Below are 71,805 nucleotides of genomic sequence, written 5' to 3'. Positions count from 1 at the left end.
TGCAATGACTGCATCAAGTCAGCGACCCACTGACATCACCAAATTGCTGCATTCTTCTCTTGCGATGGTTTCCCAGGCTTGTACCACAGCTTCTTTCAGTTGTTGCATGTTTCGGGGGGTTTCTACCTGCAGTCTCTTCTTCAAGAGGTGAAATGCATGCTCAATTGGGTTAAGGTCTGGTGATTGACTTGGCCAGTATAAAAACTTCCACTTTTCCCCTGATAAAGTCCGTTGTTGTGTTGGCAGTGCTTTTTGAGTCATCACCTTGCTCCAAATTAGATTTCATGCATTTCTCTGTAAATTGGCAGATAAAATGTTTCTGTAGACTTCTGAATTCATTCTGCTTCTTCCATCACTGAATTTTCCTGGTTACACAATTGCACTATTTGACCATGTAGTATTAGTACATTTATAGAAGGGATTCACTTATTTATAATTGAACTATCCATTGTCACCCAGATGAGGATGGGTTCTCTTTTGAGTCTGGTTCCTCTCAAGGTTTCTTCCTCATATCGTCTCATATCGTGTTTTTCCTTGCCACAGTCACCTCTGGCTTGCTCGTTAGGGATAAACTCATACATTTAAATCCTACAGCCATGTCCTGAATTTATATAACTATTTCTGTAAAGCTGCTTTGGAACAATGCCCATTGTTAAAAGCTCTATACAAATAAAACTGAATCAATAAAGATTAATGAGCCAGTTCCAGAAGCAGCCTTGCAAGCCCAAGCCATGACACTACCTCTGCCATGTTTCATGTATGTATGTATGTATGTATGTATGTATGTATGTGTGTATGTATCTATTTACACTATCTATCTATCTATCTATCTATCTATGAATTTATTTCCGTATTAAAATAAGTAGTTTACATTTAATTTACATTTTACAGCTTTGGAGTAGCAGTGAGAGCTTGGTTGCTTTATGAGGCAGAAGCACGAGAGTTTGCAAAACTTCATAAAGAACACTGCTACAAATTTAAAACATAAAATATTAAACATCTATCCCACAACGCACGCACACACACACACACACACACACACACACACACACACACACACACCAAACACTGTTGATCACACATTCATCCACTCTTTTTCTTTTTGACTTACAAAGAGTATAACAGTGGCCTTTTGTGTCTGATGAGATAAATATTTATAAGCCCTGGGCGTGATTGAGCTGTCTCTCTGTGGACAGAGAGGCTTCATTAAGCATCCAGATAAATCACTAAGGTCCGGCAGGGGAGCGGGAGCTTCTCCCATCGTGTGGGCTCTTTCAAGAGGCCATCAGTGGGCGGCTGTGCAAAAATCCACCCCCTCCCCTTTTTTCTCTCCTTCATTTGAAAGACAAACTGATTGCAAGCAAATGTTTAATATTTTCAGACTGCAGTCTCCTTTGCTCCTCTTCAGCATCAAGAGTCCTTCCCCTCATCACTCGCTCTTCTCTGCCTCCCTACTGAGTGCACAAGCCAAGTAGATGATAGTGTAGTGGCTCCCAAATGCTTGGCCATGTGCCGCATTGGAAGTGGTTTTTATAGATATCTTTGGAAACCGAGGTTGAGTTGCGAAATCCTGATGCTTAGTTAGGCTCTAGATTATCAGAGGACCAGGGCGGGATTTTACCAGAGTGTGAACGCCCCCCCACTTCTTCAATCAGACCTGTCCTAAAACAACATTACTGGCGATGCATCGATACCATTTATTTCAGACAGAGTATGAGTATAAGTTTGTTTTGTACTCATTAATAATAATAATAATAATAATAATAATAATAATGGCAAAACTTTTTGAATTATTGCTCATGCTATACCACAGGGTAGCGTAAAGTGTAAATAATGTACAGTAGGGGAAATAAGTATTGAACGGGTCAACATTTTTTTCAGTAAATATATTTCCAATGAGGCTATTCACATGAAATTTTCACCAGACATCAGTATGAACTCAAGAAATCCGCAAATATAAAGAATTCTCAACATTAAAGTCCATAAATAAAGTTATGTGTGATAAAGTGGAATGACACGGGAAAAAAGTATTCAACACGCTAAGTGAAATTTCTTTAATACTAAGTGCAGAAGCCTTTGTTTGTAATGCCAGCTTCAAGACGCTTCCTGTATGAAGAAATTAATCGGCCGCAGTATTCAGGTGTGATTTTGGGCCAATGCATGCAAGCATTTGCGATTTAAACTAAAGAAATAAACAGTTTTGCTAAAGACACACACTGAGTGAGAAGTGAATAAAAGAATTTCGGAAAGTGTGTTCACTGAATGCGTCTTGTGTTCGACCAAGGAAAAACTTGTATATGGTTTGACTCAAATAGAGTGTTGATGTGCTAATATAAAGAGATTTGAAAAACAGAAAAAACAACTAATGCTTTTTAGCAACGATTTAAAAAAATCCAAAACTATGATTGTTTACATATTCATAGATTTATGTAAAATAGTGGATCTGCATAAATGCCAACATCAGTGTTTCTTTCTTCTTGATTGTGCTGTGATTGACGATCTATTCTTGTTAGAAGAACCCTACTGTTTTTAGTGGCATATTTGCTCCTAAAACCAAAAAGAGTAAGAACTTCTTTTCTCACTCACCATTTCTCAGTAATGTTCAATGTCATATTAATGAAAAATACATACAGCATAGAAGTAGCAGAGACAATAAATGCTGGGCTCAAATTCCCAGAATGTAGAGACTTGGCATGGGCTAGTTAGCGTTGTACAAGATGATCTTCAATCTTCAGACGTATCCACAAAGGGCCGGTGTGACTGCAGGCTTTCATTCCAACCAAATGGGACCCACATCTGATTCCACTTGTTTAATTAGTTCAACTTGTTTTCCAATCAGCTATCAAGTGCTTCCTAGTTGGCTGGCGTGAAAGCCTGCAGCCACATGGATCCTTTTTGGATAAGACGGAAGACCCTTGCTTCAGAGGGTAGTTATTACAGTATTACAGTATTGTGGATGAACCATTTAAACAAAATGAATATAGATCACCAAGTCAATGAAAAAGATTTTAACAACAACAACACCAACAATAAAAACTGCTTCAGAATTTAATCAAAATTCATTTGCAATATTAAATATTGATCTTGATTATAAATAGTGACACGTGAAGGGAGTATTAATACAGCAAGTGTACTGAATGTTTTCTGCCCCAGTGTTCTGAATTAAAAAATCATTATTTAGAACCGAATGTCAGATATCATTTGAATCATTGACATGGATTTGATTATTGACCAGTGGTAATCAGATCAACAATCAGTGCATCTCAAAGGAATATTGATTCTCATGAACTCTTTCTCTCAGTGATACAAAGGCATTGCGTAGTCTGTTAGTCTGTTTTGGTTTAGCTGATATTTATATTGCTCATCATCCTCATGTATGAAACTGGCTGGTTTTAGCGAAAGGATTCAGGCCTGCCATGGTTGGGAAAGGATTCTTCATGACAAGGCCTGAGGGTCATCCAGTGTGTAGAGGTGATAGCTAGATGACCTTGTCGTGTCCAGTGTTCAGTGAAAAGCCGATCTGACAGAGGACACCCCTGAGCTTTTGTAGTATGTGCTGCTTTGGAGAACTGCAAGAAAGATAACAGGCTCCCATGATAAGAAGCATGACTCGCACACCAGGAAGAGAGAAAAGAAACATTTTATTAACTGAAGAATTAAAATTCATCAAGACAGTTAATGATTCGTTTACTTTCGTTCTCGCTTCTCGCTTTCACAATTATTCCAGGACTTGGAAAGACCTGTTGACCCGGCTGTAATTGCTTTTTTAAAAGATAATCTCTCAGAAATCAGCAGATGGGAAATAGTTCGTCGGGCAATTGCTTTAGTTAAAATGATTTCGATTCTTTGAAGTTAGTCCATCCATGCAGAATGAATTTTTCTAGTTTTACCAGCTGTTTTTTATGGGGAAAAGTCTAAATAAAAATAATAATAAAATAAATAATAGGTAAATGGGTAAGTAAGTATGTAGTTTACCAAACAAACAAATATAACCTTAAAATTGTGACGGTAAATATGTAGAAAGGAACACTTATGATGCAGCTGGTCATAAGACGGATGTCATTCATAGTATATTTTACATTGTCTGTTAAATGTCATGACTCAGGGCACTATTACCACCCCACTCCCACATCTCACACCCTGCACGCTAGCTGTGAACTTCTAACAAACTGGGGCTTGGAGAATGGATTTGACCAAACACACACACACACACACACACACACACACACACACACACACACACTGATGCCTGAGCCAGTTGAAGGAGACTGAAGGAGCTTCTCCACGCTCGGGAGGCGGTGGTGATGAGAGGGGTGATGCACGTCAATCAGGGACAAGAAATGGAAATAGCTCAAGCACCAATCACACAAAGCCATTCAGAACAACTGCAACAGACCTAGATTTATCCGAATATATTTAAGAGAAAGTCTCATGAATATTTGATGTTCAAGCATCATTCACTAAAAATGAGTTTTTAGTTTAGTATTCTGCAGCTTTAGCCCTTTTGTGTCATTATACATTATATATGTATATATAAACTCCGCAAAAAAAGAACTGTCCCTTTTTCAGGAGACTGAATTTAATATACTTACTAATGTAATGTATACTTACTTAATGTACTTACTGTAATTAAAGATCATTTTGTAAATTTTTAAAGTAAATAAGCTTTACAGATCTTTATTGGAAGGGGTTTAAATGATGTTTTTCATGCTTGTTCAATGAACCATAAACAATTACTGTACCTGTGGAACCGTCCTTAAGACACTAACAGTTTAAAGGCGCTAGGCGATTAAGGTCACAGTTACATTAACATAGGACACTAAAGAGACCTTTCTACTGACTCTGAAAAACACCAGAAGAAAGATGCCTAGGGTTCCTGCTCACCTGCATGAACATGCCATAGACCTGCTGCAGGGAGGCATGAGGACTGCAGATGTGTCCAGAGCAATAAACTTCAATGTATGTAATGTAAGACGCCTAAGACGGCGCTACAGGGAGACAGGAAGGACAGCTGATCGTCCTTGCAGTGGAAAATTACCTGTGACAAATCTGGTGCAGTCCATGGCGATGAGATGCACTGTAGTAATTAAAGCAGCTGGTGTCTGCACCAGATTCTGACCGTTACATTTACATTGATGGCATTTGGCAGACGCCCTTATCCAGAGCAACTTACATTTATCTCATTTATACAACTCAGCAGGTGAGGGTTTGAACTCCTGGCACTGCCAAGCTGCCACTGTTGGGCCCTTGAGCAAGGCCCTTAACCCTGTTACTTTTGATATTGACCTTTGTTCAGGAACTAATGATTCCATTTCTGTGCGTGAAATGTCGGTGAAACTTGTTCAGTTTATGTCTCAGTTGTTTTATCTTTTTATGTTAATGCAAATATTTACACATGTTAAGAAATTTGCTGGAAATAAAAGCAGCTGAATGTGAGAGGACATTTCTTTTTTTTTGCTGGGTATATTCATACACCAAAAGACTGTTCAGCCAACAGTCAAATATCCTCAAGTGTTTTACCACATGCAGTCCATAATACTGCTGTATTTAAGATGGACTGATGGATGAATGACTGGATAGATAGATCGATCGATCGATAGATAGATTGATAGAATACTACACAGTCTGGTATTTTTCATCAATAAACATGGAAAAAAAGACACCTATTTTCACAGGAAGTGACGGTTTGAGTGACATGGCCAATGACCAATCACAAACTTTTGTATGTAGGCTGTCAGCAGATTGGCTTATTTACTCACCACTGAGTGCTTCAAACAAAACTCTTTAATATCTTTTAAAGATCACTCTACTGTGGAACTAGTTTTTGCTGCCAGCATTGCTTACAGTCTGTGTATTTAATGTCCTGTGTATTTATTGTTTTGTTCTGTGTATTTATTGTTTTGCACTCGTCTCACACTGTTGTGTATTTACACTTTATGTAGTCTTGTGTGTTGTTCCGTGTTGCACCATGGTCCTGAAGATACATCATTTTGTTTCAGTGTATACAAACTATATAGAGTAATGCCAATAAAAACCCACTTGACTTGACTTGACTTTGATTATATAAGTCCATTGATTATATATTCATATTGCTCACTGTTTGATGCTTTTCAAAAGTGTGTTTACCTGATAACAACTGGACAGGAAGTACAGGAAATCGTGGCGTGCCAATCAGATCACAACCATGAACATTCTGAAGCGTGTAGCCCAAAAAAATGTATAAAAGGACAGTGTTGTTAACTTAATAACTTTTTTTTTTGCTGTGTTTGGCATCTTTTGAAACCCCTTATGGTTAATTTATTTCAAAAAAGAGAGCAACAAATATAGCAATTTTTGATTAGATGTTAGGGTCCTGCCGTCTATATGGCTCTCCAGCTCACATTAAAGCTGCTAGCTTACATACACTGAGAGAGCAGGTTTACCCGACTCACTACCAGTGTGTAAAGCCTGACTGCGTTGTGCTTGTGTCCCCAATAGCCAATCACGTTTCAGCATTGTTTGTCCATCAGTGCATGTCTTTTTTCACAATTTTAAACTCTCTTCTTGCCAATATGTGCGGTAATAAAAGTGAGTAATTATAAAAGTGTAACCATTTACTTTGTGTCTATTTCCTGACTCCTCAATACAACATTTTGTCTGTGTTCTTGATAGAAATGACAGAATTAGTAACCAAAGATAATCTCTTTCTATATGATATAACTCATATACGTTCTATAAGTCTCTTCAGAAAATCTTTCTTCTTCATATAGCGTGTTTTCATATGCAAATGGCCGTGATGATTCAGTGAATATGTAAATCAGTCTGTGATGCCATCTGGTGACTTCTAGTGACTTTTTGAGCATGCATTAGTTACTTTCCACTGAAATGAGTAATGCGATACTGCAGAATTTATCAGGTGCTGTGGGCAGAAACGCTGTGTGCATGGCAGGAGAATTCACACCAGTGGGACGCATGCCCATTGCAGATACACATTCACATCTGGGGCAATTTAGCATAGCCAGTCCACCTACCGGCATGGTTTTTGGATTGTTGGAGGAAACCAGAGAACCCGTAGGAAGCCCATGCGAAAACAGTGGAACATGCAAAACTCCGTTATGGTTAATAATTACAAGAAGAAAAAGAAACATTTATTAATCACAATTTAGCTATTTAAGCACTGATTTTTTTGTAAAAACAAAACAAAAATCAACAACAACAACAACAAACTAATAAATATATAAATACATAAATCCTAGTTTATGCTAACATTTCAATGTCATGTAATTCAATTAGACTAAGCTTTATAAGTAAGCATTTGCATATGGAACTGTTTCTGAATTAATAATATAGAGTTTTGGGGACAGCTGAGTCATAAGGCAGTTCTTGAACTGTGCTATTTTCAGAAGCAAAAAAAAAAAAGCGCACCAGTGAGCCTGATAAAGTCATACAAAGTCATACAAAAGTCAGTTAAACAGGCAGCTCAAAGAAGACCACAGTAGAAAAAGAGCAGAAAATGAAGAAACATAAAAAACAACTAAACAGATCAGGAATTCTCCTCAGGGTATATCAATAACTACCATGAAACCACCAACTTCATCTAATGACTAGCAGAGCATCAGCAATAAAATACCCAGGACCTGCTACTGTCCACGGGTAGCTGTGGCTCAGGTGGTAGAGCGGGTTGTCCACTAATCGTAGGGTTGGCGGTTCAATTCCTGGCCCACATGACTCCACATACCAAAGTGTTCTTGGGAAAGACACTGAACCCCAAGTTGCTCCTGATGGCAAGTTAGCACCTTGCATGGCAGCTCTGCTACCATTGGTCTGTGAGTGTGTGTGTGAATGGGAGAATGAGACACAGTGTAAAGTGCTTTGGATAAAAGCGCTATATAAGTGCAGACCATTTACCATTAAATTGTAATCACTTACAAGTGACAAGTGGCGAGCAGGTTTGGTGTCGCAATGTAGCTATAATTCAAGAACTGTGCAGACTCAAAAGCTATTTCTATAAACATAAACAAAAATATGTCCCAGAGCTAAAAAAAAAAAAAAAAAAAAGTCATAGCTCCATCATGAATTGCTTTCTTTCTCAGTACATGTGCATGGACATTTTCAGATGTGAGGCCGGTTCTTGTAGGGCACTCTTTTTTTTTCTTTTCAATTTCTGTTTTTTTTTTTTTTTTTTTTTTTAAATTCTCTTACATTTGACATGATGCTGAAAATAATTACCTCTCATTTTACTTTCGATATTGAATGGCTTTGAAGGCAATGAAGGTCCTTAATGTACCTTTATAATAACAGGCTCAGCTTTACTAGTAATGACTCGTTTTGAGTAAGAGCTTCTTGAGTAAGAGCCATTAGCCGTGCAGTTTGCACTTCAATGCATTGCGCACATTAATGCGTACATATTTAAAAGCCGGTGTGATCTTTATCTCATAATTGGCAGAAACATATGTTTATGTTAGATGACCATCTCAAGTAAACAAAGCAGAGAAACAAGGCTCAGCATCTCCTTTGCTCGTCCCTTTTAAATAAAAATGTGAAAGAACCAATTTGAAATTAAATAAAATAAATAGAAATTCCATGGCTTGCACACAGTGATTCTTTGCCCATTTTCTGTATACGCCAGTGTGACCAATCACCAGGCAGGAATGTGCCTAAGGAAATGTTCTGTTTCCTGAAAGCTGAGTTTCCTCCCAACCAGTGAGCTCCAGTCCTGACTGTTACTGACTTTTCAGATGGTCTCTACATCTAGGAGGTGGTTATATCATGAACACTCAAGTAAGTCGAACTGTTCTACTGTGCAAAGTTTTTGAAGACATAGATTAGTGTTTCATTACAGTTTTAATCAATATAATACAACAGAAATGTTGAATTCTGGATTCTGATTGGTTGTCCGGTGTTGATTAATGTTCTCCTACAGCAGCTCGGAAAATTGCAGGTTTATATTCATGCGCTCATTCTAATATGATATTGTTTCTATAGTAACAACTTATAGGTAGAGAAAGATTTTATTTAACAGTGTAAGTGATAAATTAACAATGTTTAGATTTCAAACACAATGAGAGATGGCATGGAAAAAAAAAAAAAAAAAAAAAAAAAAACTAAGACGATGACACACAGATCTGTAATGCCTGGAATCCAAGAAGAATAGCAATTGAATAGTGAAGAAAAAAAAAGCTAAACAGGTAGATCTAAATCATGTGTGTGTAGACTCATTAACCAGAAGCTCTCAGCTCCTGATGAGACGCTAAAATAGTGCTTTATAAAAGACAGGTGCACTTGCAGTGTAAATAAGCTGCAGATAAAAGACTCATGCTGTGTGCCAAGTATCTAATTACAGTGATTAAGAGTGAGGATTTTTCCAATTAGGTCTAATTTGTTTGTAAATACATTAAAAAAAAAAAAAGCCAGAAACATATCTCAGTTCAATTATAACCATTTCTTACTTACATGTTCTAAATTGGTAGAATTTTAAAGAGGTCATGTTTAAAGATGCAGAAAGGCTTTTGAGTAGCAGTGGATGAACGTCTGTCTTAACACCGATAATGCTGTGTTTGTAAATATACATTATACTGTATGAATGTTCCAATATGTATCTTATCTGGCTCATTTGTGAACTTCTATGAACTTCAACTAGCCTACCGACTGCTAGTAGTACTGTGCAGTACTGTGTTTATGACATCAGAGTTAATCTACTATGTGGTTTTCCCTGCAATATATTTGCTTTCCGGATTATTCTGTTCTGATTCTTTTGTTTTTTTTTGAGGAGCTGGGCTTTGTTTTGAATCCTGGAGTCCACAACTGAAGCAGATGCTCTGCTACGTTTGACTGCTCCAGCCTCTACAGAGACACCAGTCTGCACCGATGTGTCCTCTGTAGTCTATCTGTAGTGGAAACAGCCATGCCGACTGAATCAGTCACTGAAGCGACTGCTCTACAGTTTCCCACACAGTCTGTGGAGAGTTCTGATGGCCTGATATCTCAGCACATAAAACAAGTACCATCCACCGAGGGTCCACCATCTGACAGCTGTAAGACGGCTGTTTCCCAGGCTTGCTGGGAAGTAAACGTGGCCTTTATGCTTGTGGTTCTCGCCGGGTTCCTCATCTTGGCTCTGTTTTACTGCGTCCTTCACCTGTGGCACAAACTGCGTTTGGCTCAGGCAGGAAATGCTTTAGAGTACTTTGGATTCTACCACATGGCAAACTACAGCTTGAAACACCAACATGAACCAACAAGTTTACCTTCAGTGGATATTGATCCCCCTGTTCAGGTGCCTCCTTGTTATCCACCTCAAACTGTGGTTCCTGAAGATAGTCATCCGGTCATCCCTCCACTCCTCCCTCCACCACCTCTACTTTCATCTCGACCACCCTCCACCATGCCTCTGCCGCACCCCATCATCTACACTACCCCACCCAGTCCGCAGTCTGACGCAGAGGTATATTCCCGCATAGGCACTCTGCGGCCCTCCAGGCACTCGAGCGTGAGTCAGACACAGGTGGTTCTCTTTGAACACTCGTCCCTGTGACCCCCTCGGAAAAGAACTCCGTCCTCTGTCTCTCCCATCACAGCATTTGCTAAGAGACTGCCTTTCACAGTCTAGTGATTCTGTCAACTTTCATGTCATGGTTTTTTTTTCTTGCATCCTCGGATGTGGCCTGTGGTACTACTCCATCTCATCCATCTTCACATGGACAGAACAATATGTTGAGGCTGTTTTGACCGTTTATAGTATCATTTTCAATCTACATGTATTTGCTTCTTTAGATTTGCACTAAAGCTATGAAGGTTCTAACAGATAACTTTCCAGTTTAGCACTGCCATATTATATTCCTTAATATCATCACACTCACCTCAGTTCTGAGACCACATTTGTACTTTAGAGGAGATAATACAGATAATATGTAGGGAATATGAGATGTGCTTTTATAGGAAAATAATCAAGGACAATATAGTATAGTATGATATGGACTGGGTGCACGGTGGCTTCCCGCCGCGGCCCTGTGTGTGCGGAGTTTGCATGTTCTCCCCATGCTGCGGGGGTTTCCTCCGGGTACGCCGATTTCCTCCCCGAGTCCAAAGACATGCACTGTAGGCTGATCTAAGTGTCCGTAGTGTATGAATGGGTGTGTGAATGTGAATGTTTACGTGAGTGTGCCCTACGATGGATTGGCACCCCATCCAGGGTGTACCCTGCCTTGTACCCCATGATCCCTGGGATAGGCTCCAGGCTCCCCACGACCCAGTAGAATAAGCGGTATAGAAAATGGATGGATGATATGGACCGATGCAAAGTAAATTATTTTCCTGTAACAGCACATCCCAGAGTGTTTTCTCCTCTTATACCACAGCAATTTGCAAACAACTGTATTTTTGTATTAATTAACTTATGTTACAGCAGCTATATGCAAGTGTTCTTTCACCAACCTCTCTTTCCCTCCCCCTCTCTTGTAGTTAATAAGACAAAACAAAACCCACAGCTTTTACAGATAAACTGCAAAGTGTAAACTCCTGTCCTGAAGATTTTGACATGGTGCACCTTCCATAAATAAAAATCTCCTAAGAGAAATCTCAATGATTATACATTTTTTTCATCCGTTTATTTTTAGTCTTAGATTACGTAGAGCGTATCTGCTATACAATCCCCTGTGCATGAGCTGTTACCATAGAAATGTATAGCATTGGAATGAGTGTATTGATATAAACCTGTGATTTAGAGCTGCACTACTGTCAGAACTACTATCATCAGGGCAAATAGTGCATGTTTTTGTAACTAGTACTCCTTTTTTAAAGTATTATAAGTTGTAGTCAGAGATGTCATATTCATACAGTGATTCGTTCTGTATGATATTAGATTGTTTTGACATGATTGCTAGGCTCAGTGGCTCAATTCCTTCTGAAGGCATTATTCCTGACTTTGTTTTTGCTCCAGCATGTTCCTCTTATTTCCTTTGTTGCTCTGGCTTTCCTTCATAGGGTGGGATTTCCTGGACAGCTTTTCCACTGCATTTGTTTTTTTTCCCAACTTCCTCTCTTCTGTCTTAAAGGAGAAGTTCAGCCAAAATCCCAGACCATATTAAAAATGCTCTCTCTATATACATTTCACTATTGTTACTAAATACAGTGCCCTCCACGATTATTGGCACCCTTGGTAAATATGAGCAAAGAAGGCTGTGAAAAATTATCTTTATTGTTTAACATTTTGATCTTTTGTAAAAAATAAAATAAAAAATAAATAAATAAATAAAACACATAAATACTCTGCTCTCATGGATATTAAACAGTTGCAAACAAGAATATATTTGAAGTATATTCCCATTGATATTTTAAATTTGTGGTTTAGTCATTAGCACGATTGCCCCGTACTGCCGGGGTTGGGGGCTTGATTCCCGTCTCCGCCCTGTGTGCGTGGAGCTTGCATGTTCTCCCCATGCTTTGGGGGTTTCCTCCTGGTACTGGTTTCCTCCTCCCTCAGTCCAAAAACATGCATTGTGGGCTGACTGGCATCTCTAAATTGACCATAGTGTGTGAATGGGTGTGTGAGTGTGTGTGATTGTGCCCTGCAAATGGTTGGCAGATCATCAAGGGTGTCCCCTGCCTTGCAACAACTTTTTGTGTGTGTGTGTGTGTGTGTGATATAGTAGTTATGTTTATGTGACATTTTGTGTTTGTGTTTGTGATATTTTTGTTTACCTCTGTGATATTACGTTTGTGTTGTTTCATAAGAAATGTTTTTGAAATGTTTTCTTTCATGGCCAGTGAACAGAGGCCGTTTAATCCTCAAGGCTTTTTATACCTTTTCGACGATAATAACAGATCTATCGTTCTTCTATCTTTTTCTGTTTTTTAAAAAAAAATCTTCAGGAGCAGGCCTTCATCCAGCAAAACCTTTCAGTAAATCATCTAATACTACCGTGGGTTTAGTCGTATTTTTGATGTAAAGCCGGGGGAAATGTACACAGCTGTTTGATTAGATCAGATCCTCCCGGATCTGAGAGCTCATCACGTACTCCCGAAGCACAATGCTTTATAACGGAGCAATTTGTCTGCCTCAAATAAACCACGTATCAACCAGATGAGAAATGTTCCAACTGGCAAGTTTTCTCCAAACTAATATCACCTGGAAAGACTGTGGCTCTTTCCCAGTACCAAGAATGTAAACTTTGGACTTGTGTTCCTTTTTGCCAAGCACGAACAATCCTAAAGGACGTAATAATAAGAGCGTACGAAACACGATATTTTTAAATTTGGACATTTTTTCATTTTTGAGAAATAAAGACGTGATGATTTCAGTTTATATGCCACAACGTATGCAAATTCCCTAAAAGAACTCCTAACCAATGCATATTTGTTCCGAGACGTTCCCCTGTCTATGGTCTAAAGCATCACGTTTGCTGGAGTCACCGCATGAAGCAGCAGTTTGTTTTCTGGTTTAGGTGTTTGCTCATTTGATTTGAACACTTTTGAGGAAAAACTCAATATGCCACTTTTTTTTCTGGGACTTGTTGTTTGTTTGCTTTGCGAAATAATTCAATACCACATCTGATTTCTAACCCCAAACCTACCATTCTTATAAATAGGTTAAACCATAACTAGTGTCATAGTGAACACGCTAACTCACAAACTACTATTATAATACACAAGCTAACCCACAAGCTAGCATTTTTATATATATATATACACACACATACACACACACCACATACAGTGCATCCTTTCCGGATGCACTGTATATATATATATATATATATATATATATATATATATATATATATATATATATATATATATATATATATATATATAGTGCAATACTCTATTTGCAAATCATTTAGAATATAATCCAGCAAATTATAAACCAGTATTTTCTGTAAAATAAATACTGTAAAATGACAGCAATTGTTTTACAGTGTACCAACTTGAATCTCTCTCTCTCTCTCTCTCTCTCTCTCTCTGTGTGTGTGTGTGTGTGTGTGTGTGTGTGAGAGCTCAAAAAATAGGTACATGATGCCCTTGTAGTATATATTGTTTGGGCTCAAATCAGCTGGCTTGATTTGAACTGAAGAATGTAAAACAATCACAACACGGATCACAGCTCGTCATTCGGTTCAGTGCCAGGGAGCGAATTTGAAGCCTCTTATCTCCATCTCTAGGTCCTGAAGGTAATCACACACTTCTTATTTCTGCTCGGCGTGACAGCTCGAATCAACAGTGAAGCTTTGAACGGTAGATGACTTGAGGTGAAAGAGTTGTACTTCTCATTCTTTCCTCTTCCCAGTGTATCACCAGCCACCTGCTTCGCCACCTGATGAACCTTCATCTTCCTTCTGAGTAGGCGGTAGAGGAGCATGTTGGGTAATGGGGATCAGGCAAAACCGAGAGAAGCAACACATTTCAAATGTCAGGGGATGAAACATGTGCAGGAAACCTAATCCTCAAACAGATTAGGCATCCATATTAAATCTGTAAATAAATCTTTATTTACTTATCATTTCAGTAGATAAATAATTACACCAGCGCTGTTGATTTATCAAAACTGATTTGTAAGAAGGTGTTCTATAATCATCTACAACAGCCGCTCTGGCGATAGTTCCAGCTGTAAATCAACACAGGTTTATATTAATGCCTTTTAATAGTTTTTAATATGTTAATTGTTCTATAACAGCTCATTTATAGGGACTTGTATCGCTGATGCTGCACATAATCTAAGACTAATAATAAACAGATTATTAGGGTTTTTTTTTTTAAACTGTTGCTATTTAACAAAAAAAATAAGATTTATGGTGAAGTTTTCTGTAAATATATTCTGTTAGTATTGAATTAACATTTATGGAAGGAGTTTAAAGTGTTAGTGCTTTGTAACAGTCAGAGGTAAAGCTGTAATGTTAATTTTTCCATGACAAAGATGTTTAACAAGCATTTCTTTTTGTCGTTTTAACTTGAAGAGAGCGAAAAAAAAAGAGAGGTTGGTGAAGGAACAACTGTCTACAGCTATTACAGCATTAAATGTAACTATAAACGGATAATAAGTATGCCTCGTTGTTCATTCAGCATGTCCTGTTGTGTTTTATTCTATTATGTATTGCTTATTTGGTTACATTTGGAACACAATGTGTCTATTAAATCCTCGTTTTGAGCTTCAGTAGCTGTGTGTGGACCCTACGGCTTCTGTGTCTGTCCAGTTGGTGGTGCCCACGTGACACTCGCTCTATTGTCCTGGGCTTTTGATCAGATAATTGCTCCTCAAACCTGGAGTTTTCAACCTCTGAGTGTCACTATGGAGACCGACATATCTGCCAGCTGTGTGGAGTGGCTTTTAGTGGTTTCAGCTTGACCACTGGAGTGACGCGGGAATATGAGCCCGGCTCGCAATTATGAAGTCATGGGAGAATGTGTAAAAAAAATTATCAGCTGGATGAGAAAAGAATGTTTTTTTTTTTCCCCCCCTATTTTTCTTTTGACACATGCATTTTCACACAGATTAAATGAATCTCTCTTTGGACCCTAAAGTCTAAATCTAAAAAAGGTTCAAATTAGAACTCTTACATGTTTTAGGTAGAACTCGACAGAGTTTCATTTCCCTTATGGAAAAAAATCACACACTTTTACAATTTCACTAGATTATATGTTTCGGACATGTGAGTCATTTGGGATGATGTGAGAAACGTGAAGGTGTATTTCTCCATGAAACTGCACATGTGAAATCAAGAAATCACTGTGAATCATATGATGTAATCATACGTGGAAAAACTGACGTGTAAATCATTTTCATTTGAAACGATCACGTGTGGAAAAATGAAAAGCAGTACGTGTGAAGAATGTCTAATATCGTCAAGCGACTAAAAGCCACATGTGTACAACCGTTTTAGGAATCTAGGGATCCTTAATTATCCAATAAAAAACCTTTAAAGCGTTCTTTTTCGAGTGTAAATATGTTTGTGTATGTATGTGTTCTTGCTTCAGTGTTTGGAAGTTACCTTCTTATAAAATGTACTAGACTGGTAGTAGATTTTATGTTAAAAACACTTAAGTGGAAGCTTTGAAGGAAAACTCCAACCTGAAATACATTAAATATATACATAATGAAACATTTGTGATGTGTTTAATTATTCTAGGGCCAATTAGTTGGTGGGTGCTGTATTTCCTTTATCCACATGAGAAGCTTTCTGCTGCTCTGAAGTCACAAGGGATACCGTTATTGCTAGTGTCATCTGTGTTTAATAGGAAAACAAAACTTCATCATTCTCAAAAGCTCTAAGTTTCTCTTCTAGCTCCTGTGAGCAAAACTGCAACGACTTCTTTTCCCTCTCACCATTTTCCAGCTATGTTTAACATCATATTAATGAGAAATCCAGCATAGAAGTAATGAAATGACACCAAACAAAAGTTCCATGCTAAGATGCAGCTTTAGGTGCAATGCAGCTATTGTGCCGAATTACTGCGGAGAATCGGCTCCGACTGGTTAGCAGCTGACTGGCTGACTGGTTGAAGTTGATGCTGTTATTAGCATGAAAGTTGAAGTTTTGGAAACGGATCTATCTGAGCAGTGAATCCAGACAAGGAGGTGAGAGAGCTGGACAGAGTAAAGGACTGAAGCCCTGCAGAATTTCATTACAAAAATAAATCTTGGATGCCAGAGAAATTCAGATGTTAATTAAAAAGGTTAATATGCAATTACTTCAAGGTGGATTTTTTTTTCCCTTTAAGATTCCTCTTTTGGATCTATAGCTGTAGAAGTACAATTTTTGAACATAAAAGAGCCATAGAAGACCACTAGATTGTGCTTGGTGAACAATAATGTTCCTACTTGATTGTGACCTGTACCTATTTCACTAAATATTTGCAGATCCTTCATCATCATTTATCTGCATCACCTCGCACTTGGAATCCTGATCATGCAAAAATAAATTAAATTGCTTCATCGGTTGTTTGCCCCCTGCTTGCTCTTTGCCGTGAGGGATGAAGGTGAAAATTACACAGAAAGGAGTTTTCACTGAATAAATTGAGCTTTATCAGTATATGAGCCCATTTTCTATCATATGTTCCTGTTTTCCTACGTATTAAAATAAATTGTGAAAAATCTCAAATTCAGCTATTTTGGGATAAAATGTATTTTTGAGCACACTAGAAAATAGCAATGAAGCATTTTGCCTATTTTTACATGTAATTGATTCATTTTTATAACAGAAACAACAACAACAACAACAACAACAACAACAATAATAATAAGAAGAAGAAGAGGAAGAAGTAGAAGAAGAAGAAGAAGAAGAAGGATGATGATAACAGTATGCGATTATTTCTAACTAAAAAAATCTTAAAGAAAGCAATGGCCACAATGACAGAAATATAAATCTAACAAAGGGTATTGTTTGAAAGTTTTCTACACTCTTAAAATTTTGTGATTATTACTTTAATCCATTTAATATTTCCCTTTTGAATAAGCTAAGCGGATGCTGAGGTGTGTTATATGAAAAGCCAGTAATGATATTTGTGACTCTTTTGTATAAGAGTTATGCTGCATCACCAACAATTTAAATCGACTGATTACGCAATTTAATTGAATTTTTATTCTAAGCTATGGCACGGAAAGAAACACAGAGGAGTCAGTTTAGAGACAGTTTATTTCACAGCATGAACACATTCATGCTTCCAATGGACGTGAGCAGTACATGGGGTTCCTTTATACACAGTATTATACATCTTTTCTGAAAACAGAAACAAATTTATAATAAAAAAATAATAAACAATGAGAATAACGACCCATTTCCACCACTGGATAAACGTCATCATTCTTTATCCCACTGAAGGAATGTTTTTACTAAAGATTTTCCCGTCAATTCAGCAAATGGACAATAGATTTTAGTCCCAAAGTGATTCATTCACAAAGCAAAGCAATCCACAGTTATTTTCGACAAAAGTGACATTTGATGATTTTTTTGAAGGCGCTCTGGAAGTCCTTGTTGAAGTATGCGTAGATGATGGGGTTGAGCAGGGAGTTGGAGTAGCCGAGCCAGTTGATCACGTCTTGAAGCCACACGGGCATCTCGCACGACGGGCAGAAGGGCATCACCAGGGCTTTGATGAAAAAAGGCAGCCAGCACAGGATGAACGTGCCCATGATGATGCCCAGCGTCTTGACAGTTTTGCGCTCCCGCGCCAGCGCCAGTTTCCTCTTTGCCTCCGTGTTTTTCTCGTGTCGGTTCTCGAACAGCTGCGCCGAGCTCGGTGTGTTAGGCAAAGGCAGCTCGTGCTTTGAATTGCCGTGAACCTCCAAGATCTCCACAGACTCGCCGTCGTCCGTGTGCTTCACTGCGCCGTTGACGCACGACGCCGGCTTGGGCTCCACGCTGCTCCTCCAGCTTTTACCCGGCTCTCCATTGGAGCGCTTAAAAAGCGCCGGGGACACAGTCAAGCACGTGACTTTTTTCTTCTCTGTCCTGCGTACGGTCTTGCGAATACGAAACCGTGCCGCTTTGAAGATGCGCCCGTACAACACGAGCATGAGGATGAGCGGGATGTAAAAGGCGCAGAATGTTGAGTAAATGGTGTACCACGGGTCGTGGCTGATGGCGCACGCTTCGGGGTTGGCCATGCCTTCTGCTTTGCTTTTGGGCTGCGATTTCATGATCAGCATGGGAGGAACGGATATCAAGAAGCCCACCAGCCACGTAGCGCCGATCAGAACCGCCGCCCGTTTCAGCGTCCTCTTTTTCATATAGTCTATAGGCTCGGTGATCGCCCAGTACCGGTCCAGCGCAATGGCGCACAAATGCAAAATCGAAGACGTGCAACACAGAACGTCCAACGAGATAAAGATGTCGCATGCGACCTGTCCGAGTGTCCATTTGTCCAAAACTTGGTAGAGGCACGCCATAGGCAGGACGAGTACCGACACCATAAGGTCCGTCACGGCAAGAGACCCGATTAGATAGTTGGCCACGTTTTGGAGTGACCTCTCCAAAGCTATGGCTGCCACGACGCACGCGTTTCCAAACACCGAGCACAGGATAAGTGCGCCGATCAGCATAGACGTCGGTATTTGATAACTCAACGGCACCTTTGCTGTCAGCGACACTTTGTCATTCTGGTCCTCTAGATTGCTGTCGTTTTGGAACAACGAAGACGCGTTCTCTGTTTCGTCCATGTCGCGGTTCATCAACGAGCGCAAAAGACGATAAAAGCGTCGGTCACCTACCTACTGATCTCCTTCTGCAGGAGCGCGCACGAACAGGACATGAGCATCGTCACTGACGGCTTGTGACGAGCGCGCCAGCTTTTATACCAGCACCGGATCATACGTCAGTTACCTACGCAGGTGGATCAGAGTTCACTATGTGCATCCGTACATGCAATACCTCTCATCGTTAACAGAAGGCATGGAGCATCCTATGGTTTAAGGACAAAAATGTCATATATAGCCTACAATAGCCTATATGCGGCCTCTTATGTGCACTGCTCGTTAGTTACTATAGAAATGGATCAAAAATAATGGACTAACATTTTTATGACACCAAAGTTTCCAGACTCAGCTCCGTGGCCAGCGAAATTCACAAACCTGAAACGTGCAACTGCTGCCACCTGGTGTAACAAACACTTTCAACCTCGTTACACGTCTTTTCATTCATTCATTCATTCAGAGTCACGGTGGATCTGAAGTCTATCCCAGGAACACTAGGCGGAATACATTCTGGACGGTATACAATTGAATAAATAATAATAACAACAACAACAACAACAACAACAACAACAATAATAATAATAATAATAATAATAATAATAATAATAATCCATCCATCCATCAATTTTCTATATCGCTGGGTCGCAGGGAACCTGCAGCCTATCCCAGGGCACATCAGGCACAAGGTGGGGTACACCCTGGACAGAATGCCAATCCATCGCAGGCCACAATCACACACATATTCACACACCCATTCATACACTACGGACACTTTGGACATGCCAATCAGCCTACCATGCATGTCTTTGGAATGGGGAGGAAACCGGAGTACCCAGAGGAAACCCCTGCAACAAGGGGTGAGCATGCAAGCTCCGCACACACAGGGCAGTGGTGGTAATCACACACCCCAACCCTGGCCGTGTGAGCTGAACGTGCTAGTAATAATAATAATAATAATAATAATAATAATAGGAAGAATAAGAATAATACTAATAATAAGAATAATAATAGTCATTGGCCAGTATATCATGTACATCTATGAACAATTTGACAGCCATCAGGGACCACATGGGCGTGGTGCTGGTACAGTCCTTACCAAAAGTATGGAGTTTTAAGGCCAATTCTATTGTTTGCAGTATACACTGAAAACATTTGGTTTTGAGATCAAAAGATGAATATGAGAGAATAGACCAGAATTTCAGCATTCATTTGCTGATAAACAACTTAGAACATGGCACTTTTGGTGGCAGAACACCCAATTTTTAGGTGAGCAAAAGTATAGGAACAGATAGTCTTAAAGTATATTAAAGTCAGTGATCAAGTCCTTTATTTTGTTGGCGGTGTGGAGAATGGCTCATAGCTTAAATAATATCTGTTCAGTGTGTGAAATAATACATCCTGTGTTGGTTTACTTCCACTGATGGATGGACAAACTGTATAGCGCAAAAGATGGGCTACAGAAGTGTAGGCCTGTAGGACATGGGGACCTGATAAAATGAGCAATTAATGAAAAGTTAGTTTTTAATGGGGCAAATTATTAATGTATTAGGTTTAAACCCTGCAAAAAACATTCAATTAATGAAAAGTTAGCTTTTTAATGGAGAAAATTATGAATGTATTAGGTATAAACCCAGCAAAAAACATTCAATTAATAAAAAGTTAGTTTTTAATCGGGCAAATTATTAATGTATTAGGTATAAACACTGCAAAAAACATTTAATTAATGAAAAGTTAGTTTTTTAATGGAGAAAATTATGAATGTATTAGGTATAAACCCTGCAAAAACGTTAAGCATGTTATCTCATCATATATCACAATAATAAAAAGAAAAAAAGGAAATAAAGCAGTATAAACATTAAGCCCAGCGTGTAAAGTGAACTGTTCATTTCGAATCGCGTTTTAGACGTTACGTTACGGCTTCCGTAGCATGGATGTTAGGAAAAAGCCGACTCAACGTGTTATTTGTTTTTAGCTGACTTGCTAGTTAGCTTCAGTTTCGTCGAGGTCTTTCTCGGAAATATCGTCCAAACAATGGCTTCCTTTGCTGCGGTATTTATATTTTGTTTATTAACTTTACGTTATTGATTATAATATTTATTCAAGTCATTGATAATAAGTCCGGTGAAGCTAAAATACCTTAGCTAAGCCGTACATTAGCTCAGCCTAAAGTTTAACCTTATATTTAAACCTGTGTTAGGAAAGCTATCAAGTATTTACTTTATAAACTTTATAACTTATTACATAAAACCTTGCGGTATGTAGAGGGTTAACAAATGAACAGCATGGTGAACCGGTTCAAAAGATCAACAACATTCAGAAACTTGATTTGAATGATGTGTTATAAAAGGTTTGTCTTTAAGCCAAACACTAGAGGGGAAAATTTTTTTATTTTTATATATATAAAAAAATCTTATTAAAAATTGTTGATTGATTGATTAATTGTTGGTTGCTGTTTGGAAAAAAATGTAAATTTATTCATTCAAAGAATGTTTAGTTTATTTAAATATCCATATATTAAAATGTTTATTTCATTCCCTCAATAGAAAAACCTATACCAAAACTTTTCTTGGAAAAATTAATTCCATATGGTTTTCCTTCTCCGAAATTGGGGGATTAAGAGCAGTTTTTTTTTTAAATGAATAGAGCCTCTGGTTTATATGAAATATAAATTAGTTATGAGGAATAAATAAATCTACACCGGTCTCTCACCCCATCTGATATTTTCCTTTGACCTCAATTATGTGGCTAACGGAGACAATCCTGGCCTTGACAGCGGTCCATTTCTGTGTGCCTGCTGCCAGTTAACCAGTGTTCCCCGTTTTCAGACCCAGGACGGACTATCGGACCCTGCTGGAATCCAAGAGGAGCCCTCAAGTCTTCGCTGTAAAAAGTGCCGAAGACGTGTCGTCGACTCGTCGTGCCTGATTTCAGTGAGTTTTGAGTGGTTTTATGCTGAAAATGTGTATGTTTAGTTGATGAACACTGGTTACTAAAAGGAAAGATTCCACACTGAATCTCTACACACCAGACCCACGTGCTGCGCAGTAAAAGCCTCGGCTTGGGCAGAATTGCAATTGCAAGAAAAAGCAGTTTACGTCCATGTGGCTAAGCAGGGGCTTCATCTGTCCAGTCCAGGGCTTCACAATGGTTTGCGTGGCTGTAGCTACACACTACTGTTATATAGACGCAGTAGGAACCTATAGCCTGAGCAGCTGTTTATTAACTTCAGAAGTCTGAAATAAATAAGTATATAGTCAGTAATATCATTTAGGCCAGATTCAAATTAGATTCATTCAGGTATTCAAACTGTTTGACAGGAATACAGTAGCAGGGCGGGTGCGTGTGGGATTGAAATGCAAAAAGAAAAAAGATATGGATCAATTGAGACCTGCCAACTTTTATGACAAATTTAACTACAAATTTCAAAATATACCAAAAATGCAGTCTTCTTCCTTTTTTTTTTTCTTCTTCTAATAAAAGCAGCACATGAGCCAATTAACATATGAATCCAAAATGACTGACAGTTGCGCAGGTGGTTTGAAAGATGCTATGACGGTGCCTTAGCTTTCTGCAAGAGTGCGGTTAAACTGAATAGCTACGCCGAATCACAGCAGTGCCGATATTCAGTATAACCAGGGCAAGGGCGGGGGCAGGGCAGTGGTTAAGATGTTGGGCTATTGCTCAGAAGGTCGTAAGTTCAAATCCCAGTACTACCAAGCTGCCACTGCTGGGCCCTTGAGCAAGGCCCTTAACCCTCAACTGCTCAGTTACATAAGCAAGATATATGTAAGTCGCTCTGGAGAATGGCATCTGCCAAATGCCATAAATGTATAACTGCGTGGTTGCGAGCGCGATATTGCTTTGATACAGTTATATAAACAAGAAATTAATGTTAAGTAAATGAGATTTTAGACACAGTTCGGTTTACTTTTGCGCCGGTAGCCTCAGCGTGGGCATAAATATTCATAAATATATCAATGTAGGTCTGACTTCACTATAATTAAGTTTATTAAACTGTTCGCTCTGGTCCATTTAGTTGATTGGACAAAGTGTGCTTGGAGCTCTAGTGGGCTCCAAGGAAAAAAAAGGAAAAAAAATGGAGTAGGTGGGGCTCATGGGTGGGAAGTTTGAACGTGTCTGCTTCGGGCTTGTGAAAACTTGCTCTGTATTATTGTTGACGTATTTTCTACCGTCACGGACAAAAATTGCACATCATAAAAGGAATTCTCAGGCCGTGAGTTGAGAAAGGTGTTCGAATACTTAATAGATGCTCACCGGTGGCCGGTTTAGTGTCATTGCGACCAAATGATACGAAGACAAGGTTCTGTCAGTGTGAGAAACTTTGCGATAAATATCTCAGGGTTTGAGCATGGCTACTACACTCGTCAAAAAGCCACCGATAGGAGGATGACATAGGATTCCACAAAAAAAAAAACTCATGGGACACCTAAAAAATCTGGTGGCGGCTATGACAAAATGTAGGCGAAACATGTTAATGGTCAGAAAAAAATATACTTACTACCTCAAACCCACTTTCCTGAATGTTTGCGTTACGCGAGCCTGTTTAATCCGACATGGAGAACACATTATCATGCCGTCTGTTGGAGCATTCAGCCAAGATTTCATTGGGATCTTCTCGTGTGACAAGGAATAATCCGGCTTCAGATATTATGCTTCTTTTTTTGATATCTCTGTGGTTAATGGATGTGGTGAAGAAACGCTGAAGTTGTTACTTTTTCCTCTGACAGGACTCCGAGGACCTCGTGGCTGGATGCACAGTGTGGCATGTGGATGTTGATGCACTGCCTGATTGGATCCTGTCAGTTGTTAATCAGGTACTGGCCTTGTAAAGCTTTCCTTGAGTATTTTCCAAACGATCAGTTGAAGACAGATGTCATCATATTTAAGGTCACGTGACTCAAAAGCAGTAACCAATAAGTAAAGAATAAAACACGATGGGGCGTGAGCTACTGTTACCACCCCGAAGTTGATTATTTTCACATAACAGCACATCCCAAAGTGTTTTATTTCTTTTATACCACAGTTATTTGCAGATTCTTTTTTTATACAATTTCTTTTAGTGAATAGACAATAAAACGCAGCTTGTCATGTTCATGAGAAACCACAAAGCGTGTACTCCTCTGTCCTGAAGATATTCCAGTGTCACTTAAAGTAACAGCTTTACCTCTGTCTGTGACAAAGTGTGCTGACACTGGAAGACTCCTTCCTTAAATGTTAATGAAACGTCTCCTTACGAGAAACCATCACCATATCAGACGTTTCTGGGGATCGTCTGCTATGCGAGTCTCTGCGAACGAGCTGTCGGCATAGAGATGTCATTAGAGCGAGTGCATTAATGTGAACCAGTGATTTGCACTCGTTAACACTTAATCAAACCCAAAATTCAACAGCAGTGGGTGTAAGAAGAAGTAAAATTGGGTTCATACAAAAACGTGTACCTGTATAAGTCACAGAACCTGCTAGAAAACATCTGTAAGCGTATGAAGAACCCTGTAATAAAGTCTTAAGTAAATATGGGTTTAAATGTCAGCGAATGACTTGTCCCTTCACAGGTTCACTGGACGACAGGGAAGCTGAACTGCCAGCACTGTGGAGCACGTCTCGGTGGTTTCAACTTTCTAAACTGTTCACGATGCCCCTGCGGACACGACACGACCGTGCACCTCATTAAAAGCCGTGTCGATCGGGTCGTAAAGCATCTGGTCTACTTGAGCAGACCAGGTACGGGTGGAGTACACACAGGGTTTCAGGTTAGACACAAAGCTATGGATGGACCAGAGGACAGAATCCTGGGCTGTGAGCTACATCAAACCCGTCATGGACGAAACCCTGAGCCTGAGCTCCAGAGCAGACAAATACAAGCAACGAATTTCGATGGTGAGCCGTCTGTCATCTCTCCACTTTCCTTGCCTCTAGTCCGTCCTGTACGTGAAGTGAACGAGGCAGCGGCTCACGATACCGACGCCCACACATGGCTGACGCCGACAGAGCTGTCGGATCATCTGCAGAACCAGGACGGTCATCTTGATTCCTTTCCATCACCTACTCGGGACACGGTCATGGAACAAGCGGACATCAGCGACGGTGTTACAGAGGAAACGCAGGGCCATGCCTGCCCCAGCCCTGTGCAGATGTTGACCAAAAGGGAGAAGAATCGCTTAAAGAGCTTAAGGAGAAAGCAGAGGAAGAAAGAACGCTGGATTCGGAGACAGCTTGAGGAGAAGGTAGTGGTGAGATGTTTTATCGACTGTTTCAAACAAATATTCGGAAATGATGGAAGTGATTTCCTCGCCCTTTGAACAAATCCAGTTGACGGTAAACACAGTTTGAACCGCTAGCAAAGAAACAAACTCGGTGTGCCTCTTTTATGTGACTCGTAGCTTCATTTTAATGACGGGATGTTCAGATTAAAATTCGGACCGTGTTGTTCAGTTGGCAGTTCTCTCAGGTCAGGATCAAGCTTTATTTATTTATTTTTGTTCCAGAATTAAAGTGTACCGATTTCCAGAAGATAAAGCAGTGTCCTCAACAAACCAGAGTCTAACAGACATTTAAAACCAGAGATCAATATGAGCTGCATGTCGTGTCCTAAATGGCTGAATACTCAGCTGTGTAATAAGTTCATTTTCCAAAGCAGTAATTTAACTAGGTAGCAATAAATCATTCTGAATACGTTATACAGTGTTTCACTCCAGATTCTCCCTACGCAATACAGACACCATACACTTTAATCCATTACATGAACAAACATATTCCCACCTTAGTGCTAAAAAAAGTCAATGGAAGCATCCGAACAACAATAAATGTAAACACACTCTGTATCAACGTGGTAGTGATGCACACTAAGGGTAAGTCACTTCAGGTAGAAGTCTTCTGGGGGGAAACGTTCTTGTTCAAAGGAGCCGATAAAGACGATCGAGCATTTACTGTTCGTTTTTGTATATACGTATCTTGTTTGTTTGTTTTTCAGGAGACACAAGAAATATTTCGTTTTTTACATTTACGAATGCAGTGCTTTAGAAATAGACATGCTTTTCTCTGTCTAGTCACTGTTTTGGTGTAGTAATTTGAGGTTCTTCTGAGATGAGCGATGTTTTACAGGTGATGTCTTGCATTCACCTAGTGCTCAGTAACTAGGACCGTATCGTTAATATGGACAATAACATTTATCAATGACGTGTCGTTCGTGAACGAGTCGACTCTTTGAGCTGCTTCTATTAAGTGAAGGTTAGTAGATGACTCTAATTTTCAGTGCACATATATTTAGTCCTTACAGGTTTTATATTTGTTTAGATAAATAGATTATATAACAATTTTTTTATTATAATTTTTTTTAATTCAAAGGTGACAAGATTTTATTAAACAATTTATTCCACAGTACTGTTAAATAATGTAATTGTCTAATCATTCATTAATTAATCATTTAAAAAAAAATAATAATTTGCAAATTATAGTATAAGAGGAATAAAACACTTGGGGGACATGCTGTTAAAATAATCAACTTCAACCTGTGCTTTGCGTTGGGCTGCATCGCACCATGCCGACAATCATTTATTTCTCAATTTCTTTCATTAAAGATCACATTTGTAGAGACGATCATTTCTGCATGTGTATGATGGTAAGTGGCGTGTGTGTGTGTGTGTTTCAGAGTATGAGCTGGAATCTGACGAGCAGCGACGAAGAGGAGAAGGAGGGCTGCATGTGCGCCGTGTGCCTGGATGTGTACTACAAGCCGTACATGTGTCAGCCCTGCAGCCACGTGTTCTGTGAGCCCTGTCTGAGGACGCTGGCGAAGAGCCGAACCAGCAGCACACCATGTCCCCTCTGCAGAACTCTCATATCACATGTGATCTTCCAGGAAGGTCAGCAAATCAAATGAAAACAGTCTGTTTCAGCAGAGTAGCATTAGGACTGAGATTGGTTGTATAGTATCGGAAAAGGGTCTCGTTTTAACACTAGCACCGGTTAAAATTGTATCAGAAATCCGTTACTTGGTACTTTGACTTTTCCAGTTGGGTACGGTGCTGTGAAAAAGTATTTGCCCCCAGGACACGACACAAGGGACAAACACTATACCGCACCTGTAGCAGGGCTGATTTGACTGTCAATCTTTAGACTTTTTTTTTTTTAATTCTATGTGAAAATATTAATGATCGGTCTGCCTGCCGTGTAAGCTCAAATTAACAAGCAAGATTGTAAAAATTATAAAGCGTATGACTGGCTTTATGCGACAGGAATCTATATATTGATTTGTTTTCTTTTAGCAGACAGAATTTAATGGTGTTGGTCTGGCACTCTAGCTTGACTGTACAGAAAATGTTTTAACCAAAAAATAATAAAAATATATATATTTTTTACTGTTAGAAACAGTAACAGTAGAACTCAGTAAGAATGTAATCATAAGTCATTTCTGATGTCTGAATGAATCAAGCATGCGTCTGTGTTTCAGAGCTTCACCAGCGCACTAGGACCCACTTCCCCAAGGAATACCGCATGAGAAATGAGACTTTCCATAAGACCAACTATTCCAAATGGCCCCTGCCCAGCTGTCCGAAGCATTTTCGCATTTTATGGGGTTCGTTATTCGAGAGATGTTTTACTTTGTGCTGTTTTTAAAAAAAATATATTATTCCGTTTACTTTCCAATTGCTTTAGTGTTTACTACTGAGTCGATATAATTTTAAGTTGTATATTCATAATATATTGTGCTTTTTTAAAAAGGTATTGATTAGCTTTCTATAACAGCAGCTCTGACAGTAGTGCAGCTACAAATCACGGGTTAATATACGGCATTGCTTCTGTAGTAACCGCTCATTCACAGGGACTTGTATGCCAGACCATTAATTATAAAATTATAAAGCTGTAACTTTACACACAGGAATGTATTTGGGATAGAAGAGGTTACGCGTCGCTGTAATTTTTACGTCTTATTAACTTCTTATTAACTTCTTATTAACTTCAAGGTTGAGAGAGTGATTATTTCTAGCTGCTATAAGGAAAGGTACAACAAACCTTTTTTTTTTTTTTTTTTTTTTTTTTAAAAGATCTTCCATGACATTAAATGTTACTATAAATGTTACTATAATAATAATTATGGCGTATAGTTCTGCAATTTTTCACTTCGTTAACTGTTCATTAAGTGTTATTCTCCATGTTTCAGGACTGCAGAGTCACAGAGCCTTGGCTGGCCAGTGGCAGTTCCCTTTCAGAACGTTGGGACTGAACAGACTGGATCTAGGAGACATAAGGGGCTGGATTTTTCACTCTGATATGATCACCTTCATATTCTCTTTCCAATGGGTGCTTTCTTCTTTTATCATCTTGTGTGGCCTTTTCTACATCCTTCTCTGGTGATATGATGAGAACTCGACCATGTCAGAGATGTATAAGGCAAAGCTGTGGACACATATGATCACTATACACATTATGCACAGTTTTTAGAGAGTAAAGAGAGAGTTGTTTTTCAAAAATATATATTATTATTATTATTATTATTATTATTATTATTATATACATTTTCGAGATACTGTTCAGGTCATTTTGAGCGGAGAGTAACAAAGTGATAATAAAAGTGTTTAATTTATGACTGGTTCAGTCCGAACCGAAAAAGAACCGGTGATATTAGTGCCACATTCCCTCTTCTCTCTTATTTTCACTCCCAGTTCCCGTCAGGGTAATCCCACAGTATGGAAAGTGACTTTGGAATTTATGTTGCTAATAATCAAGATAGGATGGGATGTACTGGGGGGTTTTAAAATGCATTTTATTGCTTATTGTGTTCTTAGGTTCATTTATTCATCTTCCGTAACCGCTTTTTCCTGATCAGGGTCATGGTGAATCCAGAACCTATCCCAGGAACACTGGGTGTGAGGTGGGAATACACCTTGGAACAGATGCTCCATGAAGTTAAAGTTTATTTAGTAGTGTAAGAGCACCTGAAAAGAGTAAAATCAGGAGACAAATTACAGAAAAAGTGAATCGGGAATATATGAATGAAGTGAGGTGGAAAGAAAACGAATCTGCAATGTTTAATTGTTTTAAGTCTCCGCCTACTAGAAATCCGCTCTTCAGCCTCTCATACACTTTGGCTTCTTGTACACCGATATGTCCTCCCCAGTGTTGTGCTGGAAAAGCAGGAGGGAATGTGTCATAGGGAAACTTGATGTATTCAGGATGCCTGATGAGGATATGCAACACTCGGGCACATTCCTTGCAGCTTGGGACATATACCACATAAGTCTTTTAGTCAGGGCTATAAAGTGTTGCACAGCATTAAGAGAAGATGCCATGGTTGGAAGCTAGTCTTTTAATTTACGATTTTGTGTCGACTTGCTTTCCTTGATTTATTTTTTCCATATTTAAATTTTCTTTTTAATTTATATTAAAACGAAATGAAAGTTGTTTGTGGAATTGAAATAAATGAGCTATGTAAACATGACACTGTAATCCACACATGCTTGTAAATCTCTTAAAAGTAAGCAGATGAAAGGTCTAAGAGTTGATTTCATGCGTCACATTAGCATTCGGAATCTGTTGCTGTTAACTCTCAATATAAAGCCCGAAGAGCTTTTAGTGCCAGTAAAGCAAGCCGTCACTAGGCTGGAAGATCCAAACAAAACCCATCAGAGAGATAGCAAACAACATTAAGTGTGGACGGAAGACCACGGAAAACAGCTGTGGTGGATGACGGAAGAGTTCTCATCCCTGGTGTAGAAAAACCCCTTCGCAACAGTTGGCCAGATCAAGAACACCCTCCAGGAGGTAGACCTAGCCGTATCAAAATCAGAGGGTTCACTACAAAACGTAAACAATTGGCAAGCGTTAAAACGGGAAGATCAGATTCGAGTTTACACCCACAAAATAAAGCCGGTACATTTCTAGAACAACATCCTATAGACAGATGAGACAGAGATCAACTTGTAGCAGAATAATGGGAAGAGTTTGCTGGAGGGAAGGAACTGCTCATGATTCAAAGCATAACACCTTTAACATATGGTGTGGGCATTGGTATGGCTGCCAATGGAAGTGGTTCTCTTTCTTTCTATTTCTTGGTGATGTGACTGCTGACAAAAGCCGCAGGATGAGTTCTGAAGTGCTATATTATCTGCTCACATTCAGCCAAATTCTTCCAAATTCATTCAACGGCGCTTCACACTGCAGATGGACCTGAAACACACTTCTAAAGCAACCCAAGACTGTTTTAATGCTTTAATCAGCACACAATGATATACTTGTGCGAAAATAATTCTTAGTAGTTGGATTACATTCAACAGAACTTCACTGACTTTTTTTTTCTTTTTTTCTTCAAAGTCTACTGCTCATTTGAGATGCCTGCTTAAGGTAACATAAGAAATGCGATAATATGTAATAGCTCACTTCATTGAAAACCATTTGGCAAGAGGAAGAGGAATGGGCCAAAATATATACTCACAATAGTGTTAACAACAGCTTTGTAAGACAGTACTAATGATGTTCATTTGTGGCGAACGAATATTTCCCCCCCTATCAATTTCATCTTTTAAACTGGTGTTTGTTTATGCATATGAATAGGCTACATAGCCTACTTTTTGGTCATATTTAGGCTATAATGTGAAATCCGAAGCAGATATATACAGTACACTGGAAAGCATATTAACCAAACGAGTCTGAATAATTATTTTCCCCCCAGTGTATACTTACTGTACAATATATTGGCATAACTTACTCTTAAGTAAATCCTAAATCTTTATATAGGGTGATATTGATGCCTATGGAAGGTAGTATTTCTAACCATTAAAAACTGAAAACATTCACATGTATAAACTAGTCCTGTCATCATTCATTCATTCATTGAAACATTCATTAAAATATGAATTGATTCGTTTAGATTATGTAATTAAATAATTACCACGGCTTGCAAGGTCACAAGGTCATAGATCCACTGATCATCAGTGAGGGGGACCGGAAGTACTAACTGCCCTGGATTAAAATATTTTAATCCATTATTTATTTATTTATTTATTTTTAGAAACAGTGGCTCACAGAAAGATGTGGAATGCCGTAATGCCATTAGAAAACCTTCATTAGTATACCTACGGGACTTTTAAACATTATAATAGGGCCTATCAAAGCATATGGAAAGCACAATAATAATAATAATAATAATAATAATAATAATAATAATAATAATAATAATTTCAGGTCATTACGTTTATAAACCACCAAGTTTGCATGAAAGACACACTCTTCTCTTCTCATCAGTCCTTGCGTCCTAAAGGACAGAAGCGTTTCACACAGACAGCTGCTTCTGTCGGCTCATACTGGCGCTCGTGCGTGCGCGCGCGCGCGTGTGTGCGTGTGTGCGTGTGTGAGCGTGTGTGTGTGCGCGCGCGGGGTCGCTGTGTGCGCCTCTCGCTTCATCCGTGGAAGAGATGCAGAGGAGTCGAGCGCGTCCGTGCGGCTCGCCATCACGCTGAAAAACGAAACCGCGACTCGACTCGTTCCGACTCGACGACCTCTGCCGAGCACGAACACGCAGGCTAATTTGTTGGCGCGGGGGGTGGTCTCGTCCGTGGACGCGTATGCATGTGTTCCGCACCGAACGGGCGAAAGAGCCGCCCCGGATCCGCAGGCCGCATGTTTCAGCTGGGCAAAGCGGCGCGCAGCGAACCCGAGCGGCGGGAGAGCACGGACAGCGCCCGCAGGGGAGGACAGCGGGCTGTGGAGCACTGCAGAGCGGTGGGTAGACGGCGGGAATACCGCAGTGTTAACGCTGCACCATTCAATCAGCGTTTAATCGCGCTGGGGGTTTCAAATTTCGCAGTGTTTTCCCAAATGCGCACCGCCGCATTTGTCGGTAATTGTGGCAATTAGTAATAGCCTAGCTATATAATGACCGATGCACCGTGATGTGATTGTTGTCAGGCTTGTTGTTGGCAATTCCCTGCTACTGGGTGTCAAATGATCTATTCATTAATAATAGCAAGGTGTTTGGTTGGTAATTTGCCACTGAGAATTAGCTTTCCCAGTATCGTGACTCACGCAGATTAATTTTCATGCAGTAATCTGGAGATGTCACATCCACAGCCTGATACATCGAGGCATGATGGTAACTATACTGTTCATAGCATAGCTCTGAGAAGGCTTTGTGGTTATGCCGTCTTTACATGGTGCATGGTGCCTAGGTGCATTCCAAACCTTTTAGGAACCAACAGAAACCTGTGATGGGTTGTTTTGTCTGTCTGAGGCCACTGTTGATTGTGCTGAACTAACTCAATGGGAAAGAAAATGTCGTGTAACATCAGTTGTGTAGGCTACTGAATCAGCTGAGATACTCGTTATAGATAACAAGCATCACAGACGTGGACCATAAGGTACTCTGTATTACCTACAAAACCACATCTATGGCCACAAGGTCACCATTAGAGACCAGCAGACTTGTAAGAGCTTCAAGTCATAGAGATGCATAGAGATGTCCACCTGCTATGCCTTTAGGACCTATCAGAAATCAAGAGAAAGCATTTATTGTTATACGTCACCTAATGATGTGTGATGCTAATTGTCACTGTCTTATGTCCATCACATGTTCGTGTTCAGGCGGTGCAGGAGTTTAACACTCTGGTGGCACTCCACCGCGAGCAGGTCATCTCCATAGGAGAGATCACGGCCGATTGTCCGACTCTGAGGGCACGCATGCACAGCACACGCACCAAAGGATGCACAGTGGCTGAGAGTGCCTACCAGCACCTCACGCTAATCTCTGGGTAAGAAACCTTTCACTAATTATTCGATTCATGCCCCGGAAAAGTATAGTGTGCCACTCGTATGTGACATATCTTTTTTTTTCTGGACTCGTAGGCCAGAGGATGGTGAGATCCACCCTGAAATCTGCAGGCTCTTTATCCAGCTGCAGTGCTGCTTGGAGATGTACATCACCGAGATGCTCAAGTCCATGTGTCTGTTGGGTGTGCTGCAGCTCCACAGGAAAGGTGAGATACTGCATGAGTACAGCAGGGGGCGACAAAGCATTTGAAAGTTCAACTAGCCAGCCTTAGTCTGGCCTAGTGAGATGCTCAACTGCAGTATAAGCGTGTACTCCAGGTGGCAGTGTTAACACCATGCAGTGCACAAAGCTCCCCGTGGAATCGTGTTTTAGGAATGCACAAGAGACATCAAAGCCCAGTGAAACCCCTTGCACCTTCAGACTATCAGCAAGGTATCACAATGATATCATGGTTATATAATATTACACTCTTATATAAGTCTTTGCCTCCTGCTACTAGGATGAAAATCCTTCAAAGAGTAATTGAGAATACAAACAGAAAAACCTTTACTCTTAGAAAAAAGGGTTCTTTAAGGTTTCTTTAATGGTACAGGGTGCTTAAGTAAGGGTTCTTAGCTTTCATAAAAGGGTCCTTAGTGTTTGAAGCACTGGGTTGTAATGTTCTACATAGAACATTTAAATGTTAAGGGACCTTATAGGGTCTTCAATGAGAGGGTAGTCCAGTTTCCTCCCCCAGTCCAAAGACATGCGTTGTAGGCTGATAGACATTTCTAAATTGTCCATATTGTGTGAATGGGCGTTCAAGTGTGTCTGTGATTGTGCCCTGCGATGGGTTGGCACCCCGTCCCGGGTGCCCCCGCCTTGTACCCTTGGGATATAGGCTCCAGGCTCCCTGTGACCCTGTGTAGGATAAGTGGTACAGAAAATGGATGGATGGATGGATAATAATAGCTGCCTGGTGCTTCAGTGGTTCACGGCTACAGGAGCCCTGCCTGTGTGGAGTTTTTTTTTTTTTGCATGTTCTCTCCATGTCCTCTGTGATTTCCTCTCACTGCCAAAAAATGCAGATTGGTTCCAGGTGGATTGGCTAAGCTAAACTGCTCGTAGGTGTGCGTGAGTGTGTGAATAGTCACTGAAACCCATCCTACTAAACTTCACTGATGCATGCCAAGATGATGTTGATTATTTTTCTACAACTTATTTTTCTACACTTCTTTATATTACTGCACTTGTTCTAATACATTACCATTTCTGTAGTAACAGCTCATTCTGAATATAAACTGAATAAAACATAAACTGAATAAAAACGTGTGTAATTGTTGATATTGTTTTCTCTGAGGAGACCTTGATAACAGGACCTAACTTGTTTTGGGGACATTCTAGAACATTAAAACTAATTATAAATAGATGAAAAGTATGACGTGTCGTCCGTTACGTAATAAAAAAAAAATTGTACTTGTTGCCAGATTGGTGTGGAATAAGGGAAAATGAACACTTGAGGACTTGCTCTTATGGGAAAATAATCAATTTAACAGTAACAGTAAGTCCACTTCATCACACCATGTCGTTATTGATTATTTTCCTATAACTTCATGTTTCCATGTGTTTTATTCATGTTTTTGGGAGGTGGGAAAAACCAGAGAAACCAGACAAAACCCACACAGAAACGTGGAGAACATGCCCCAAACGACTAATTATCTAAAATGAACTCTAATTAACTCTAAAATTATCCACTACAGCACACTATATTTCTATCGATATTTGATTTATTTATGCACAAATGATAGAATGAAAATTACTGAAATATAATAGTAGAATTTAATTCTGCTTTTGTCAGGAAACGACTGACTATCCATCAAATCAAACTATATGCAAGTACAGGTCTCTTTCAAATTATTTCAGTTAGTTACTGTATTTGATTTGGGTTTTCTGGATTGGCCTGCAGATGTCGCTAGTATGGGTTTTGACCATGTCTGCAAAGTCTTTTTTTCTCCCATCACTGAGCACAGTTTGATGTTTAACCTGCTCAGAGAACTGTGACTGAACTCACTTGCTAATTACCAGGTTTAGAGCAGCAAAATCTCCAAACCTGTATTCTGGTGCCTGATCGATGCCACCTTCCTGTAAACTCCATATATACACAGATATAGCGCTCTGTATCTTTTACTTCCTGCAGGAAACGAGCCGTGCCCCGAGTCAAATGCAGACTGCAGGCTAGACGAAAGCTCTGACGTCCCGATATTGGAGGACAGGTCTTCATCACCTGTCGACTTCCCTCATGAATCCTGGCTTGTGTGCACAGATATCGAGAACATAGAGAGGTACTGACTTAAATTCTGATCACTAGTGTAATTACTAAAAGTTACTCTAAATCTTTTTTTTTTTTTTTAATAATTAAATATTTTAGTAAGAATTCAGTGTACAAATTAGTCAAAGTGCAAAAACCATTTATAGAAATGGATTTTCTTGATAATGAGAATGGGTAGACATGTTTCTTTGTCAGTGGTTATGTTCTTTAAACCAGTTAAGTTCAGTAAAGGAACTTTTATTATTATTATTATTATTATTATTATTATTATTTATGTTGTTATTCTAATGTAATATTGGAACTCGGGTGGCTGTGTTATTTATACCCCTCTCATATCTAGTGTCTGGTGTTCCCTTTGCTATTGAGGTGTGTGGTGTCATCATGCCAAGATCTAAAGAGTTCTGTAAGACCTTCTGAAAAAAGGTTGTGGATGCCTATGAGTCTGGCAAAGGGTTTACAAAGATCTCCAAATCATTTGAAATACATCAGTCCACTGTAAGGAAAATAATCTACAAATGGCACAGATTTTATATGACAAAAAAACCCCCAAAATTTCATCACATGATCTGCTAGTAAGTCTTGCAACTGTTGGTGTCAAAGTGCATGCTTCTACAATCAGAAAGAGATTGCACAAAGTTGACCTGCATGGGAGGCGTGCCAGGAAAAAGCCTTTGTAAGACTACAGTTTGCCAATGAGCATATAGGCAAAAACCAGGCCTTTTTTGGAATAATGTGCTCTGGAAAGACGAATCAAAGATAGAGTTGTTTGGCCACAGTAACAGCAGACATGTTTGGCGCAGACCAAAGACAGCTTTTCAGGAGAAGCACCTCATACCAACTGTGAAGCACGGTGGTGGAAATGTTATGGTTTGGGGTTGCTTCGCTGCCTCAGGGACCGGACAGCTTGTGTTCATTGATTCAACTATGAATTCTGTATCATATCAAAGAGTGCTTGAAGATAACGTGAGGCCATCTGTCCAAAAGTTGAAGTTGAACTGAAAGTGGACCTTTCTACAGGAAAATGATCTAGCACATCCACCAAGGAATGGCTCAAAAAGAAGAAACTGAGGGTTATGGAATGGCCTAGTCAAAGCCCGGATTTGAATCCCATTGAAATGTTGTGGGGGGGATTTGAAACAGACAGTAGATGCAAGAAAACGCTAAAACATCTTGCATGGAAGAGTGTTCAAATATTCCAGCAAGCCTGGTGGACAATTATGCAAAACGGCTACAAGAAGTTATTTCTGCTAAAGGGGGCGATACTAGCTTCTGAGGCCTAGGGTGTACTAACTTTTTCCACAGAAGAATATCACACCTATTGATATTTCTGTTGAATAAATGATTGAAAAAGCAAAATTTTCTTTATGGTTTTGTTCAAGTATATATTTGCTTGTCCAATGATGTAAAAAAAAAAAAAAAGCCAACAATATCCATGGGATGTACTTATTTTTTCACATGACTGTATGAGTTTATGGGCATAAATATAAGTCCTTAAATACAGATTTATGTATTTGATGAAACAATTGTTTAATTATTTTCCTTATTTGATTGCCAGTAATGAGTAAAAAAAATTATGAACAAAATAGGAACAAAATCATTTTTTTTTCATTCACTGATATTAAATATATATTGGATTTCAATAGCATATTTAAGTGTCCCAAATTGTAACTGAAACCATCAGATAATATGAAGAATATGAATATGAGTTTTGAGTCATAAAAACCTAGTTCAAATTTTAGGAATAATTCATATTTTGCTCATTTTATTTTTTTAATTCTTTGTTTCTCCAGTTCTCTCATTTTACATGACTTTAATACTTAAGATGTAAATATCAACTCCACTATTAAAGCACTGTATTTATTCTAAATCATATTGTAATTCGCTTTCTAGTGACATGCGTGAGATGAGAAATCTGCTAAGCAAACTCAGGGAGACCATGCCTTTGCCACTGAAGAACCAAGGTTTGTGCTAAGAATGTGTTCAGGTATAAATCACTGAACCCGTTTATAGAGTAATGGTAGTGTACATTCTCATGTGCTTCTCCTTGTGTGTAGATGACAGCAGTCTGCTGAACCTGACACCCTACCCACTGGTGAGGCAGAGGAAAAGGCGTTTCTCTGGGCTCTGCTGCCTTGTGTCGGGATGAACCGCTCACATTCTTCGTCTCTCGACGGCGACTTCGAGTTCCACTTGTTTATTTCGTTCACTGTAAATGTGCAGCAGTAATCTAATTCTGTCACCACCATCACTACAGACTTCATTCATTACTAGAGAGTGCAAACAGAAACGCTACATCTCACCCTGCCTCACACTACCTCACCCTTCCCCACTCTTCCCCACATTGCCCTGCTCCGTCCTAATCCTGCCATACACTTCTCCACCATGCCCATTTCTACCGTACCCTACCCTGCCTGGCTGTACCCACCACACCCTGCTCCACTTGCACTGCACTGCCCCTTCTTTCCACCCCTACCCTTGGCCTGTCTCCTCACCATGCCCTGTCTGACCCTTGCATACACTACCACACCCTGCCCCACCCCAACCTGCCCTGCCTCACTCTGCCCAGCCTCTAAATTCAATAGAGAGACTTTTATCAAAATACTATTTTTTTTGGTTGTTGATTTTGTCGATTGTCCTGTCATTTTCCCTCATTTGTAGTACGTATGTAAACATGTCTCAAAAAGAAAAAGATACAATCAGACACACTGTATTTTGTAAAGATAATACTCTTTTTCTCCTCGTTTTTCCGATGCTCGTCTTTGTCCCAGTGTGCAGTCAGGAAGTGTCCTCAGCGAGAGTGAACATATGCAATGATATTCAGTACAGGCTCCATGACTTTACTCCAGTTTAGTTCGGTCACTGTGCAAGGCTTCTTATTTAGTCTTCCATAAATGGGAAAAGTATACAATTACGATTCATTTTTAGGGCACACAAGTGCTCTGCACTAAAGCCATTACTTCTTCATTCTTTACATGAAGACAGAATAGATTTATGTACATAATACAGTGTAATGTATACAAAAAGCTCAAGACGATTCATGTCCTGTTCTCTGGATGTTTTACACATTCATTTGTGTGATTTGTGTGTGTTTTATGAGAGTCTGCAGCATGCTTCTAGTGTCCAGTATATTAGGTATGCATAGAGTCCAACATCCATCATGTAAAGGCCATTTTATAATGACAATAAACTTTTTTTTTTATTTATTATAAGCTGTTATGAATGTTTTTCCAGTTGCATACATTACATTTCATATTCATAAAGGAAGAATGTTTTGGGAATTTCTACTTGGAATTTCTACTCGAGTATGAATGTTTTGATCAGCTTTTAAGCCAGAGATAAGGTCTAGGTAGTTTTCTCAAATGTAATACATCAACCAAGACATGATTGTTGCCATTCATTTAGCACAGTGCTAATGCAGCGTACAAAAAATCTAAGCTTATAGCTGTTAGTTCAGCATCATGCAAACTATATACCTAAACCATCACAAACTTGCCGTAAGTAAGAAGGTGAGAGCCTGGAAACATTGATGGTTGTTGTGCATTTGAAATTGTTATGGACCGTCTCTGTAAAGGACTGCTGTGGTAAAGCATTGAACAATCTGAAAGCCACATTTAATTTGGGGACTGCAGCTATTACAGCAAGACCACAGTTTTGAGTATTCTTCTTCTGCTGGAGTATGGCAACTTTGCCAAAACATCTACAATTTATCATGCCACTAGGGGTTTTTCCAACGCTAGCATCATGCTAAATTAAGGGATGTAGCATTAAGTTAGAAAGTGGAGTTGTGTTTTGCAAGTGATTTGTTGGATAATACGGTTTGTATACAAACGGTGTTAGTGAGCCAAAGGATTTTTTTTTCGAAACAAATGCTAATACAGTGCTGATACACTATATGGCCAAAATTATGTAGACACCTGACAATCATAACCATATGTGGGTTTTAACCAAAATGTTGCCACTATGTTTGATGTCTAGAATGTCTTTGACTGCTATAGGATTAAGATTTCTCTTCACTGGAGCTAAGAGGCCCAAAACTGTTCAAGCATGACAATGCCCCTGCGCAGAAAGAGGGGACCATAAAGACATAGTATGCCAAGGTTGGTGTGGAAGAACTCACGTAGCTTGCGCAAACCCCTGACCTCAACCACAATGATCACTTTTATGATGAACTGGAACACAGACTGCAGACCAAGACTCCTCGCCCAACATCAGTGTCAAATCCCCATAGCCATGCTCTAAAATCTAGTGGAAAGCCTTCCCAGAAGAATGGAGGTCATATCAGCAAAGGGGACAAGCACATATGGGTGTGATTAGTCAGCTGTCCACATATAGTGCTGCGAAAATGTATGTGCCCTGTAAATGCTGATTTCTTCTGTTTTTGTGTATATCTCATACTAAATTGTTTCAGAAATAATAACAAACTCTAAGAAAAAAACAAAGACAACCTGATTAAACACAAAATACAGTTTTTAAACAATAATGCCATTCATTGAAACAAAAACGTTATCTAATACCAAATGGGCCTGTGTGAAAATGTATTTGTCCCCATAGTTACTAATTCCCAAAATCTATGAAACTGCATTCATAATGGGGTTCAGCTGGACTAGACACAACCAGGATTGATTACTGCAAACCCTGTTCAATCAAATCAACACTTAAATAGAACTTTTTCAACAGCATGAAGCTGGTTAAAAGGCCTTACTCAGTAACACACAAAGCCAAAGTTGAAAGAAATTCCAGAAACGATGAGGGAGAAGGTGATTGAAATACATCAGTCTGGGAAGGGTTACAAAGCTATTTCAAAGGATCTGGGACTCCAAAGGACCACAGTGAGAGCCCTTATCTCCAAATGGATATGAACTCTGCACAGTAGTGAACCTTCCCAGAAGTGGCCGACCTTCCAAAATTCCTCCAAGTGCACAGTAACTACTAATCCAGCAAATCACAAAAGAGTCAAGGACAACATCAATGGAACTACAGGCCTCTCTTGCATTAATAAAGGTCACTGTTCATGACTCCACTACCAGAAAGACACTGGGAAAAAATGCCATTTATGGAAGAGTGGTGAGGTGAAAACCACTGCTAACCCAGAAGAACATTAAGGCTCGACTGAATTTTGCCAAAACACACCTTGATGATCTACAAATCTTTTGGGAGAATGTCCTGTGGACTGATGAGTCGAAAGTGGAACTGTTTGGAAGACGGTGGTCCCGTTACATCTGGTGTAAAATAAACACAAAATTCCACAAAACAAATACCATTCCTATGGCAAAGCATGGTGGTGTGATGGTGTGGGGATGCTTTGCTGCTTCAGGGCCTGGGAAACTTGCAATAATTGAGAGAAACATGAATTCTGCTCTCTAACAGAAAATCCTAAAGGAGAATGTCCGGTCTTCAATCCGTAAGATGAAACTCAAGCGTGACTGGATTATGCAGCAAGACAATGATCCAAAGCATAGGAGTAAATCCTAGTCCTAGAAGTAAGTGAAAGTCTGACCTCCAGTTATTGGTAGCGTTTTGCTGCAGTTATTGCTGCTAAAGGTGGCACAACCAGATTTTACGTTTAAGGGGGCAAGTAGTTTTTCACATGGGTGATAAGTGTTGGATAACTTTTTTGCTTCAATAAAACAAATAAATAAATAAATAAAACTATATTTTGTGTTTACTCAGGTTGCCTTTGATTTATGTTGCATTTCGTTTGAAGATCTAAAACTATTTAGTATGAGATATACACAAAAACACAGCACTGTACTTTCGCCCATGTAGTGTGACTATAAGTTTTGATTCCTAATTAGTTCCAGTTTAAAACAAAATAAAGCAACTTAAAACACCAAACATGTTTTGTTCATTAGTGATTATCTGTATATGTCTCCATGGTGGAGTGTTCTAACCTCTCTGTGCTTCCCGCTCACTCCTTTTCCAAACTGATGTCCAAGAGGGTCAGAGGTCAGCGGTCGTGTGGAGTAGAACCGGGAGGAGAGCTTCCAGCTGCTGGATTTACTGGAAGTTGGAGGGCTGGCCTGATGGATGAGGGGACGTAGGATGAGGGGGAGAGAGTTTAAAAGGAAGGACACATAGATGGGGTAATAATTCACTCCTTTTAATCTGAGCTTCTGCAGTGAGACGTCTTGTGAAAAGGACCAGTGAAAAGCGATGAATTGTGAATGGACATTATTTGGCTGTTAATATTTGTAATTAATATTTGTAATTAGTTGTATTAATCCAACCACAAAGCCAGTTGTATTAATCCAACCACAAAGCCAATCTAGACATACTAAGTGGGGGTCTGCAGTATATGGTGAGTCACTGACTATTTATCATCACTCTGTTAACATTTTAAAACACATCTTTAATGTATACTTCTTTACTTTTTCAAATCATACTTTTGTATTTATCCACTGCATACTTCTATGTTCTCCAGTGCATACTTCTGAACTCCTCCCCCAGTGCATACTTCTGTTCTTCTCTTCCAAATCATACTGATGTACTTCTCAAATGTATATTTTGTGCTTCTTCTGTTATTTCTACAATGCACTCTTTTCTTAGCTTTTCTCTTAGACTATTATAACAGCAAAGGGGGACTCAATCTGGAATGGGGGACTCAATCTGGTGTCCACAAACATTTGGCCATATAGTGTATTTCTGGCATACAAATTAGTAACAAGAAGGTGATGGAGGCATCCCTGTTGACGCCATTGGAGTCGTGCTCGACTTGGTTTTTGCCTGTGATGCACCAATTGGCTGGCAAATCCTGCACTTTTGAGAAATTTTGGTCAATTTAGTCAAACGCAATTGGTTAAAAAATCATGAACCCACTAGACAGGCAAAGCTTAATTTAGCTCTATTGGCTAGCTTTGGCTAGCTATGGAAGAAAGTTAATGGTCAGACAAGAACAGGGAGGAAAATACAGGTACAGGGCAGACTGAAAGCGAAAAAAAAAGAGAAAAGGTTTAAGCTATTTGTCTCAATATTTCAATTAAAGCTAATGATCATGTACTAAATACTGTAAATGGCCTGATTTAATTTCGTATTGAAACTACATATATGAGGGTTATTTAGCAAATCACTTTTAATGATCAATTTGTGAGTGGACTGAAAAACTTTTTTCTTCTGTTCTTGTTATACTTTATTTAGAAGAGGGGAGCTGAGATTAATTTAAAGGTATAGAATAGTAGTCCCTATCAGCAATGAAAACAAAAGCAGCAGATTTATCACTAACATGACATTTGTTTTATTCTTGTTAAAAGTAATACAACTCATTCTTTTCATTTAAGATACTCATCAGCCAAATTATTAGGAACCCCATTATAAAACTGGGTAAAACAACATTCTGAGATTTCCGCTTACCATGGTTGTTAAGAGTGCTTATTTGAGTTACTGTAGCCTTCCTGTCAGCTGTACCACATTTTCACCTCTTGATCAGCCAAGACATAGGAATATAGGAATTAGGAATATAACTGAATATGAATACATTATTTGGAATGAACAGATGATGTGTTCTAAACAGCTACAAATAGGAGGTGCACTATTTTTTATTTTATTTTAGAAAACTTACCAGAAGATTTACAGGGCATCTAGCTTTAAATTACTTTCATGTTGGCAGGAAGTTTGCTGGACAAAGAAAGACCAGGAAGCATTTACAGCATTCATTCCTTCATCCTTAGTAACTGCCTGGTCAGGGTTGGGCTGATTTAAATTAAGCTGCTAGTTTGTATTCTTGGAAATAGAACCCAACTAAATAAAAACAAAACAAAACAAAAATAAATAACTGCATGAGCGGGATTAAAAACACAATTGCACACACACACACACACACACACACACACACACACACACACCTCTAGTTGAGACCAATTATGAACTGGAGTGATGTATCTGAGGTTGAAGAACTGTCAGAGCCAGAATTCAAACATGATGATGACAATTAACAGTTTCTGGGGGCATAGTTGTATACCCAGATTGATGTTTAATTAAAAAAAAGAATGAAAAACCCTACAGGCCACACCTACTTCAGGTTTAAACTCATATAAAGATACAAATATGGTATCTTTAGTATAAACAGAAACAAATACTTGCATTGTTTTATACTCCTTTGTGAGGTCATGTTGAAACTTCATGTACTAGGCTAATGTTGCTATCAAAAAGTCTATTTAACCCAAAATCTGCTCTTCCCTAGAATTTGTGTAGTTATGGGTCACATCAGGTTTCTCCTCACATTCCTTTCAATCCTGGCCTCAGTCACGACCATTTCTGGCTGTTACTGTGATCATTATGCATGGAGCTCGTGGTCCTATTGCACCAGGACTTGTAACCAGGGGACTCAGGAACGCACAAGGTATGGTTTAGTCAACACTTCATCTTTAACTTGAGTTTCATCACGACAGGTTTCTTGAAAAGGGCACTGACTATTTTGCAGAAATGTCCGGTATGACGAGCACTGGCTCAAGAACAATTGTGGCCAGCTGTGCCAGATACATGAGCACCGGACATGTAATGTGGAAGCGTGTCCCATAAACTGCCAACTGACTGAGTTTGGACCCTGGTCAGAGTGTTCACCCTGTGCCAAAAAAATGGTGAGTAATTCCAAGCTCTATTCCAAGCTCTCGATCTCCCTCTGTCTCTCTCCATTTCCATTGTGAATTTATCATCCTCATTCCTTCACATCTTCATGTTGTTCATTTAACAGTTCAGAACCAAGTCTGTCCTGAGGCCAGCTCAGTTTGGGGGACAGGACTGCAGTGAACCTCTGATGGAGGAACGACCTTGTCATCCTTCTAAAGAATGCGCAATTGAAAAACGCAGCTGCAAGGACAAATTCTCCTGTGATAACGGTACTTACCTTTATTTCAAAATGGGACAGTCGAAGATCAGAAAAAGACCAGGCGATGTTTTCTCATTTTCAACTGTCCATGTCCCCACTGTAGTCTCAGATTCCTGTTCTTTGCTGTCAGGAGTGGAACCCAGTGAGGTCTTCTGCTATTGTGTCTGTTGTGTAGTGTCTTCAGTTGTTGTGCACCAAAATCCCAGGATATTAGCAGTTTCTGAAATACTCAAACCACCCTGTCTGGCGCCAACTACCATGCCACAGACAAAGTCACTGGGATCACTTTTTTTAAAAAAATCATTTTGATGTTTGATATGAACATCAACTGAAGCTCTTGACCTGTATCTGCATGATCTTATGTGGCTAGTGAGTGTATACATATGTATATAAAGGTATATAAGTGTTGGGCATACAATTCCTTTTTTATTCTGTTGAACTGCCAATATAAGGGAGTCAAAATTATGAGTTTTGAGTCACTCCTGTAAATGACACCTAGAAAGCTTGTGCAGGCTCCAGTGTTAACCACATAAAATAGATTCTGTCTTATCAAGATTGTGCTTGATTTAGGTTATAGGTTTGCCTGATTCACTTAAGATTTTACACTTGTCCTATAGTGGCCCCTTTTCATTAATAGCTTGGCTAGACTGGTTCTTCTCACAGCCCCATCCGCTCTACAAACACACACACAGTTCACTTTTATTGCAGTGAACACTACAATGCTACAATGGGAAAATAATTCTTTTCGAATACATTTTCAACAGGCAGATGTATAAAAGCTATTCTTGAGTGTAACGGCCAGAACGACTGCCTGGACAACTCTGATGAGAAGAACTGTGGACAGATCAAGCGAGTGTGTGCTACAGAAAGACTGTTTTACGTTCTTCCTGGAGTGGATCTGATCGGCAATGGGTAAGAATCGTTTAGACAAAGGATCTCATGATTTAATCATCATAGAAGTGGTGAGCAGATGAGGATGAGATGGTGAGATGAACTGACTATTGAGAACTTACTGATTTACTGAAGAATTCATGTGAAAGCTGAGTCATTCCGTGTTGGGCTGCAGGTTTGATGCTGTTGCAGAGCAGATGAGGGGCGCTGTCCTAGACAACTCCTTCATGGGAGATGAATGTGTCGTGAACCGCAGCAAAGCAAACAGGAAAGTCTACCGAATCCCAGCCAACATCGAGAGCTATGAAATCAGTGTGAGGGATTTTTCTCTTTGCTTTTTCCCTGTGCTTGCCCATACCCATTTTTTTTTCATTACAACTGTAGTATGAACTTTTTTTCCCTCACTTTAATTTGATCTATTAGGTGGAAACACTTGAGGATATTAAGGAGAACCTACTAGTGCAAACTCAGCAGGTCACTTCACACAGTCAGACACATTCTAAACAGACTGGTCAACGCGACTCTTCCTGGGGAATTCCCTTTTTCTTGAGCCACATCCAAAACTCTCAAAAGTCTGGATCCTTCAAGGAAGAAATGAGTGCACTTCAAAAAAAGGTAAAGGAAGTTAGGCAATACTGTATGTTACAGTATGTTACATTCAGAATTTACAATGCTGCTCATCAAGTTATTAATTAACTAAATAATATATTTGTCCACACTGTCAAACCACATCAGTTCATAAGTTCATAGCAGGGTACCATACACACTCACACACATCACACACTCATTCACACCTGGAGGGTACTTAACATAGCCAATCTACCTTCAAGCATGTTTTTGGGAGGTGGGAGAATTCCAGAGAACCCAGAGGAAACCCACACAGACACAGGAGAACATGTAAAACTCCACACAGACAGTAACCAGAACTCAGACCTCTGGAGCTGTGAGGTGGCAACACACTCTGCTGATCCACTGTGCCGCCCCTACTACAACTACTATTACTATTAATACTACTACTACCACTACCAATACTACTACTACTGCTACTAATGCTTCGACTACAACTACTACTACTACTACTACTACTACCATTACCAATACTACTACTACTACTACTGCTACTACTACAACAACGACTACTACTATAACTACCGCTACCAATACTACTACTACTACTACCACCACTAATAGTACTACCAATACTACTACAACTATTACTACTACTACTGCTACTACTACCACTACCAATACTACTACTTCTACTACCACTAATGCTATTACCAATACCAATACCACTACTACTACTATTACTACTACTACTACCACTAATACTAATACTACTATTACTACTACTACTACCAATACTACTACTACTACCACTAATACTACTACCAATACTAAAAATTAATTAATGAATGAAATACAAAGACATGAGTAAAAAGAGAAAGAAAAAAAGCCCTCCCTGAAAAATCCATAATGAAAAAAGTGAATACAAACTCACAATTTTATCACATTCAGAAACATCACTTTTCAGTGTTCATTTTCCTAGTACATACTATTTGACAGTTGTTTGTTTTTTTGTTTTTTTGCTATGCAATTTCTGATTATATAGTATATCCTAACCTGTGTTGCAGGACTCTGAGTATTTCAGGCTACACCAAGAAATAGTCACGTCCACTTTCAGAACAAAATCATCCGACCTGTACCTATCGCACCCCTTCCTGACCTTCCTCAACAGCCTACCTCTGGACTACAACTATGCCCTCTACAGGCAGATCTTTCAGCAGTTTGGGACCCACTACTTTAGTTCTGGTACAATGGGAGGGCAGTACAATCTGCTTTTCCAGTATGATCGTCAAGAGCTCAAGACTCGGGGTATCTGACACAGTGGCATGGTCGAGATGTTATACATCACTAAATGCTTTGTCTTGCAGCTTCACTCTTATTATCTGTCATTTTCAGGTTTGACAAAGGAGCAGACGAATAGCTGCATACAAAAAGATTTTTCCGTCTTCTTATTCATTTATTTTACAAGATCACATAGTAATAGATGTGGTACCAACACACAGACCACCACATATGAAGGTAATGTTCTAATTACATGTATTAGATTGAATCCCATATTGTGAATGCCTTTATTGTTAGGCTTTTTGTGCCATTTGGCATTTTATTAGCAAGTATTTATTTTTCATTTGTATTATATATTTCATTTGATAGTTTTTGTTTTTTCTGAGCTATATCCCCCAGGTTTACCCACTATGTTAATACTTTATCTTAATTCCCTTTTTGTTTTATGGTTACTTTATTATTATTGTTAAAATTTTTCTCTATTTTCTGCTTCTTCCCTTGTGCTGTTTAAAAAATATATAAAATAATTTAGCACTTTGAGCTACATGTTAATGTGTGAAAGCTGATTAATTAATTCTTTATTTTTATTTTAATATCCAAAGTACTCTTATGCCCAAATACACAATGTGTATATATATATATACACAATATTACAGTCAGAGGTCAGTATTTACTCATTTGAATTAAAACATCTTGCTTGGTTGATTATATTTGGAATAAGGGACATTGTGTAAGCTTAATTTCTTTCTTTGTGATATATCTGCATGGGTAATGCATCTTATCGGGATCTTCCTCAGGATCATTCTTGCAGACATCAGAGAAATCCATATCATCAGTGAAAGGAGGACGATCGGAGTACGCTGCAGCTCTGGCCTGGGAAAAGAAAGGTGCTCCACCAGACAGCGTGACCTACAAGGACTGGGTCAAATCTACTATAGACAACCCCACTGTCATAGACTATGAGGTCAGATATTCTTCAGGGGGAGGTATGTTGCCTCTCGTGGGTTAGGGGCTAGGACTATCCACCTTTTTCCTGAGAAACCAATCAGTGCCGCCATGATGGATTTTAACTTCTGTTGTACTGTTATCCTGTTCTGGTCTCTGTAGGATCCCTTAATGAAACTGGCTAAAGAGAGTTACGGAATTGATTAACCAGAAACATTTTGAGTGTTAGTAAGAATAAAAATGAGCTCAGGTTCAAGCTGTTCTGTTGTTGGCTGCCACAACAACAATAACAACAACAATAACAACAATACACTTTAGAAATTCCTGGAAAATACTTGTTTTGAGCACCAGTAACCCCGAAAAGAATATCCGTGTCCAAGGTTGTATTCCTTTCATTCTAAGCCAAAGATTGACAAGAGGAAATGAGCATGAGTTTGTAGCTCTCCAAACTTCACCCCAATCCGGAGCTGTATCGAGGATATGAACGCCCACCTGTTACCTGTTTAGGTAATAGCTGCTTGTTTAGCCTGACTGGGCATCTCTGCTTTCAAAAAAATAAAGTCACCATGTTTCCTGTAAAAAACCTGGAGTTCTTCACCATCAACACCTTCAGAGTGCTCTGAGCAGTTAATAATATCAATGTAGTTAACCTTGGGCCATGGCTTCATGTCATTTACCCAGACATTAAACTTTAACAGGTGAGGTACTGTCAAAAGACTATGGAGCCATATGCACTTTTTAGCCATTTTCACAAGTTTACCATTATCAACTAGGAACATGCGCTAATTTGACTAAAAACACCGGAAACCGGAAATGTAAAACTGGCTTCTGGTATGAGGCAGGCGATAATTCTGCATTCAGGAGAAAGGTGGAGTGGAGGACTTGCATCAGTCCCAACTCTTTTTTTGCACTTTTTTGCACTGTTCTGTAACAGAGAACAACTGTAACAAAGACTAATCTTTCTGTAACAAAGACTGTCTCACCTCAGCCACTTTTTGGCATGTAAAAGTATACGCAGTGTGAGACTAAAACAAAACAAATAGCAAATAAACCAAAAGTATCAATTTCATATTCTGACTTGGCAAACAGACTAATATGTGTGAAAGTCCCAGAACATGGGACTGGGCAGAACCCTGGAGCTTCCACTAGCTAATTAACTGATTTGTACATCCTGCTTTTGAAAAACACAAACAGATACAAAAAGTGTCATGTCGATTAGTTTATGAGGAGATCATTTCTCTACATTTTTACCCAGCTGAAGCCCCTGGTGGATCTTGTACGTGACATTCCCTGTGCCGTCACTAAGAGGCGACACATGCGGAAGGCTCTGGATGACTATCTGGCATCCTTTGACTCATGTAAATGTGCCCCGTGTCCCAACAATGGCCGTCCCACCTTGTCAGGGACAGAGTGTGTGTGTCTCTGCCAGACTGGAACCTACGGAGCCAACTGCGAGAAGCGGGCCAAGGACTACACTTCAGGTTTGTTTATTTAATTATGTAAATGACTGATGTGGTGATTTAAAAAAAAAAAAAACAACTTTATTTCTTTATCGTTATTAATATGGAAGTAAGTTAGCTAAAGTTAAAAAGGTGGATTACATTGAATCTTGTGCTGTAGAAAATGTATTGTGGTGATACTCAAGGGTCTTCTTGATGGTTAGTGCTTCTAGTAAGAAATCCTCTGTTATACTGTTGTACATAGAACGTCCATTAGAGGGACAAACTGAAGAGACATTTAATTACCATATTTTATTTTAGTATAAATAAGTCAAGTTCCTATGAATGTGTGCTATCTTCTCCTTGTCCAGAGGCAGTTGATGGCTATTGGAGCTGCTGGAGCTCATGGAGTGCCTGTGACTCCAACTTAAGGAAGCAGCGCACTCGCTCCTGTAACAACCCTGCCCCTCAGAAAGGAGGGAAACCCTGCCAAGGCCCTGATCACCAGGTGGAGGAGTGCACCATCTCAATCTTCCAACAGTAAGTGTGCACTCAATGTACAGGAACGAAAGAAAGACGTAGCTGGGGTTTTCTAATGCACTTTCTACGTCCTCACTTTGATCAATGTTTTTTTTTTTTCACAGCAAGGATGTGTGCATCAACGACGACGACTTTGAGTCTGAGGGAGACAGTGAGAGCGTTCTGCCTCCGGGAGCTTCAGGCTGTGCCAAACCCAAACCTCCTGCCCACAGCTACCTGAGGGTTAGGGCTCTCTCGCTCTCTCTCCTCTCTCTCTCTCTCTCCTCTCTCTCCCTCTCTCTCTCTCTCTCTCTCTCACACACACACACACACAATTTCAATGTACTTGTTCTCAGTGGTGCTTTTAGGTAGGGTCTGGGGCTGGGTTTACGTGGGTTTTATAATTCGTAGTCAAATTTTCTTTTAATTTTCATGTTTGCCTTGCACATGCAAGGTTGGGGGTTCGAATCCCACTTCAGAGTTTGCATGTTCTCCCTGTGCTTTTCGGCGCTTCCTCTGGGTACTCCAGTTTCCTCCCCCTAGTCAACATACATGTGTTGTAGCCTGATCGATATTTCCGAATTGTGCATAGTGTGTGAATGTGTGTGTGATTGTGCCCTGCAATGGGTTGGCACCCCATCCGGGGTGTCCCCCGCCTTGTGCCCTTAGTTCCCTGGGATACGCTCCAGGCTCCTCCACGACTCTGTGTAGGATAAGTGGCATGGAAGATGGATGGATGGATGGATGGATGGATGGATGGATGGATGGTTCACAGTTATTACACTATATTCTTTCAGAGAAAAAGGGGTAAAATATCAATGACAAAATAAAGTGTTCTTGTTGAGACAGTACCTTTGTGAGTGTTCTGATAGCATGAGCTGATTTCGAGGTGTGTATGAGAGTAATGCATTTTGGATGTGAGCTTAACTGCTGTGCTCAGATGTTGGCTCACTGTCCCTTCTTTCCAAACACCTTTCCCATCACTGTTTTCTTCTTCTCCTATTTTAGATCAATAAGCGAGTGTATGATCATGGAGATCATGAGGAGTTTGTGTGCTTCTCTGGTTTCGAGCTGGATGGTTACCAGCTCATTCACTGTAAGCAGGATGGAACGTGGGAAGAGGCAACGGGCAGCTGCATCAGTACGTCCATGAAAATCAGCTAATCTTAAAATCATATGATCAGCCATGACATATGATTGATAGCCTTAGTGCAAAACAAAAGCTGCAAACTTTGGCTATGAGGCCAATGTTTCTAACAAATTATGTAAGGAAATAAAGTGCTTGGGGGTTTTCTTTTACAGGAAAATAATCAGTCACTGTTGATTATTTTCCTATAACAGCATGTCCTCAAGTGTTTTATTCCTTACATAATTTGCTATCTACATCAGTGCAAAACAAAAGCTTTATCTTATTTAAAACAAAACAAAGATTGTAGTTGTTATCCATTTGTAGTTATGTTTAATGTCATGGAACGCCGAAGAAACAAGTAAGTTCATCGCTTACATTAGTTATCAATTACGTTATCGCAGGCATAAACAGCTGTTCCTTCAACAGCCTTGCTTTTATTCGGAGCATCTACCATACAAGTCCCTGTGTAATTTAGTACAACAGAAATGATAATGTAACAACCAGAGATGTGTTGCATTCTGGATTCTGATTGGTCAGAAGGTGTTGATTAATTTTCTATAACAGCCGCTCTGACAATAGTTCAGCATGCAAATTATATTATTGTGCTTGTTCTAATTTGACATTCTCTCGTTCATTTTTGATTATAGGAACTTGTTTTGCAGATGCTGCACAACAATAAATGTAACTATAAGGGGATAAAAACTATGAGGTGACCTTTAATAAATATAAAATTGTAGTAGTTGGTAAATTGCTGTGGTATAAGAGGAATAAAACACCTGATGATATGCCGTTATAGGAAAAAGTTTTACCTAAACCTTTAAAATCTCTAGAGGAACTGTCTTGTGCAATGATTTCCGTGTTCTTCATTCATTTCTTTCCAGAGAGGGTTTGCTCCAGACCTGAAGTGCCAAATGACATGAACATAAGTCCAAGCAGAGAGGAGTATAATATTGGCTCCAGTTTCTTTCTGAGATGCTCGGGCAGTACCATGAGCCCATCAGGACCACGTTACTACACCTGCACTAACTCCCTCACCTGGGACCCGTCCATTCCTGATGACATACAGTGCATAAATGGTACTATTAAAGTCTACATCCTGGACAATTCCTCACGGGCTGTTTGTTTAATCGGTGGTGTTTGATTTCTATTCAGTGCTTATTTATCTGAGGGCATGTCCACTGAGGTTCAGTAACCTTTTGAGGTTTGCATTTCCATTGCTGTGTAATATATCCACACACGGCAAGAGCACATTAACACTGCAAGCATGGAAAACATTGAGCTTGAAGTTTTGCTGAAAATATATGATGTTAATCTGGGAGGCATGGTGGCTTAGTGGTTAGCGCATTTGCCTTGCACCTCTGGGTTTGGGGGTTCGAACTGTGCCACCTTGCCACCATGCCGCCCCTGCCCTGTCTGCGCAGAGTTTGCATGTTCTTCCTGTGCTTTGGGGGTTTCCTCTGTGTAGTCCGATTTCCTCCCCCAGTCCAAAGACATGTGCTGGCATTTCCAAATTGTCTTTAGTGTGTGCGGTTGTGCCCTGCGAGGGGTTGACACCTCATCTAGGGTGTCCCCTGCCTCGTGCCCTGAGTCCCTTGGGATAGGCTCCCTGTGACTCTGTGTAGGATAAGTAATACAGAAAATGGATGGATGGTTGGATTTTGTTGTTATACGGAGATGCTACTTACATGTTCAGAATTTTTTTTTCAACCAGAAGTCCATTTTCTGGCTATGTACAGTTCTTGCTATCTGTCCGTCTAATATTCTTTTTAGCATGATATCTCACGAAGAAGTCGGTGAATGTTTGTAGGATTGATATGGAATCATCGTTGCAACCAGCGGATAAAGTGATTAGATTTGGGAATTGATCCAAACAAGGTCAAGGTCACAGCAAGGTCAAATGTCGGAATGATTTTTTCTTACAGAGTTTCTGTGTTGTTGAAAAAGATCCTGCTTATAGGTGTGAGCTGTTATTCCGTTTACATTTTACATTCGTTCATTTAGCAGATGCTTTTATCCTAAGTGACATACAAGTGAGTAAATACAAGCAAAGCGATATATCAAGCGGAGAACAATACAAGTAGTGCTACTATGCAAGATTTATAATTGAGTTCTAGAGAAGAACATTTGATAAAAAAAAATATATATATATAATGAACATTATTATTTGGCCACAGATGAGCCCTTTATACCAGACAGCAGCTGTGGGCTGGGAGAGAGGCGTGTGGGTTCCACATGTGTCTGCATTCCTCGAGAAGACTGCAGGTGAGTGCGTATTAATAACCCACATACAGGGGAAATTTCTTTGCTGTGAGGGAAGGACACAGACTTTCAGATTTTCAAGGACCACTTCACTCTGAAATATGTTTGGCAAATCATTGAGGTCTGCTTCACACTGGGCCATATCAAGCCACCCTGGTGTGTCAGGATTGATCATGTGTTATTCCTTATATTAGCAATTATTTTCATTACATTATGTGGAGGACCTGAACAATATCTACACTACCAGTCAAAAGTTTGTGGACACTCGACTGAAACGTTTCTCATGTTCTTAAAAACGTTTTGATCTGAAGGTATATGATTAAACATTTGAAATCAGTGTTATAGATAAATATAATCGCGCCAACATGTTAATTTCTTTCATTAGGAAACTAACGTTTTATTCACAGAAAATAATTTTTTAAACGGACGACTCAGAGCGAAATATTCAGAAAAGCAGCTGATCAGTGTCCAGCGATGGTGTGAACTCCTTTAATACTGTTTAAAAATCTCAGGGAAATTCCTCAAGAAATCGGTTGAGAAAATGCCAAGAATACATTTCTGGAAATTCTAGGCCAAAAGGGTGTTTACTTTGAAATTGCTAAAATACTAAATTATTTTGATTTATTTTGGATTTTTTTTTTTATCACAACATAATTCCCATAGTTCCTTTTGTGTTATTCCAGAGTTTTGATGACTTTATTATTATTCTAAAATGTGGAAAAATAAACATAAAGAATGTGTGTGTCTAAACTTTTGACCGGTAGTGTACAAGTTTTGGAAAATCCTATAATCTTTTGTAGGAAGTATGCGAATGACATGTGTGCTTTGGACGTGACAAAAGGCAGCACCGTGATGATGTCCGTCTGCTCCTTTCATGCCGGCCGTTGCCATGGAGACAAGTTGAACTTCATTAGTGATGGTCCATGTAAAGGTGAAGCGGAATGGGCCATATTCAGGGCAAGCATTTCTGAGAAGAGCTCGGTGCAGAAGCCGTGTGGATCAGACACCTGTTACGAGTGGGAGATCTGCTCAGGTACATCTGCTCTCATGTGGAAGTTGCTGCACTTATTTCTGCATGCAAGAGTTGTCATTTATCTACCATAATGAACAGAATGAATGACCGCAACATCATGCAATAACAATGTACAATGCCAGCTGTAAGTATTAAATCACTGCTGAGAATTTTTCAGTGCAGCAAATCCTCTCAATAGACGTTTAGTTCACGATTCAGTCTACGCAAGAAGGTTTATGTTGTCTTTCTTTATTCTGAGTTTATTTTTAATTTCAAAAGAAACTGCAAAAGCTACAGTGCTGCTGATAAATCTGAGCATTTCTAATGGACTAGCATAACTAATTAGCATAGCTAATAGACTAGCTAACAAAGATAAAGCAAAGATAAAGAACTAGTTAATATACTAGCATATCAAATACATTATACAGTATACTAGAATACTTAATAGAATCTGCTAGCATAACTAATTACTTAGCGAATATATTATCATTGCTAAAGGACTAGTTGCTAAAGGACTAGCACATTTAAAGGACTAGCTAATATACTAGCACATTTAAAGGACTAGCTAATATACTAGTATAGCTAATAATGGACTATAACTAATGTATATACTAATGTGCAAGCATCGCTAATTAAGTAGCTAATACAGCAGTATAGCTATTGGACTAGCTAATATACTAGCATAGAAAATATAGCAGTGAAAATAGTACCAAACCTAGTTAGCTAAACTGAGTAGCTAATGTCCTAGCTAATTTCTAAGCACTGTTCTTATCATATTCTGACTAGTATTTTTATACAGCTGTTTTTTTCTCTCTGTGTGTTTATTCTCAGCCTCGGATAATTGTGTGTGCAAATCTCCCAGAGCCTGTCCAAAGACCGAGGGACAAACCTACTGTGTGAATATTGTGAGACTTCAGCGTCAGCGGACCTTGGATCTGTGTAACTTGGCTGCCTTGAAGTGCAGTGGCATAGACTTGGAAATTCTTCATGAAGGTGAATGTTCTGGGTGAACCCAGAAATTGATTCATACTCGATATTTACACACAGAATGGCGGAGCCTCTGACGTATCTGTCCTCTATATAGACCTGATCACACAGCATTTTCTACCGATATCATCAAGCACTGAGCTTACCTTTTATATACATTTTCACTTTGAATTACTTGTAATTTAACAGTTATATGGAACACTATTGTGAATAAAATTTATTTTCAACAGTCATGTGTGTCTTGTCCTTTAGAGAGATAACTTAGCTAAAATTACTGCAAACAAGCTCGTCCTACACCAAACGGTTAGTGTTTAGTTGCTAACAAGTAACGGGACCTTTAAATCACAGTATTTATTGTTTAATTTTTGTATATTATGCACTTTCACAGTATATTCAATGCCAAAACAGAATAATACTTATTACTTATTAAATACTATGAAGATGCATTGCACACACTGCAACCATTACAACACTCTTATCAGTCTTAGCTAGTATTGGCTAACTAATTAGCCCAGCTTGCTCTCTGTAATAATTGATAAAATATTAAATAAAAATTGCTGTAATAAAAATGAACTAAAATGTGGAAATAAAGATTGGCGTAACGCTGGCGATGATGAAGTTGTTTGCCTTCACTGTTGCTTTGGAGGCAGAAAACCAATAGGATTTGAACTGCTTGTGTGACATGACAATATCACATCATGTACTAGTAAATTCCCCCTAAAATACACATGCTGTTATTTTTATTTACATTGCAATGTTGGAATATTGCCAATGAAAAATGTTTGATCAGAATCAATTAGATCATTTTGGACATTTTCCAATGTTGATGACTCTGACGTCTTTCCCTGAGCACCTCCAAGCCCCAGCTTCACACTCTGTGGTAGACACATGGCCTCCATTCTCTACAGAGACACAAAGGTGGGCAGGTTCTTCTGGGCAATCCTCTGGGTCTTTACAATTACACTGCACACCTGAAAACAAACAGCGGCACTCAACTCAGTCACAGCCACACCCCTTTCTGTAGTGCAAGACCTGTATGTTCAATGTAATATTTTATTCCTTAGAGCTGTTGAATGATCAACACTGATTGGTGATGATTAGTTTTCTATAACAGCAACTTCGACAGTAGTGCAGCAGCAAATCACAGGTTTATATTAACGCTCGACATAAACAGACTAAAAACCTGTGTGGAGACGTTTGTTTAACATGTATGGACTCTCCAGTGCAAGCGCTTTGTAACAGTCAGACATAAAGCTGTAACTTTAAGTTTTCTAACACAGGAAAATCTTCAGGAAAGAGGAGTTTATACGGTTTCTCGCTAATATGGCGAGCAGATTTTTGTTTGTATTATTAAATCTCTCTATTAAATAGCTGCTTAATAAATAAAGAATTGTAAATGTTAGCAAATTATTGTAAATATGAGAGGAATAAAACGTTTTGGATTGTGCTGTTATAGGAAGATAATCAACTTCAGAGTAGTACCTGTATCTCAGATTCAGTGTTTTATTTTTTTAATTATGCCCCCAAGTGTTTTATTCCTAAAATAATAATCAGGAAGTCATACCAGTGCACTCCTCCCATGGCTTGCAGTCTTGACAGGATGTGAATTTGGTCTCTGGCCAATTACACGTAGTGTCCTGGAGCAGAGAGAAGGTCTGGCCCAGACACTGCAGGGCACCAAGGTGGCACACGCCCATCCGGTTCACCAGGCCGGGACGCACAGAGGCACACACTTGCAGAGAAGACCTGTGGAATGAGACAGAAGGCAATAATACAGGCACTGCTTTGAAAAGATATACGTATGTATATAAAATATGCACATATTTTGTGCATATGCATTTAGCTCATGTATCCAAGATACAGATACATATATAAGACAAATAAAATATTAATATGTTACAGTAACATGTATAGTATATATATATATATATATATATATATATATATATATATATATATATATATATATATATATATATATACCACATACACTGTTGCTTGAAAGTTTGTGGACCCTTTAGAATTTTCTATATACCATGCATAAATATGACTTGGATAGATCCCTGTTCTTTAAATAAAACAGGATGCTCAATCACACATGATTGTCATCCCATTGATTGAAAACACCTGACTCTAATTTCATCTTCAAATTAAACTTCAAATCCTAGAGGTTCACATACTTTTGCCAGTCACAGATATGTAATATTGGATCATTTTCCTCAATAAATAAATGACCAAGTATATATTTTTTGTCCTATTTGTTTAATTGGGTTATCTAGGTCTACGTTTAGGACTTGTCTGAAAATCTGATGATGTTTTAGGTCATATTTACGCAGATATACAGAAAATTCCATTTGAAAAAATAGGGTGCCTAAGACTTTTGCACAGTACTGTATACGTCATTATACACAAACTGAGCCCATAAACCAGCTTACCCGCATTCATATGGCATTTTGCACACGCACTGGGCCTGTCCAGGTTTCTCCCATGGTTTGCAGTTAATGGTCGACTCTAACCGGACCACTAAAACACATTTCATTTCAGAGTAAGAAAATTAGAGAGGGTATTATTATTATTACACAACAAGAGAGTTATCAAAGAAATTAGTACGTTTCAGCAGGGTTTGAACACTCCTACAAAAAGCTGTGCCATTAAAAAATCATCCAATTTAAACGCCAGCTGCGCTCTGAGCTTGACCAACATTAAGGAGCATGGAGCATGTCACTTTCTTGGTGTTTACACTCTCATAATTTTGGAGTGGCAGGCCAAATGTTTGCTCCAACCATGAAATGTTTTTACAAATGTAAATAAATTGCTTGCCTCATAGTTAGTTGTCCAAGTTACATTTATATGGTTCTGAATATCAGAAAACATTCTGTAGTTTAAATTGGCAAACAAAGAACATGTTCTCACAGCTTATGTGGCCTCAGCACACAGTAGTCTAGCTGTCTAGAAAAAATGCTGCAAGTGAGTTGGGATCTATTGGCTAAGCAGATAATCTAGCCAAAGAGATAGACAATTTTTTTGCTGCATGATGAATGATGACACTAAAGGGTTCAATGGCTCAAATTCAATGGTTGCCAAGGTTCCTTTTTTGGTTACAATGTTGCTCAGTGAAGACAATAACTCAATATAAGTCATGTGAAAAATTAAGTCGTCCCCCCCCGCTTTTTTTTTTTTTTTTTTTTTTTTACATATTTGGACAAGCAAACATTTGATCCTCTTTGAAACAGTACCTATTAAAAAAGGTGTTACATTCTATCAAATTACACATATAATTGACATTTTGTAGTAATTTTCACAATTTAAATGAACAAAAAACTAATCAGTGACATGGAAAAAGTAAGTACGCCCCTACATTTATCACACCGTCAAATCCATACAATTAGTATCTGGTGATCAAGATTGGGTGCCAGTGATTAGAACCTGCTTAGGGAGTGCAGGTGGAACCTGTCTTATTTACACCCCTCTCATATCTAGTGACTGGTGTTCCCTTTACTATTGAGGTGTGTGGTGTCATCATGCCAAGATCTAAAGAGTTCTATAAGGTCTTCAGAAGAAGGGTTGTGGATGCCTATGAGTCTGGCAAGGGATTTAAAAAGATCTCCAAATCATTTGAAATACATCATTCCACTGTAAGGAAAATAATCTACAAGTGGCACAGATTTCAAACGACTGCCAATTTGTCCAAGACTGGCCGTCTCAGCAAGACCAGACCATCTGATGCAAAAAGAAGTCTCCAAGAACCCCAAAATTTCATCACATGATCTGCTAGTAAGTCTTGCAACTGTTGGTGTCAAAGTGCACGCTTCTACAATCAGAGAGATTGCACAAATTTGACTTGGTAGGCATGGGAGGCGTGCCAGGAAAAAGTCTTTGCAAGACTACAGTTTGCCAATGAGCATAAAGGCAAAGACCAGGCCTTTTGGAATAATGTGCTCTGGACAGATAAATCAAAGATAGAGTTGTTTGGCCACAGTAACAGCAGACATGTTTGGCCCACACCAAAAACAGCTTTTCAGGAGAAGCACCTCATACCAACTGTCAAGCACGGTGGTGGAAATGTTATGGTTTGGGGTTGTGTCGCTGCCTCAGGGACCGGACAGCTGGCATTCATTGATTCAACTATGAATTCTGCATCATATCAAAGTGTGCTTGTAGATAATGTGAGGCCATCTGTCTGAAAGTTGAAGTTGAGCTAAAAGTGGACGTTTCAACAGGATTATGAACGTAAGCACACTAGCAAATCCACCAAGGAATGGCTCAAAAAGAGGAAATGGAGGGTTATGAAATGTCCTAGTCAAAGCCCGGATTAGAATCCCACTGAAATGTTGTCGGGGAATTTGAAACGGGCAGTACATGTGAGAAAGCCCTCAACTGAAAGAATATTGCATGGAAGAGTGGTCAAAAATTCCAATTACTGGAATTATGCAAAACACCTACAAGAAGTTATTTCTGCTAAAGGGGGTGATACTAGCTTCTGAGGCCAAGGGTGTACTTACTTTTCCCACAGAAGAATATCACATCTATTGATATTTCTGTTGAATAAATGATTGAAAAAGCTAATGTGGTCCTTGTGGTTTTGTTCAAGTGTATCAACTTCATTAATAGGCACTGTTTCAGAGAGGATCAAATGTTTGCTTGTCCAAATTCGTCAAAGACAACAATTTCCATGGGGTGTACTTATTTTTTCACATTATTGTATTATGTCATTATATACAGTAAATCTAAATAAAAGCTCCTTTGGTGTTACATATTAAGTAAAAAAAAAACAAAAAAAAACAAAGTGAGACTTGAAATGCTAAGTTTCTCATTATTTTGACTTAATATATAACACTCCATTATCTAATATAATAATAATAATAATAATTCTTATTTTGTTTTCTTATCAAAGCCCTGAATCACAATTTGTGTAAAAATGTTGAAATTCTGTAGATTCTGGGCTTCTGTAAAACTGGATTAAAAGAAGTTTTCAGTGTTTTTGCTAGTGTGAGAAACCAGCTTTAAGTTTGTACCTGGTTTGCATTTAAAATTGTTGGGTATTGGAAACCAGCTGAGACTGGCACGGCAGATTATCTCCTGCTGTCCCTCGAACTGCATGCCACTGGGACATGACAAGGATACAGTCTCTCCTATCGAATACGTCTGCCTTGAGGGTGAGGCGATGACAGGATTCAAGAGTGGTGGAGCATCACATGAAGTTCCTGGTACACAGCACAAAGGTTATCAGGAAGGTTCTGAGCATTTGATTCATCCACAATGGACTGTTTTGGGTTAAAGCTTAAATATATATATATGGAACTGATATATACCAAAATCATCATCTTGTGGTAGCATTTTGAAGATGTTTTACACTTGTCCAAGCATCTTAGTTAATACCTTCTTATGTTTTAAAATGAATACAGAAAACAAATGTGAGCATAAAGCCGATCATAGTTGTACTATTGATAATAGGCGCCTTTGTGCTAAGTAAAGGATAAAAAATCTAGGAGAATGATAAATGATGGGGTTGTGTGATGAAGTCGAGTTACTGTTACCACCCCAACATTGATTATTGTCCTATAACAGTATGTCCTCAAGTGTTTTATTCCTCTTATACTACAGCAATGACATTTTTTTTATTTACTCACTTTAAAAACACGACATATTTTTTCAGTTTTCTTTCTTTTTAAGTTAACGTCAGGTCAGCACCAGAATTGACGAGAAACTCTGTTTCGCAGAACACACTTTAGCCATGATAGACTATACTATACTATACATAGTTAGACTACTATACTTAGACTACACTTCCCATCACCCACAAACTTTGTCATGTTCACATTCACCTGATTTCAAATCATACACAGCTGAACACAAACATCTCCAGACAGTATATAAGGACTCCAGATCCACACTCACGTTGTGAAATAACACCCGGTGTGTATCTACCTGAAGTTACCAAGCCTTTATTTCCATGACGTGGTTTTGACATTGTTCTGCCTCTCATTTGTGATTTTGGATTTTGCCCAAGTATTGATGTTTGCTGATCGACTGATCATTGCCTGTTTTTGGATAATGTTTTTGAACACTGTTTTTGGGATTTGTTTGCCAGCCCCTGTAATAAAACCTCAAGCTGCATTTGTATCCGTCTTCGCCTCCATCTCATGACAGTTAATAAGACCACGGATGCAGCTTGTCACATTACCTAGCAATCACAAAGCCTGAAGACTTTCCCATGTCGGAAAACTTAAAGTCACAGTGCTGATTCTTTCACTGAAACTGGAGATTCCTTCCACAAATGTAAATGAATGTCTCCTTACAGAAAACACCACAGTGTAAAACTGGATAATTCATTTAACTAAAAAAAAATTCAGGAAACTAATTACCTCAAAATTTTTAAGTTGATAAATCAATTTCTTTAAGCCAAATACACTTAAATATAACAAGTCTGAGTTCATTTTTTGTTATATTTAAGTGTATTTGGCTTAAAGAAATTGATTTATCAACTTAAAATTTTTGAGGTAATTAGTTTCCACAATTTTTTTGAGTTAAATGAACTATCCGGTTTTACAGTGTGGTATAAATTCAAATAAAAGCATACGAAGGGGAACACTGACATTATACACAATACATTTGCATACAGACTAAATGTGTAAAGATGTTGCACTCATTTGAAGTTTGTTTCTAGACTTTCAAATGATCTGAAATCCTGAAAAACTTCTGAAAATTATCTGCCTTACTCTTGCACTCCATTTGTCCTCGCCTCCAGTTCAGGCTTTTTGTACATTCAGCAACAGGATCCCCGACATGGTAGTATCCTTCAATGCAGGTGTATTCAATCTTACTCCCAACTGCGTAGACATCTTTAGGGCTCTAAACATGTACAACAAATAGTGAAGGAGAAAATGAGTATGGGGTGAGCCAGTCTGCCAATTTGTTTTTAGAAACGTTGTGCTGTATTTAATGACAGTGAGAGATCCTCACCAAAACAAATCCATTTTGTAGAGGAGGTGGAACCTTGCAGGACTTCACCGGGGTCAGCGATGGATCAAAGCAATGTGGCTCCATAAATCTAAAATGCCAATCACAGTAATTAGGCTAAAAACTACGTAATAGGTTAGTTCTACAATGACGTGTTTTTCAGCATCACACATCACACCTTAAGTGTCCAAGATCTGGGTCCTCACAGGCTTTGTGCTCGATGGAAGGGCCTACACAATGCTTGCCTCCATTTTTTGGTGCAGGATTATTACATGTGCGAGTCCTTGATTTCTGACCTTGAGAACAAGTTCCCCAGGGCGACCAGCAATTCCAACCACCATGAACCACTCCTGTAAAAATAATAGGAATGCTCAAAGTAAATAATCAGTGATGGTATGATGTCATGAAACAAAGTTCCTGTGTTTACCCCAGGTGATCATTTTTCTATAACAGCACATGCCCAATTGTTTTACTCCTAATATACCACAGCAATTGTGCACCAATTACAATTCATTCTCTGTTAAATAAGAACACATCTAAGTCCTTGTGAATGAGCTGCATTACTGTCAGAGTTAAGTTAATCACCACCTTCAGAATTAATGACCAATCAGAATTGAGAATTCAACAGCACTCTGGTATCAATATAAATGTCTGATTATGTGTAACACACTCAGCTGTACCTGGCTGTTCTCCAAGAACATGACCATTCTGACAGGATGCGCCGCTGGTGTCGGGTTTGCACACACAGGTACACACTCCGTCACTCAGCACAGGCTTGCCGTTGTTCTGGCAAGGCCTGCAGTGGCATGGGCTCTGTTCTTCAAGGTAGGCCTCCAGCGCCCTCTTCAGGTGTAGCTTCTTCAGCTGTGCACATGATACCTCCTTCACCAGCTCATAGATTGGCCTCAGCTGAGGATAATATGACATAAAGCTATAAATACATTCTGCTGGGAAGGTCTTTCCAAACAAAACAATGACTACAGTCAAGCGTAAATGTTATACTCATAGTACAAAACGAAGAAGAGAAAAAAGAAATACATTTTCATAGTGATGTGATAGTATTCACATATATTATTAGAGAGGAAAAAAATAATCAAATATAAGTTGAAAAGTTTGCAATGTCCTTCCCTATGCTTTTATGACTGCGTACGACCTCTTTTATACCCTCGGAACAGCTTTTACATTCTCTAAGTTATCATTTTTGCCTCCCTGTAGCCCGCTGCACAGGCTTCATAACATTCGTAACTCTTCCAAATGTCAAACTGCATGTCTGGAAACTGAGAGATTCATAACATAGTTCTTTTCATTATATTTCTCTGTTAATTTTGAATTTAAATCAACTGTAGATCAATTTGATAACTAGGAGAACATTTTTCTTTCTTTTGTTCAAGAGAAATAAGGCAATAATGAGTTGTTATTGGTCACATATACATTATAGCACAGAGAAATTATTTTCTACATACCCCAGCATGCTATAATGCTGTTTAACAACTTATACATAACTACTGTATGCAGGAACTAAGCAGGAACGAATAAATATTTCTTCTTTAACACCTATCTTATTCCTATAAAATACTAAGAACTACTAGTTAATTACTCAGTAGGTATGTTAGTAGGAGTTCACTATTAATTCATGAGTAATTACCGAGTCTTACTTTTCTCCTGCAGAACTACTACTTAACCATGGCTCTTTTATAATAACTACCGATTAACTGCTGATTAATTACTATCATTATGAGATGATGAACTGTATTGTAAAGTGTTAATGAAAAAGGGAATAAAAACGTTATCCTTTAATTCTATGTTAGGAAACTAATTTGCTGTTTTTGATTAACTTTGCTTAGACATACCTTCTGTTTTATGACCTGAGGGAAGTCCTTGACTGAGCCGGCCCATTTGGCATACTTATCATGGTTTTGCTCAGGGTTCTCCAGGTCCAGAAGGCCTAAACCAGCCACATAAGCACCATGCCCTCCAACTATGTTGGTCTTCACTGGCAACGTCTGGCTGCGTTGCTCTGTGAAATAACATTTAAAAATTTAAATAAGCAGTGAATTTCTTTGGGAAATTGTGGAATTTAGTGTGTAAAAAGAAATAAAGTAACCATTGTAGTTCCTAATCGACTGGACCAATTTCTCACACTTGGTCGTTCTCTTCTTTCGGAACAGACGTCTCTTGACACGTGTCACACACTTGTGAAAATCGATATCTGTTTGACCTGCAATTTTAAGCAAGAAAATATTAGCTTCATTAGAACATGTAGGCTATATAATAAAGAAAACACTTTGGGGGCATGCTGTTATATACATGGTGTGATGAAGTAGAGTTACTGTTACCATGCCAAATATCATTTTCCTATAACATCAGGTTCTGAAGTGTTTTATTCCTTTTCTACCACAGTAATTTTCCAATGACTACAAAGCTGCTAACCAATCAGATTTGAGAATTAAAAAGTGTTGCGCTATAAATTACTATGTTGATAATGTCTAAGAAGCATGTCAAAGAAGATTTTACCCCCTTAAATTTCCAGCTTAGACTTTTAGAAAAACTGTTTTTTTTTTAATGGTTCTTTAAGGGCTTCATGGACAGGGGTCCTAAAAAGCTAGACACTTGGAAACCCTCTCTTATAGGGTTCTATATAGAACCTTTAGGGGTTTCCCCATAGTGACCCAAAAAGGGTTTACAGTTTATTAATCAGATATCAATATATCAGTTTATTAAGCAGTTTTAATCAGATATTTTAAAGCTCCAGAGTCAGCAAAGCTACTAGGACATGTATTATTAAACTAAAGATTTCTTAGCCTTCCAAAGGGGTTCTACTTGGCTGTCTCTCTGAAAGGAAAGGGAAAAGGAATCGCTCTGTTGTAAGTTTCTATGGTTCCGTATAAAACTTTTAAGTGGAAACCTGTGGAACCATTTAGGGTGTTATATAACTTTTGTATTACAAGTTTCTTATGAGAGTGAGACATGCAAGTTTGAACTCCAGTTCTCAGGAGTTTAAGGGGTTGATTGACATGGCTGGAGACATGTCATTCCCCTCCCCTTGAATCAAGAACAGCAGATTTTTGTTAAATAACACGTACTCATCTCACTCATAAACTGGGAGTCAAACTCCAACAGGAGCTGGTACTCTCCACCCAAAGAGCCCTCCGCCATGTAGTGTGTGCCATAGAGTTGCAGGATTGAGCGGTAGGCTGCTGGATCATATGTGTTGGGCAGAGCAGATAGAGCTCTCCAAAACTCCTCAGATAGTGGGAGGTACTCTGGGATGTTGTTCTGGAACTGAGCTACTTCCACCTCGTTCTTGATAATCAAGAGCTGGTAGGCCTGTGGGGAATGACAGCAGATTTTATGTCCCTGTTCATCATTAGTATGTAGTTGTTTTTGCAGACCAGGACTTATGTAACCACAGTGAGACCAGCTGAGCAGTTTCAAAGTTGCTTATAGTGAAACCATTCAAATTGCACAGTAAGGTTATGTTCACAAGAACTTTACATAATCCTGAATCCTGAGGCTTACTATCTCAAGATTTTTGAAGCTGGATTGTATACATCTAGAAACAAGGGTTCCTCAAGGGTTTATAGATGGCTAAATATTTTTTAAGGTGCCAGATGGAGCTGTTTTTCTAATAGTATACAGGTCTGAATATGAACTGACAACCGTGATTCGTTCCTTAAAGGGCAGGCCTGAGCAGCTCTGTTTCAACCAAAGAGCCAAAGCCTGAATGGCATATCTGGATTGAAATCATTATCTCAGGCCTAGAAACCATCCATCCATCCATCCATCTTCTACCGCTTACTCCTGGCCTAGAAACCTTTTTAAAAATTACAAACTGCACCTTTAAATGAAATATTTCTTATGTAATGTTGTAGTGTAGCCTATCGTAGGGGTTCTAAATCTTTTAAAGGTTCCGCTAGAGTGACAAACCAAAAAACAATTTAAGGTGCTAGATGGAAACTTTTTTTTTTTTAAATAGTGAATGCAAGCTATAAACCATGAAATGTTTTTCTTCATTTAGCATTAGCATTAATTACTGTTTAAATTCAAATGACATCATGACCTTGGTCACTTCAGTGACCTTGCTGAACAGACAATAGATGTTATCACTAAATAATCAAGAACTAAGCAATGAACAGAATTATTAACAGTACATAGGGCTTAGCATCAACTGTTCATTTCTGCAGCCAGGCATGTTGAAAACAAATAAAATTGTTGACGATCATTAAATCAATTAATATGAAATGAACGAATGCATTTTACAAAGTGACCCAAGTGATAATTATAAAGTTGACACGGCATGAGAGGTATAATTAAATTATCTTAAACGCTGTAAATATTAGCTGTATAAATGTCATCATGTTGTCAGTTTAGCAACCAAAACCTGAGTACTTTTAATAAGTTAGAGCCAAATCCTTGCACATTACTTTACCTTGTCCCTCTTCAGTTCATTGTGGAAAGTTTTGTGATCATGGCCTCCTTTGATTTTATATCTCTGCTCTACATGGTCTATGTAGGACCAGGAGCTGTTGTAGAACTCCTCACTAAAGTCATTGTCAACAGCCACCTGATAAAAATGTGAAGAAATGAGATTTTACTGATGAAAACTTATAAGATAATAATACAATGTTATATAATGAACCATAGTCTTAACATTCTTCTATACTGACATGCAGTAATTAATCACAAAATTGTTAGTGTCACAAAAAAAGCTAGGTAGACCTTATGTAAAACTGAGATCCCTTAACTTTCCTTAAGCCTTATGAACAAATGCATTGTATAAAAGGCTACATTAGATCTACATAAGCCTTTATGACAACTGACCTACATAAGCTTTTGAAATGAAGGTGTCCAGCAGGTGTCACCTTTCACAAGGCCCGCTTTGTTCAATTTTGATATCACGTTGAGTAAAATGACAGATTTTTGTTGACATGGGCTGACAACAGGGCAGGGATGTCAGGTATAATTTTTTTATCACTTTTTTTGCTAGCTGTAGCTGTAAAAATCAGTAACACTTTACTTAAGTGGAGTGTTCCTAAGTTTACAGCATTGTATTTTACTTTAAACATGAAAAAATACTGATTTATCCATTTTCTGGTCAACTACTGATGACTATTGCTCTCATTTTAATGTCTGCTGTCAAAAACATTATCTAGTCATTTTCAACTGAATAACAGAACACTTCTACTTCTGCATAAAATTATGTAATCTTTTAAAAAAAAAAATTCAATTATAAGGAGCTAGTGTGGCACACTGCAAACGGTGATACTGGGTTGGATGATTAATATAATGTTTTTATATTAATAAAAACCCATTTGGGGTATAATCCAATGATACTATCTGTATCTGTTTATTGCTCCAAATATTCATATAGATATTTGCATTTAGATTTAAACCTAGAGTGGGCGTGGTCGAAACCAGAGTTTGTTTGGGGTTTTTCTTGGCTCTGAGAGTTCCTCAACCTCAGTTACTTGAGAGACATGCATTGCTCTTTTACTCATGCTCACACAGTTACTTTTGTTTGTACCTGCTTGTGATGTTCTGAAACAAATTTACTTGCTTTGATTTCCCAAAATATACCATGACCCTGACCAGGCAGTTACTAAGGAGGAAGGAATGCATGCCACATATCATAATGCATGAGTTCCACATGTTCATGTTCATATCTGACCGCTCGCCTGCAAGAAAGTAAAAATGAGGGATCCCAGACCCAGAATAGTGTGTCTTCTATTCTTATTTGCATTTGTATATGTTTAGAACACATTCTGTTCATTCCAAATAATGTGTTTATATTCACATGCCTAATAGATACAATATGGTCTTTATAAAAATAAAAAATTTTTAAAAATCAATTTGCTCCACTTGCTCACCTGAAAGCTATACCTGAGGATACTTTGTGGGAGTCTATAAAAGTCTCTGTGGTCCCCACTAAACACTTTCCTGCACTGGCCGCCGAAGCTGAGAGTGTTAATAACACCAGCCTTCAGCTTACCCGTCAACACGTCAAACCTGTGAAATACAGCAGCAAATAAACATTATAAGTTTAAGTATGTCTTGAAAACTAGCACATGCAAACCTTAGGATTTTAAGGAATACGCCAGCATTTTCCAACCTAATCCCTCGTTCACTCATATGTGATTAGCATGGACAAGAAATTGAAACTTTCCCCTGCTCTGAGAAAAGAACAGAAAACCTGTGTACAAATTCACAGTAGTGTCTGGAGTTTGGGGGTTTCTATCCTGTTCTCAGTACAGGAAAAGGTACTGGATTCTTATCCGTGTTAGTGGCGCATAAGCTGTAGATACAGTAGAGATCAGGTTACAGATCAGATTGAAAAACCCTGGAGTATTCCTTTAAAAAGCATCATGTCTTACCCTTTTCCAGTGAGATCTGAATTGGGTGGGGTTTTATGCAAGTTACACACGATAGTGCTGGACTGTGCACAGTGCTGCTCATCTAGACTGTCCTCCTGGCAGTCATTATCACCATTACACACCAGAGTGGAGCTGATACACTGACCTACACACACGCACACACACAGCTGATGAGGACTAATGATGTTTTAAAGAATGTCTTACACTATTTACACAATGACCCCCTTGTGCTAAATATAATCAATCATCGACAACGTCAATCTGACTTTTGCTTATTTAGTTTTACACTGGATTTCTGAGGCTAAGGTATCCAACATGTAAAGGAAGAATGTGTCATGCAATAAATATCAGCCTATTTTGTCTTTTAATCATCCTTAAATATGAACTAAAGTTCTTCACTATATAACAGAATGCTGGAATGTTATGGAGGTGATCATCCTGGACAAACAAATTCACTCCTTTTTTTTTTTTTGTAGTTGTTTAGCATAGTTTGATATGATTCTACCTCTTAGGGTCTGCCTCCCAACGTTTAAAGTTTATATTACAGTATACCAGAAAGCTTTAAGAGATGCAAATGATAATAGACTTTCACTTTCAACTTAAATTGTAAAATTGTACAATTGGAAACTTTCTAAACAGATAGCTTATTGTTTATCAAAACTAAATGACATCATAAAATGTCATTTGAAGCAAATATATATATATATATATCCATCCATCTTCTATATTGCTTTATCCTTTTCAGGGTCACAGGGAACCTGGATCCCAGGGAGCATCGGGCACAAGGCGGGGTACACCCTGGACGGGGTGCCAATCCATTGCAGGGCACAATCACACACACACTCATAATACGGACACTTTGGACATGAAAATCAGCCTACCATGCATGTCTTTGGACTGGGGGAAGAAACCGGAGTACCCGGAGGAAACCCCCGCAACACAGGGAGAACATGCAAACTCCACATACACAGGGACACAGTGGGAATCGAACCCCCGACCCTGGATGTGTGAGGCTAACGTGCTAACCACTAAGCCACCATGCGCCATATATATATAAAAAAGAATTTAAGGAAATGTTTTCAGATGAAGCATTTTAGGCGGCACTAACTGGTTATTATTTGGCCTAAGGGAAAATCTGTGTGAATTTAGTTTTGGCCAAACGTTTTATTCATTTTGAAAAGCTAAGTACCAGAAGTGCACTGGAACCGATATCCACATCCTTCTTCCAGAGGACAGCTTTTAGTAGGCACACATGTTTGTCTTTGAACGGCCTCCCCTGTGCAAACGCTCCCACCGAACTGAGGGAAAACTCGTATCGAGCGAGTTCTAACCTAAGAGAAGTCAAATAAAAATGAGTAAAAGCTTTTTATAGGATTGAAGTTTTTTTTTTTAGTCCTTTAAATCTCTACTTGTTTCGGTCTACCTGTGTTTTGGTGCAGCCATCGCACTCTGACCAGCTTCCATATGCGCCCCATATGCAGTTTACTGGCTGCTGACATCTGTCAGAACAAAGACAAAAATGATTCAGCCACCTAATACTGCAAGACTAATATAGCTAACAAGCTTATAGCTACTAGCTTCATACATAAACAGTTGCATAAGACAGCAGAATACAATAAGTCTATATTCAAATCATGTCACTTGGCTCAGTTTACCAGTAACCTTCAGCTAAAAGAGTTGAATCGTTCATGAAAAAGAGCTGACTCATCTATCTACTGTAGAAGAACTGACTCGTTTACCTAGAAGTGCAAACTGATTTGCCTAAAAGAGTCAACAGTCAGTTCGTTCACCTAAAAGACATGACTCTTTCACTTAATAGAAGTAACTCATTCACCTAATAGAGCTGAATAGTTCACCTAAAAGAACCGACCCATTTGTGAATGACATCACTAGAGGAATCTATGTGTTGAGCATGCTGAGCATTTTGATTCAGCTTCAAGATTACGACGGTTTTTTTTTTTTTTTTTTATCTCTTTAACAACATTTTGTTCACATTCATAGATAACAGTGTGTCATACAGAGCCAGAAACCACATCAGTAGGTCTGTTTGGGACAGTGAACAACTCCACAAAGCCATTTGAGTTACAATGCTAAACGTGTGCTTAATATTAGCCTGGTAGCACCATTGCAAAACTAAAGAAACAAATACTGTATCAGACAACAAAATGTCTTGATTGATTAACTATATTTGCAAGGAAACTATTTTGGTTTTCAGACAAGCTAATCCTTTAAAGATATGTGATATAGCTAAGGTGTTAACAGATGTCCATGAGTGTTTGCTTTCACAGAGTTGATTTATTTTTGTGTTGTTTTATTTTTTTCAACCTACCTAATATGTGACAAAGATGTGAGCAGGATGAACAGACAGGATGAAGTGACAGTTTGCAGAGGTTTCTGGAAACACATACCAGACATCATTGTAGCACACAAAGCCTTCTATTCTTTACAAGTATGAACCAAGAGTGAATAAAATAGGAATAGAGTTTATTAACTAAGTTGTTACAATTGACCAAGGGTGGAATATATCTTAGTGAAAGTGTGGGGTACATATTAAAGGTGTCATGAATCAAATTATCCTTGATCTTTTGACTTATGAGGTCATTGTACCAATAAAATATCCTGCAAATTTCATAGCTTGTACAGAAAATAAGCAGTACACAGAATAAAAAAAAACCCCAAAAAACTAATGATAGATAAATAAAAATAATAATAAAAAATAACGACAACAATAATAATAAAAGTAGACATCAGCAAGAAAATTCTATAGTTGAAAAAAGTATGTCTTGATTTGAGTTTTAAATATGTCAAAGGTCTGAGCTTCCCTAATTAATTATTAGATTATATGGAGTGTCCCGCTATACAAGTCCCTGTGAATGAGCCGTTACTATAGAAACAATAATGCTTTAGAATCAGTGCATTAATAAAACACTGTGATTTGAATCACAGCTGGAACTACAGTCAGAGTTACCGTTTTAGACAATTGTACTGCATTATGTTACCCAGTGTAGTAGCTTGAGTTCAGCGCTTACCTTCATGATAGAGGCCTGATTGACTCTGTTATCAGGCTAAAGCAGAACAAGACTGGGCTAATATAATAGCTCATGATCAGCGGTTACTCAACCCAGTGATTCCCTGCACTTACACAATACTAGAGCTGTTTTTCAGCACAAACACTTATGTGCTTTTTTGTGTGTTTGTTTCTGGACTAGCACCAGCACATTTTCCCAATCTGACCTAGTGCAAAAGCTGTACTTTCCAGAACACTAACTGCTGTACTTATTTAGCAGTATGATGAATGTGTCAAAAATAGTGTTGTCGACCCCCCCTTCCTCCGAACCATTTGGAACTGCCAGATCTGTGAGCTACAGAGA

General features: G+C 38.8%; 5 protein-coding genes across 8 annotated transcripts; 3 read left to right on the top strand and 2 right to left on the bottom strand.

Annotated features, from left to right (window-relative positions):
• The first annotated feature begins 7,830 nt into the window (after positions 1-7,830).
• On the top strand, positions 7,831-14,663 carry LOC128622784 (uncharacterized). Of its 3 annotated transcripts, XR_008388448.1 has the most exons (3): positions 7,831-8,760; positions 13,986-14,147; positions 14,264-14,663. XR_008388448.1 is itself a non-coding variant. In XM_053649520.1 (2 exons), exon 2 carries the CDS (start codon positions 9,884-9,886, stop codon positions 10,511-10,513), a length of 630 nt encoding a protein of 209 aa, XP_053505495.1. In that variant the 5' UTR covers positions 7,831-8,760; positions 9,752-9,883; the 3' UTR covers positions 10,514-13,372. The 3 variants fall into 3 exon arrangements, 2 of the variants coding, with proteins under 2 accessions (XP_053505495.1, XP_053505494.1); XM_053649520.1 differs by lacking the exons at positions 13,986-14,147; positions 14,264-14,663 and adding an exon at positions 9,752-13,372; XM_053649519.1 differs by lacking the exons at positions 13,986-14,147; positions 14,264-14,663 and adding an exon at positions 9,749-13,372.
• Positions 14,664-17,594: 2,931 nt separating this feature from the next.
• Positions 17,595-20,018, bottom strand: htr1ab (5-hydroxytryptamine (serotonin) receptor 1A b). Its single transcript, XM_053648979.1, has one exon. The coding sequence runs from the start codon at positions 19,139-19,141 to the stop codon at positions 17,888-17,890; it is 1,254 nt and encodes a 417-aa protein (XP_053504954.1). The 5' UTR covers positions 19,142-20,018; the 3' UTR covers positions 17,595-17,887.
• A 1,050-nt stretch (positions 20,019-21,068) lies between these two features.
• rnf180b (ring finger protein 180b) lies at positions 21,069-29,621 on the top strand. The gene is made up of 7 exons (XM_053649505.1): positions 21,069-21,211; positions 21,988-22,092; positions 23,911-23,997; positions 24,736-25,407; positions 26,832-27,045; positions 27,633-27,758; positions 28,344-29,621. Exons 1-7 carry the CDS (start codon positions 21,194-21,196, stop codon positions 28,535-28,537), a joined length of 1,416 nt encoding a protein of 471 aa, XP_053505480.1. The 5' UTR covers positions 21,069-21,193; the 3' UTR covers positions 28,538-29,621.
• Positions 29,622-33,071: 3,450 nt separating this feature from the next.
• Positions 33,072-55,326, top strand: c6 (complement component 6). The gene is made up of 21 exons (XM_053649438.1): positions 33,072-33,150; positions 35,122-35,266; positions 37,144-37,214; positions 37,308-37,389; positions 43,430-43,588; positions 43,670-43,826; positions 43,940-44,084; positions 44,839-44,986; positions 45,141-45,279; positions 45,389-45,580; positions 46,600-46,840; positions 46,928-47,050; positions 47,611-47,777; positions 49,014-49,239; positions 49,569-49,737; positions 49,842-49,959; positions 50,725-50,857; positions 51,727-51,921; positions 53,020-53,107; positions 53,905-54,137; positions 54,948-55,326. The coding sequence occupies exons 1-21, from the start codon at positions 33,087-33,089 to the stop codon at positions 55,124-55,126; spliced, it is 3,174 nt and encodes a 1,057-aa protein (XP_053505413.1). The 5' UTR covers positions 33,072-33,086; the 3' UTR covers positions 55,127-55,326.
• A 113-nt stretch (positions 55,327-55,439) lies between these two features.
• On the bottom strand, positions 55,440-71,547 carry c7b (complement component 7b). 2 transcript variants are annotated; one of them, XM_053648404.1, is made up of 18 exons: positions 71,464-71,547; positions 70,764-70,828; positions 69,858-69,933; positions 69,624-69,765; positions 68,435-68,579; positions 67,931-68,069; positions 66,493-66,627; positions 65,147-65,390; positions 64,168-64,281; positions 63,914-64,080; positions 62,744-62,972; positions 62,242-62,413; positions 62,067-62,154; positions 61,823-61,955; positions 60,119-60,307; positions 57,539-57,626; positions 56,668-56,849; positions 55,440-56,074 (listed from the first exon to the last, which is right to left on the bottom strand). In XM_053648404.1, exons 1-18 carry the CDS (start codon positions 71,467-71,469, stop codon positions 55,905-55,907), a joined length of 2,484 nt encoding a protein of 827 aa, XP_053504379.1. In that variant the 5' UTR covers positions 71,470-71,547; the 3' UTR covers positions 55,440-55,904. The 2 variants fall into 2 exon arrangements, with proteins under 2 accessions (XP_053504379.1, XP_053504378.1); XM_053648403.1 differs by lacking the exon at positions 71,464-71,547 and having other exon boundaries at positions 70,764-71,449.
• Between the last annotated feature and the right edge of the window lie 258 nt (positions 71,548-71,805).

This window comes from Ictalurus furcatus, chromosome 18 (genome assembly GCF_023375685.1).
Source record: "Ictalurus furcatus strain D&B chromosome 18, Billie_1.0, whole genome shotgun sequence".
Classification (NCBI taxonomy): Eukaryota; Metazoa; Chordata; class Actinopteri; order Siluriformes; family Ictaluridae; genus Ictalurus; species Ictalurus furcatus.
Note: the sequence above shows the minus strand (reverse complement) of the source record. Positions and strands in the feature narration are given on the sequence as shown.

Bases quoted from the DNA above. Each gene is read 5' to 3' on its own strand.
- c7b (XM_053648403.1), bottom strand. From the start codon at position 70,852: ATGATGTCTGGTATGTGTTTCCAGAAACCTCTGCAAACTGTCACTTCA. The intron at 69,766-69,857 runs GTAGACCGAAAC...GACTTCTCTTAG, and splicing joins ATGGCTGCACCAAAACACAG to GTTAGAACTCGCTCGATACG. The intron at 62,414-62,743 runs GTACAGCTGAGT...TTATTTTTACAG, and splicing joins TGTTCTTGGAGAACAGCCAG to GAGTGGTTCATGGTGGTTGG.
- htr1ab (XM_053648979.1), bottom strand. From the start codon at position 19,141: ATGAACCGCGACATGGACGAAACAGAGAACGCGTCTTCGTTGTTCCAA.
- c6 (XM_053649438.1), top strand. From the start codon at position 33,087: ATGTACATCACCGAGATGCTCAAGTCCATGTGTCTGTTGGGTGTGCTG. The intron at 45,280-45,388 runs GTGAGGGATTTT...TTGATCTATTAG, and splicing joins TCGAGAGCTATGAAATCAGT to GTGGAAACACTTGAGGATAT. The intron at 49,960-50,724 runs GTTAGGGCTCTC...CTCCTATTTTAG, and splicing joins CTGCCCACAGCTACCTGAGG to ATCAATAAGCGAGTGTATGA.
- rnf180b (XM_053649505.1), top strand. The intron at 23,998-24,735 runs GTACTGGCCTTG...GTCCCTTCACAG, and splicing joins TCCTGTCAGTTGTTAATCAG to GTTCACTGGACGACAGGGAA. The intron at 27,046-27,632 runs GTCAGCAAATCA...TCTGTGTTTCAG, and splicing joins ACATGTGATCTTCCAGGAAG to AGCTTCACCAGCGCACTAGG.
- LOC128622784 (XM_053649520.1), top strand. From the start codon at position 9,884: ATGCCGACTGAATCAGTCACTGAAGCGACTGCTCTACAGTTTCCCACA.